This window comes from Lolium perenne, chromosome 1 (assembly GCF_019359855.2).
Source record: "Lolium perenne isolate Kyuss_39 chromosome 1, Kyuss_2.0, whole genome shotgun sequence".
Lineage (NCBI taxonomy): Eukaryota > Viridiplantae > Streptophyta > Magnoliopsida > Poales > Poaceae > Lolium > Lolium perenne.
In genome coordinates this window covers 232,869,580-232,941,668 of record NC_067244.2, presented here as the reverse complement: position 1 = coordinate 232,941,668, position 72,089 = coordinate 232,869,580, and the positions used below count along the sequence as shown (strand labels likewise).

At 42.2% G+C, this 72,089-nt stretch overlaps 3 protein-coding genes across 4 annotated transcripts; 2 read left to right on the top strand and 1 right to left on the bottom strand.

The window, feature by feature from the left end:
* The first annotated feature begins 36,106 nt into the window (after positions 1-36,106).
* LOC127326078 (WD repeat-containing protein 55) lies at positions 36,107-40,419 on the top strand. The gene is made up of 15 exons (XM_051352938.2): positions 36,107-36,295; positions 36,373-36,405; positions 36,916-36,980; positions 37,222-37,309; positions 37,396-37,468; positions 37,785-37,891; positions 38,208-38,250; positions 38,392-38,448; positions 38,541-38,617; positions 39,176-39,221; positions 39,301-39,347; positions 39,437-39,510; positions 39,587-39,642; positions 39,723-39,912; positions 40,005-40,419. Exons 1-15 carry the CDS (start codon positions 36,201-36,203, stop codon positions 40,076-40,078), a joined length of 1,125 nt encoding a protein of 374 aa, XP_051208898.1. The 5' UTR covers positions 36,107-36,200; the 3' UTR covers positions 40,079-40,419.
* A 2,015-nt stretch (positions 40,420-42,434) lies between these two features.
* LOC127326088 (serine/threonine protein kinase OSK1) lies at positions 42,435-46,818 on the top strand. Its single transcript, XM_051352946.2, has 11 exons — positions 42,435-42,560; positions 43,034-43,215; positions 43,921-44,105; positions 44,333-44,515; positions 44,640-44,771; positions 44,851-45,036; positions 45,251-45,340; positions 45,410-45,493; positions 45,599-45,727; positions 45,808-46,032; positions 46,355-46,818. Exons 2-11 carry the CDS (start codon positions 43,041-43,043, stop codon positions 46,466-46,468), a joined length of 1,503 nt encoding a protein of 500 aa, XP_051208906.1. The 5' UTR covers positions 42,435-42,560; positions 43,034-43,040; the 3' UTR covers positions 46,469-46,818.
* A 397-nt stretch (positions 46,819-47,215) lies between these two features.
* On the bottom strand, positions 47,216-49,559 carry LOC127326094 (heat stress transcription factor A-4d). Of its 2 annotated transcripts, none has more exons than XM_071824924.1 (3): positions 49,316-49,559; positions 48,811-49,227; positions 47,216-48,523 (listed from the first exon to the last, which is right to left on the bottom strand). In XM_071824924.1, exons 2-3 carry the CDS (start codon positions 49,027-49,029, stop codon positions 47,408-47,410), a joined length of 1,335 nt encoding a protein of 444 aa, XP_071681025.1. In that variant the 5' UTR covers positions 49,030-49,227; positions 49,316-49,559; the 3' UTR covers positions 47,216-47,407. The 2 variants fall into 2 exon arrangements, with proteins under 2 accessions (XP_071681025.1, XP_051208914.1); XM_051352954.2 differs by having other exon boundaries at positions 49,389-49,559.
* Between the last annotated feature and the right edge of the window lie 22,530 nt (positions 49,560-72,089).

Below are 72,089 nucleotides of genomic sequence, written 5' to 3'. Positions count from 1 at the left end.
AATTCCGAGAATATTTCCTTACTAGGATTTCTGAAACCAAAAACAGCAAAAAACAGCAACTGGCTCTTCGGTATCTCGTTAATAGGTTAGTGCCGGAAAATGCATAAATATGACATAAAGTATGCATAAAACATGTAGATATCATCAATAATGTGGCATGAAACATAAGAAATTATCGATACGTCGGAGACGTATCAGCATCCCCAAGCTTAGTTTCTGCTCGTCCCGAGCAGGTAAACGATAACAAAGATAATTTCTGGAGTGACATGCCATCATAACCTTGATCATACTATTGTAAGCATATGTAATGAATGCAGCGATCAAAACAATGGTAAATGATATGAGTAAACAAATGAATCATATAGCAAAGACTTTTCATGAATAGTTCTTTAAGACAAGCATCAATAAGTCTTGCATAAGAGTTAACTCATAAAGCAATAATTCAAAGTAAAAGTATTGAAGCAACATAAAGGAATATTAAGTTTCAGCGGTTGCTTTCAACTTGTAACATGTATATCTCATGGATAGTTGTCAATGCAAAGCAATATAATAAGTGCAATATGCAAGTATGTAGGAATCAATGCACAGTTCACACAAGTGTTTGCTTCTTGAGATGGAGAGAAATAGGTGAACTGACTCAACATAAAAGTAGAAGAAAGGCCCTTCGCAGAGGGAAGCATTGATTGCTATATTTGTGCTAGAGCTTTGGTTTTGAAAACAAGAAATTTTTTTGTCAACGGTAGTAATAAAGCATATGTGTTATGTAAATTATATCATACAAGTTGCAAGCCTCATGCATAGTATACTAATAGTGCCCGCACCTTGTCCTAATTAGCTCGGATTACCTGGATTATCATTGCAATGCATATGTGATGCGTGTGGTTGGCACGTCCGTTGGGAACCCCAAGAGGAAGGTGTGATGCGCACAGCGGCAAGTTTCCCTCAGTAAGAAACCAAGGTTTAATCGGACCAGTAGGAGTCAAGAAGCACGTTGAAGGTTGATGGCGGCGAGATGTAGTGCGGCGCAACACCAGTGATTCCGGCGCCAACGTGGAACCTGCAAAACACAACCAAAGTACTTTGCCCCAACGAAACAGTGAGGTTGTCAATCTCACCGGCTTGCTGTAACAAAGAGTTAACCGTATTGTGTGGAAGATGATTGTTTGCAGAAAACAGTAGAACAAGTATTGCAGTAGATTGTATTTCAGTAAAGAGAATTGGACCGGGGTCCACAGTTCACTAGAGGTGTCTCTCCCATAAGACGAACAGCATGTTGGGTGAACAAATTACAGTTGGGCAATTGACAAATAAAGAGAGCATGACCATGCACATACATATCATGATGAGTATAGTGAGATTTAATTGGGCATTACGACAAAGTACATAGACCGTCATCCAACTGCATCTATGCCTAAAAAGTCCACCTTCAGGTTATCATCCGAACCCCCTCCAGTATTAAGTTGCAAACAACAGACAATTGCATTAAGTATGGTGCGTAATGTAACTAGTGACTACATCCTTGAACATAGCACTAATGTTTTATCCCTAGTGGCAACAAGACAACACAACCTTAGAACTTTCATCATCGTCCCGGTGTCAATGCGAGGCATGAACCCACTATCGAGCATAAGTACTCCCTCTTGGAGTTAATAGCAAAAACTTGGCCGAGTATCTACTAGTAACGGAGAGCATGCAAGATCATAAACAACACATAGCATAACTTTGATAATCAACATAACAAGTATTCTCTATTCATCGGATCCCAACAAACGCAACATATAGAATTACGTATAGATGATCTTGATCATGTTAGGCCGCTCACAAGATCCGACAATGATAGCACAATGGGGAGAAGACAACCATCTAGCTACTGCTATGGACCCATAGTCCAGGGGTAGACTACTCACACATCACACCGGAGGCGACCATGGCGGCGTAGAGTCCTCCGGGAGATGATTCCCCTCTCCGGCAGGGTGCCGGAGGCGATCTCTCTGGATCCCCGAGATGGGATCGGCGTTGGCGGCGTCTCTGGAAGGTTTTCCGTATCGTGGCTCTCGGTGCGGGGGTTTCGTCACGGAGACTTTTATAGGCGGAAGGGCAGGTCAAGAGGCGGCACGGGGCCCCACACCACAGGCCGCGCGGCCAAGGGGGGGCCGCGCCGCCCTATGGTGTGGCCCCTCCGTGGCCCCTCTTCGTCTCTCCTTCGGACTTCGGAAGCTTCGTGAGAAAATAGGCCCCCGGGCTTTGATTTCGTCCAATTCCGAGAATATTTCCTTACTAGGATTTCTGAAACCAAAAACAAGCAGAAACAAAGAATCGGCACTTCGGCATCTTGTTAATAGGTTAGTTCCAGAAAATGCACGAATATGACATAAAGTGTGCATAAAACATGTAGATAACATCAATAATGTGGCATGGAACATAAGAAATTATCGATACGTCGGAGACGTATCAGCATCCCCAAGCTTAGTTCTGCTCGTCCCGAGCAGTAAAACGATAACACAGATAATTTCTGGAGTGACATGCCATCATAATCTTGATCATACTATTTGTAAAGCATATGTAGTGAATGCAGCGATCGAAACAATGTATATGACATGAGTAAACAAGTGAATCATATAGCAAAGACTTTTCATGAATAGCACTTCAAGACAAGCATCAATAAGTCTTGCATAAGAGTTAACTCATAAAGCAATAATTCAAAGTAAAGGCATTGAAGCAACACAAAAGAAGATTAAGTTTCAGCGGTTGCTTTCAACTTGTAACATGTATATCTCATGGATATTGTCAACATAGAGTAATATAATAGATGCAATAAGCAAGTATGTAGGAATCAATGCACAGTTCACACAAGTGTTTGCTTCTTGAGGTGGAGAGAGATAGGTGAACTGACTCAACATTGAAAGTAAAAGAATAGTCCTCCATAGAGGAAAAGCATCGATTGCTATATTTGTGCTAGAGCTTTGATTTTGAAAACATGAAACAATTTTATCAACGGTAGTAATAAAGCATATGCATCATGTAAATTATATCTTATAAGTTGCAAGCCTCATGCATAGTGTACTAATAGTGCCCGCACCTTGTCCTAATTAGCTTGGACTACCGGATCATCACAATGCATTGTTTTTACCAAGTGTCACAAAGGGGTACCTCTATGCCGCTTTGTACAAAGGTCTAAGGAGAAAGCTCGCATTGGATTTCTCGCTATTGATTATTCTTCAACTTAGACATCCATACCGGGACAACATAGACAACAGATAATGGACTCCTCTTTTATGCATAAGCATATACCAACAATTAATAATTTTCTCATTTGAGATTTGAGGATTGTTGTCCAAAACTGAAACTTCCACCATGGAGCATGACTTTAGTTAGCGGCCCAATGTTCTTCTCTAACATATGCATGCTTAACCATATGGTGGTAGATCTCTCTTACTTCAGACAAGACGGACATGCATAGCAACTCACATGAAATTCAACAATGAAAAGTTGATGGCGTCCCCAGTGAACATGGTTATCGCACAACAAGCAACTTAATAAGAGATAAAGTGCATAATTACATATTCAATACCACAATAGTTTTTAAGCTATTTGTCCCATGAGCTATATATTGCAAAGGTGAATGATGGAATTTTAAAGGTAGCACTCAAGCAATTTACTTTGGAATGGCGGAAAATACCATGTAGTAGGTAGGTATGGTGGACACAAATGGCATAGTGGTTGGCTCAAGTATTTTGGATGCATGAGAAGTATTCCCTCTCGATACAAGGTTTAGGCTAGCAAGGCTTATTTGAAACAAACACAAGGATGAACCGGTGCAGCAAAACTCACATAAAGGACATATTGAAAACATTATAAGACTCTACACCGTCTTCCTTGTTGTTCAAACTCAATACTAGAAATTATCTAGACCTTAGAGAAACCAAATATGCAAACCAAATTTTAGCATGCTCTATGTATTTCTTCATTAATGGGTGCAAAGCATATGATGCAAGAGCTTAAACATGAGCACAACAATTGCCAAGTATCACATTACCCAAGACATTTATAGCAATTACTACATGTATCATTTTCCAATTCCAACCATATAACAATTTAACGAAGGAGAAACTTCGCCATGAATACTATGAGTAGAAACCAAGGACATACTTGTCCATATGCTACAGCGGAGCGTGTCTCTCTCCCATAAAGTGAATGCTAGGATCCATTTTATTCAAACAAAACAAAAAACAAAAACAAACCGACGCTCCAAGAAAAAGCACATAAGATGTGATGGAATAAAAATATAGTTTCAGGGGAGGAACCTGATAATGTTGTCGATGAAGAAGGGGATGCCTTGGGCATCCCCAAGCTTAGACGCTTGAGTCTTCTTGATATATGCAGGGGTGAACCACCGGGTGCATCCTCAAGCTTAGAGCTTTCACTCTCCTTGATCATGTTGCATCATACTCCTCTCTTGATCCTTGAAAACTTCCTCCACACCAAACTCGAAACAACTCATTAGAGGGTTAGTGCACAATATAAATTGACATATTCAGAGGTGACACAATCATTCTTAACACTTCTGGACATTGCATAATGCTACTGGACATTAATGGATCAAAGAAATTCATCCAACATAGCGAAAGAGGCAATGCGAAATAAAAGGCAGAATCTGTCAAAACAGAACAGTTCGTATTGACGAATTTTAAAATGGCACCAGACTTGCTCAAATGAAAATGCTCAAATTGAATGAAAGTTGCGTACATATCTGAGGATCATGCACGTAAATTGGCTTAATTTTCTGAGCTACCTACAGGGAGGTGGACTCAGATTCGTGACAGCAAAGAAATCTGGAACTGTGCAGTAATCCAAATCTAGTACTTACTTTTCTATCAACGGCTTAACTTGGCACAACAAAACACAAAACTAAGATAAGGAGAGGTTGCTACAGTAGTAAACAACTTCCAAGACACAAAATAAAAACAAAGTACTGTAGGTAAAAACATGGGTTGTCTCCCATAAGCGCTTTTCTTTAACGCCTTTCAGCTAGGCGCAGAAAGTGTGTATCAAGTATTATCAAGAGACGAAGTGTCAACATCATAATTTGTTCTCATAATGGAATCAAAAGGTACCTTCATTCTCTTTCTAGGGAAGTGTTCCATACCTTTCTTGAGAGGAAATTGATATTTTATATTACCTTCCTTCATATCAATAACAGCACCAACAGTTCGAAGAAAAGGTCTTCCCAATATAATGGGACAAGATGCATTGCATTCAATATCCAAGACAACAAAATCAACGGGAACAAGGTTATTGTTAACGGTAATGCGAACATTATCAACTTTACCCAAAGGTTTCTTTGTAGAATGATCAGCAAGATTAACATCCAAATAACAATTTTTTAGCGGTGGCAAGTCAAGCATATTATAAATTTTCTTAGGCATAACAGAAATACTTGCACCAAGATCACATAAAGCATTACAATCAAAATCTTTAACCTTCATCTTAATGATGGGCTCCCAACCATCCTCTAGCTTTTTAGGAATAGAGGCTTCGCGCTCTAGTTTCTCTTCTCTAGCTTTTATAAGAGCATTTGTAATATGATGTGTAAAAGCCAAATTTATAGCACTAGCATTAGGACTTTTAGCAAGTTTTTGCAAGAACTTTATAACTTCAGAGATGTGGCAATCATCAAAATTCAAACCATTATAATCTAAAGCAATGGGATCATCATCCCCAATGTTGGAAAAAATTTCAGCAGCTTTATCAAAGGCAGTTTCAGCAGTTTTAGCAATTTAGCAGTGCTTTTTGCGCTTTGCATTAGAAGTGGAAACATTGCTAACACCAATTCTTTTATTAGTATGAGTAGGAGGTGCAGCAACATGTGTAGCATTAGCATTACTAGTGGTGGTAATAGTCCAAACTTTAGCTATATTCTTTTCTTTAGCTAGTTTTTCATTTTCTTCTCTATCCCACCTAGCACGCAGTTCAGCCATTAATCTTATATTCTCATTAATTCTAACTTGAATGGCATTTGCTGTAGTAGTAATTTTATTATGATGATTCTCATTAGGCAAAACTTTTGATTTCAAAAGATCAACATCAGCAGCAAGACTATCGACTTTAGAAGCAAGTATATCAATTTTCCCAAGCTTTTCTTCAACAGATTTGTTAAAAGCAGTTTGTGTACTAATAAATTCTTTAAGCATGGCTTCAAGTCCAGGGGGTGAACTCCTATTATTGTTGTAAGAATTCCCATAAGAATTACCATAGCCGTTGCCATTATTATAAGGATATGGTCTATAGTTGTTACTAGAATTGTTCCGGTAAGCGCTGTTGTTGAAATTATTATTTTTAATGAAGTTTACATCAACATGTTCTTCTTGTGCAACCAATGAAGCTAACGGAACATTATTAGGATCAATATTAGTCCTATCATTCACAAGCATAGACATAATAGCATCAATCTTATCACTCAAGGAAGAGGTTTCTTCGACAGAATTTACCTTCTTACCTTGTGGAGCTCTTTCCGTGTGCCATTCAGAGTAGTTGATCATCATATTATCAAGAAGCTTTGTTGCTTCACCAAGAGTGATGGACATAAAGGTACCTCCAGCAGCTGAATCCAATAAATTCCGCGAAGAAAAATTTAGTCCTGCATAGAAGGTTTGGATGATCATCCAAGTAGTCAGTCCATGGGTTGGGCAATTTTTAACCAAAGATTTCATTCTTTCCCAAGCTTGAGCAACATGTTCAGTATCTAATTGTTTAAAATTCATTATGCTACTCCTCAAAGATATAATTTTAGCAGGGGGATAATATCTACCAATAAAAGCATCCTTGCATTTAGTCCATGAATCAATACTATTCTTAGGCAGAGATAGCAACCAATCTTTAGCTCTTCCTCTTAATGAGAAAGGGAACAATTTTAGTTTAATAATATCACCATCTACATCTTTATATTTTTGCATTTCACATAATTCAACAAAATTATTAAGATGGGCAGCAGCATCATCAGAACTAACACCAGAAAATTGCTCTCGCATAACAAGATTCAGTAAAGCAGGTTTAATTTCAAAGAATTCTGCTGTAGTAGCAGGTGGAGCAATAGGTGTGCATAAGAAATCATTATTATTTGTGGTTGTGAAGTCACACAACTTAGTGTTTTCAGCGTTGGCCATTTTAGCAACAGTAAATAAAACAAACTAGATAAAGTAAATGCAAGTAAACTAATTTTTTTGTGTTTTAGATATAGCAAACAAGATAGCAAATAAAGTAAAACTAGCAACTAATTTTTTTGTATTTTGATTTAGTGCAGCAAACAAAGTAGTAAATAAAACTAAGCAAGACAAAAACAAAGTAAAGAGATTGAGAAGTGGAGACTCCCCTTGCAGCGTGTCTTGATCTCCCCGGCAACGGCGCCAGAAATTTGCTGTTGCCGTGGGAGTTGGCAATTTTCGTGGTGTAGCTTTTCTTCAGTTCCCCGGCAACGGCGCCAGAAATTTGCTTGATGCGTGTGGTTGGCACGTCCGTTGGGAACCCCAAGAGGAAGGTGTGATGCGCACAGCGGCAAGTTTCCCTCAGTAAGAAACCAAGGTTTAATTGGACCAGTAGGAGTCAAGAAGCACGTTGAAGGTTGATGGCGGCGAGATGTAGTGCGGCGCAACACCAGTGATTCCGGCGCCAACGTGGAACCTGCAAAACACAACCAAAGTACTTTGCCCCAACGAAACAGTGAGGTTGTCAATCTCACCGGCTTGCTGTAACAAAGAGTTAACCGTATTGTGTGGAAGATGATTGTTTGCAGAAAACAGTAGAACAAGTATTGCAGTAGATTGTATTTCAGTAAAGAGAATTGGACCGGGGTCCACAGTTCACTAGAGGTGTCTCTCCCATAAGACGAACAGCATGTTGGGTGAACAAATTACAGTTGGGCAATTGACAAATAAAGAGAGCATGACCATGCACATACATATCATGATGAGTATAGTGAGATTTAATTGGGCATTACGACAAAGTACATAGACCGTCATCCAACTGCATCTATGCCTAAAAAGTCCACCTTCAGGTTATCATCCGAACCCCCTCCAGTATTAAGTTGCAAACAACAGACAATTGCATTAAGTATGGTGCGTAATGTAACTAGTGACTACATCCTTGAACATAGCACTAATGTTTTATCCCTAGTGGAAACAGCACAACACAACCTTAGAACTTTCTGTCACTGTCCCAGGTGTCAATGCAGGCATGAACCCACTATCGAGCATAAGTACTCCCTCTTGGAGTTAATAGCAAAAACTTGGCCAGAGTATCTACTAGTAACGGAGAGCATGCAAGATCATAAACAACACATAGCATAACTTTGATAATCAACATAACAAGTATTCTCTATTCATCGGATCCCAACAAACGCAACATATAGAATTACAGATAGATGATCTTGATCATGTTAGGCAGCTCACAAGATCCGACAATGATAGCACAATGGGGAGAAGACAACCATCTAGCTACTGCTATGGACCCATAGTCCAGGGGTAGACTACTCACACATCACACCGGAGGCGACCATGGCGGCGTAGAGTCCTCCGGGAGATGATTCCCCTCTCCGGCAGGGTGCCGGAGGCGATCTCCTGGATCCCCCGAGATGGGATCGGCGTTGGCGGCGTCTCTGGAAGGTTTTCCGTATCGTGGCTCTCGGTACTGGGGGTTTCGTCACGGAGACTTTTTATAGGCGGAAGGGCAGGTCAAGAGGCGGCACGGGGGCCCCACACCACAGGGCCGCGCGGCCAAGGGGGGGGCCGCGCCGCCCTATGGTGTGGCCCCTCCGTGGCCCCTCTTCGTCTCTCCTTCGGACTTCTGGAAGCTTCGTGAGAAAATAGGCCCCTGGGCTTTGATTTCGTCCAATTCCGAGAATATTTCCTTACTAGGATTTCTGAAACCAAAAACAGCAGAAAACAGCAACGCGCACTTCGGCATCTTGTTAATAGGTTAGTTCCAGAAAATGCACGAATATGACATAAAGTGTGCATAAAACATGTAGATAACATCAATAATGTGGCATGGAACATAAGAAATTATCGATACGACGGAGACGTATCAATATGTTTTAACCAAGTGTCACAAAGGGGTACCTCTATGCCGCCTGTACAAAGGTCTAAGGAGAAAGCTCGCATTGGATTTCTCGCTATTGATTATTCTCAACTTAGACATCCATACCGGGACAACATAGACAATAGATAATGGACTCCTCTTTTATGCATAAGCATTCAACAATTATTAATTTTCTCATATGAGATTGAGGATATTTGTCCAAAACTGAAACTTCCACCATGGATCATGGCTTTAGTTAGCGGCCCAATGTTCTTCTCTAACATTATGCATGCTCTAACCATTCTAGCGGTAAATCTCCCTTACTTCAGACAAGACGGACATGCATAGCAACTCACATGATATTCAACAAAGAGTAGTTGATGGCGTCCCCAGGAACATGGTTATCGCACAACAAGCAACTTAATAAGAGATAAAGTGCATAAGTACATATTCAATACCACAATAGTTTTTAGGCTATTTGTCCCATGAGCTATATATTGCAAAGATAAAGAATGGAAATTTAAAGGTAGCACTCAAGCAATTTACTTTGGAATGGCGGAGAAATACCATGTAGTAGGTAGGTATGGTGGACACAAATGGCATAGTGGTTGGCTCAAGGATTTTGGATGCATGAGAAGTATTCCCTCTCGATACAAGGTTTAGGCTAGCAAGGTTATTTGAAACAAACACAAGGATGAACCGGTGCAGCAAAACTCACATAAAAGACATATTGTAAACATTATAAGACTCTACACCGTCTTCCTTGCTGTTCAAACTCAATACTAGAAATTATCTAGACCTTAGAGAGACCAATTATGCAAACCAAATTTTAGCAAGCTCTATGTATTTCTTCATTAATAGGTGCAAAGTATATGATGCAAGAGCTTAAACATGAGCACAACAATTGCCAAGTATCACATTATCCAAGACATTATAGCAATTACTACATGTAGCATTTCCCGATTCCAACCATATAACAATTTAACGAAGAAGAAACTTTCGCCATGAATATTATGAGTAAAGCCTAAGGACATATTTGTCCATATGCAACAGCGGAGCGTGTCTCTCTCCCACACAAAGAATGCTAGGATCCATTTTATTCAAACAAAACAAAAACAAAAACAAACCGACGCTCCAAGCAAAGTACATAAGATGTGATGGAATAAAAATATAGTTTCACTAGAGGAACCTGATAATGTTGTCGATGAAGAAGGGGATGCCTTGGGCATCCCCAAGCTTAGACGCTTGAGTCTTCTTGAAATATGCAGGGGTGAACCACCGGGGCATCCCCAAGCTTAGAGCTTTCACTCTCCTTGATCATATTGTATCATCTTCCTCTCTTGATCCATGAAAACTTCCTCCACACCAAACTCAAAACAACTCATTAGAGGGTTAGTGCACAATTAAAATTTACATGTTTAGAGGTGACATAATCATTCTTAACACTTCTGGACATTGCACAAAGCTACTGAAAGTTAATGGAATAGAAAAATCCATCAAGCATAGCAAAATAGGCAATGCGAAATAAAAGGCAGAATCTGTCAAAACAGAACAGTTCGTAAAGAAAAATTTCTAAGAGGCACCAGACTTGCTCAAATGAAAATGCTCAAATTGAATGAAAGTTGCGTACATATCTGAGGATCACTCACGTAAATAGGCATAATTTTCTGAGTTACCTACAGAGAATTAGACCCAGATTCGTGACAGCCAAGAAATCTGTTTCTGCTCAGTAATCCAAATCTAGTATGAACCTTACTATCAACGACTTTACTTGGCACAACAATGCACAAAACTAAGATAAGGAGAGGTTGCTACAGTAGTAACAACTTCCAAGACTCAAATATAAAATAAAGGTGCAGTAGTAAAAACATGGGTTGTCTCCCATAAGCGCTTTTCTTTAACGCCTTTCAGCTAGGCGCAGAAAGTGTGTATCAAGTATTATCAAGAGATGGTGCACCAACATCATAATTTTCACAATTTGTCCCATTGGGTATCTTAGATGCTCCCCTATCTATAGTGGTTTTAAGAGCTTTATCAATTTTAGGCCTATAATAGCTTTTTGGTTTAGGCCCCTTAGAGACATACATGAACTTTTGCTTCTTACCCACATAAGCTTTCTCTCTAAACTTTATAGATGAAAAGGTCGAACCCAATGTTCCCATAGCCTCTTCAAGTTCACTAACCCTTTGGGTTTGATTATCATGAATAGCACAAGATTCTAAGATGGCGATTCTCTCATTAATTCCACCTAGAGATTTATCAAGTTTATCAGTGCTATCAAGTAATGCTCCCAAAGTAGTATCAATACTTAGAAGGTTTTGCTCTATGGTTTCCAACTTTTTCATGACATCTTCAAGAGAGGTTTCAATTTTAACTTCATTAACAGGTGGTATTCCAAATAAACTCTCAATAATGCAACTAGCTTCTAAAGCAGGAGTACCTAGGAAGTTACCTCCCGCGAGACAATCAAGAACATACCTATTCCAGCTAGAGATACCAACATAAAAATTCCTGAGTAAGATAGCGGTGGAGTGTTTCTTAGTGCACCTATTATGGGCATCACTAATTCTATACCAAGCATCTTTTAAACATTCTCCCCCTTGTTGCTTAAACGAACGAACTTCAACTTCAGGATTACTCATTTTAGCGATAGTAAATAAAGCAAACTAGATAAAGTAAATGCAAGTAACTAATTTTTTTGTGTTTTTAATATGGAGTTTGCAAACAACACAGTAAATAAAGTAAAGCTAGCAACTAATTTTTTTTGTATTTTGATATAATGCAGCAAACAAAGTACTAAATAAAATAAAGCAAGACAAAAACAAAGTAAAGAGATTGGAATGTGGAGACTCCCCTTGCAGCGTGTCTTGATCTCCCCGGCAACGGCGCCGAGCTTGATTCTTTGGCGTGCAGTTGACGTGGGAGTTAGAAATATTTGTGGTGTAACTTTTCTTCAGATCCCCGGCAACGGCGCCAGAAAACAGTCTTGGTACGCGTACAGCACGCGACCGTTGGGAACCCCAAGAGGAAGGTGTGATGCATACAGCGGCAAGTTTTCCCTCAGTAAGAAACCAAGGTTTATCGAACCAGTAGGAGCCAAGAAGCACGTTGAAGGTTGATGGCGGCGAGATGTAGTGCGGCGCAACACCAGGGATTCCGGCGCCAACGTGGAACCTGCACAACACAACCAAAGTATTTTGCCCCAACGAAACAGTGAGGTTGTCAATCTCACCGGCTTGCTGTAACAAAGGATTAGATGTATAGTGTGGATGATGATTGTTTGCAGAAAACAGTAGAACAAGCATTGTAGTAGATTGTATTCGATGTTAAGAATGGACCGGGGTCCACAGTTCACTAGAGGTGTCTCTCCCATAAGATAAATAGCATGTTGGGTGAACAAATTACAGTTGGGCAATTGACAAATAGAGAGGGCATGACAATGCACATACATGATATGATGAGTATTGTGAGATTTAATTGGGCATTACGACAAAGTACATAGACCGCTATCCAGCATGCATCTATGCCTAAAAAGTCCACCTTCAGGTTATCATCCGAACCCCTTCCAGTATTAAGTTGAAAACAACAGACAATTGCATTAAGTATGGTGCGTAATGTAATCAATAACTACATCCTCGGACATAGCATCAATGTTTTATCCCTAGTGGCAACAGCACATCCACAACCTTAGAACTTTATGTCACTGTCCCAGATTTAATGGAGGTATGAACCCACTATCGAGCATAAATACTCCCTCTTGGAGTTACTAGCAAAAACTTGGACAGAGCCTCTACTAATAACGGAGAGCATGCAAGATCATAAACAACACATAGATAATAGATTGATAATCAACATAGCATAGTATTCTCTATCCATCGGATCCCAACAAACACAACATATAGCATTACAGATAGATGATCTTGATCATGTTAGGCAGCTCACAAGACCCGACAATGAAGCATAATTAGGAGAAGACGACCATCTAGCTACTGCTATGGACCCATAGTCCAGGGGTGAACTACTCACTCATCACTCCGGGAGATCATTCCCCTCTCCGGCAGGGTGCCGGAGGCGATCTCCTGAATCCCCCGAGATGGGATTGGCGGCGGCGGCGTCTCTGGAAGTTTTTCCGTATCGTGGCTCTCGGTACTGGGGGTTTCGCGACGAAGGCTTTAAGTAGGCGGAGGAGATAGGTCAGGGGGCGTCACGGGGGCCCCACACGCTAGGGCTGTGCGGGCCCCCCTGGGCCGCGCCGCCCTAGTGTGGCGGCGCCCTGTGGCCCCACTTCGTCTTCCCTTCGGTCTTCTGGAAGCTTCGTGTGAAAATAGGCCCCTGGGCGTTGATTTCGTCCAATTCCGAGAATATTTCCTTACTAGGATTTCTGAAACCAAAAACAGCAGAAAACAGCAACTGGCTCTTCGGCATCTCGTTAATAGGTTAGTGCCGAAAAATGCATAAATATGACATAAAGTATGCATAAAACATGTAGATATCATCAATAATGTGACATGGAACATAAGAAATTATCGATACATCGGAGACGTATCAGTAACCAGGGCCGGCCCTGACCCATTGCAGCCATGGGCGGCCGCCAAGGGCCCAGGCCTGGAGGGGGCCAAGATCAGGGCTTTTTCTTTGCTATAGGCTGAAAAAATCTAATACACATAACTATTATTGAATAGGCCCACCAAGGGAGTATCAGCCAGCAAGCATGCCGATCAAGGCCGATCGGTCCAACTCCTCGTGTATGTTGTACCTGTACGCTACGATTGATTAACTTTCCTGTAGTCTAGATGATCGATTTCTCGATGGTTCGTCTTTCTTCGACCCTTCCTTTGTCTCTGGCTCTCTGCGTGTTGCCGATCGCCTTGCCTGGCTGCCCTACATGCCTCCCTGTAGCCGTGCCGGAAGATCGCCTCGTCCAGTAGCCCGTCCTATAGTCTCTAGTAAGTTCTTGTTTAAATCTCTCAACTCTCATCTAACCGGGTTCGAATTAGATGTAAATTCATTCAAAATCATAGGTGTTACAATGCCAAAACAATTGTCCGGTGCTGTGAAAAATAAAAAAGAGAAAACTAGAGAAAGCTATCCAAATGTGTCAGTTGCATATTGCATCCTCTTGACGATTGTAGCCTCAGCTGAAAGTTTCTCTAAACTGAAGCTACTCAAAAATTGTTTGAGGTCAGCTATGTTACAAGACAGATTGAATGGCTTGGCTGCATGATGTATTGAGAAGGATATCTTGGAAAACATTGATCTTGAAATTATTGTGAATGATTTTGCATCAAGGAATGCGCGAGAAAGCTTTTTGGAAAAGCATTCAAGCATAATTGTCGAAGGACTCGTTGTAATTTGGTTTTTATTTGTGGTAATGAACTAGTAGGAAATACTTTCTAAATTTTGATACTATTTTATTATTATTTCTACTTTAATTTGCAGATAAAGTGAAAGTTTATATATCTAGTTATATGTATATATTGTCTTTAAGGGGCCCTTTTTTTGACTTCGCCCAAGGGCCCTAAAATACATTGGGCCGGGGCTGGATGTAACCCTAGATCTATTCTACTATTACATCAACTTTTTCTTACAATCAATATATTATTGGACTACCTTGTTTGTTTGACCAACTAACAAAACCATTAGCGCACCTCTTTCCCTCAAACCCTAAGTCCATATGCATGCACATTGCCAAGGTTAACCCTTGTCAACCACCACTCCCACTCTCTTCTTGTCCTCCACCATGATGACCCACAAGTATAGGGGGTGTATCGTAGTATTTTCAATAAGTAAAAGTGTCAAACCCAACGAGGAGCAGAAGGTGTTGACAAGCAGTTTCGATGTAGGAATCACTGTAAATGCTCACAGACAAGTATTCAGGGGGTTTTGATGTAGCAATTGAATAAAGTACGAGTAAGTAAAGTGCGAGAGTAACAATTGCAGCGAGTGGCCCAATCCTTTTTAGCACAAAGGACAAGCCGGTTTGTTTACTTATAATGACCAAACGTTCTTGAGGACACACGTGAATTTAGTCTAGTGCTTTCGCTTCATACAGCTGATTAATCTTCATTGTTTTGATAAGTGTTGTGTGGGTGAACCTATGCTAATGCACCGCCCTTCCTAGGACTAATACATACTTGTGATTATAACCCTTGCAAGCATCCGCAACTACAAGAAAGTAATTAAGATAAATCTAACCACAGCCTTAAACTCTGAGATCCTGCTATCCCTCCTGCATCGATATACCAACGGGGGTTTAGGTTTCTGTCACTCCAGCAACCCCGCAATTGGCAAACGAGTACAAGATGTATTCCCCTAGGCCCATAAAGGTGAAGTATCATGTAGTCGACGTTCACATGACACCACTAGAAGAATAACACCACAACTTAAATATCATAACATTGAATATTACTCAACCATAATTCACTACTAACATTTAGACTTCACCCATGTCCTCAAGAACTAAACGAACTACTCACGAGACATCATATGGAACATGATCAGAGGTGATATGATGATGAATAACAATCTGAATATAAACCTTGGTTCAATGGTTTCACTCAATAGCATCAATAACAAGTAGAAATCAATACCGGGAGAGTTTCCCCTATCAAACAATCAAGATCCAACCCAAATTGTTACAGCGGTGACGAGGTGCAGCGGTGGAGATGGCGGTGATGATGATGGAGATGATGGTGATGGTGATGGAGATGATGTCCAGCTCGATGTCGGTGACGATGGCGTCGATTTCCCCCTCCGGGAGGGAATTTCCCCGGCAAATTTCAGCCTGCCGGAGAGCTCTTTTCTCTCTGGTGTTTTCCGCCCCGCAGAGGCGGCTGTGACTCCTCGCGACTATCCTCTGGAGCTTAGGTTTTCGGGACGAATAAGTACGCAGAGGAGAGGAGGCCAGAGGGGGCTATGGGCCCCCTCCTCACAAGGCGGCGCGGCCAGGCCTTGGCCCGCGCCGGCCTATGAGGTGGGCCCATGGCGGCCCTCCTCGGCTCCTCCTTCTGGCTCCCTTCGTCTTCTGGAAAAATAGGATTTTTTATATAAATTCCGTCAATTGTTGATCTTCCAAAATATTGCATTCTGACGGCGCTTTTTCCAGCAGAATCCTGACTCCGGTGCGCGATCCTCCAATAATCATGAAACATGCAAAATAGATGAAATAACATAAGTATTACCTCTAAATATGAAATATATCAATGAATAACAGCAAATTATGATATAAAATAGTGATGCAAAATGGACGTATCAACTCCCCCCAAGCTTAGACTTCGCTTGTCCCCAAGCGAAACTGAACTCGGTAAACAGGACCACATGTTTATGGAGTGAAGAGTCGATAAATAAAATACGGACAAGAAGCATCATATTAATTCACACAAGACATTCTAGTGAACAACTTCCTCATATAATTCAACTTGAAACAAGTAGAAGGTAACCACAAATAAAGGTGCATAAGAAATCATAATTGGTGATGGCAAACTTCGTTCTTGGTCAGAGAACAATTAACTGGTTATACTTATCTATCGAGCAGCACTCTCATTTAAAGTTTATATGGCACAACTTGCATACTCAATCATAATAATCTCCTCATAATCATTGATAACTCTCAAAGCTATATTCATTCAGATAAAACTTGTACTAAACAAGGAAGAGTAAAAGGCATGATGAAGTAAATCACAATATAGATGGTTTGATCACAACAACTCAAATGCTTGCTTGAGATGGAGGGAAATAGGTTTACTGACTCAACATAAAGTAAAAGACAGGCCCTTCGCAGAGGGAAGCAGGGATTAAATCATGTGCTAGAGCTTTTTTAGTTTTGAAATAATAAAGAGAATAAAAGTAAAATTTTGAGAGGTGTTTGTTGTTGTCAACGACTGGTAGCGGGTACTCTAACCCCCTTGCTAGACAAATTCTCGAAGAGCGGCTCCCATAAAGTTTTATTTTTGGTTGGCACTCCTCCCAACCTTTGCTTTCACAAACCATGGCTAACCGAATCCTCGGGTGCCTGCCAACAATCTCATACCATGAAGGAGTGCCTTTTTATTTTAGTTTTATTTAGATGACACTCCTCCCCTCCTTTGCTTTCTCAAGCCATGGCTAACCGAATCTTCGGGTGCCTTCCAACAATCACATACCCTGGAGGAGTGTCTATTTGTAAAATTATGAAAATTAATTAATCGGGGCTGGGAACCCCATTGCCAGCTCTTTTTGCAAAATTATTGGATAAGCGGATGAAGCCACTAGTCCATTGGCGAAAGTTGCCCAACAAGATTGAAAGATAAAACACCACATACTTCCTCATGAGCTATAAAACATTGACACAAATAAGAGATAGTAAATTTTGAATTGTTTAAAGGTAGCACACGAAGTATTTACTTGGAATGGCAGGAAATACCATGTAGTAGGTAGTTATGGTGGACACAAATGGCATAGATTTGGGTTAAGGTTTGGATGCACGAGAAGCATTCCCTCTCGGTACAGGTTTTTGGCTAGCAAGGTTGATCAGCAAGCATAAGAGTTGAGGGAAACAAACAAATATACATGTGATAGAAACAATCATGCATCTTCCTTGTAAGCACAAACAATTTTAACTTCAGAATAATAAGCTTAAGAGCTAACAAGAAAGAAAGACAATGAAACAACATATCTACATGTATTTCTCTTTTCTACTTAAACCTCAAAGTGTTGTTGCTATTGACCAATGCTAAGTTTGCCAAAACCAAATAGATTTACTCAATGCTCCCAAAGTGATACCAATACTAATAACAAGATCAATCATATAATAGAGATTGCAAACTAAAATAAGATGTGCAATATGTAAATGATAAGACTTCTCATTAATATTCCATAACGATAACTCACACCAAGGGATACATAGACAACCAACTAAAGGAGAGATACTTCCACACTGCAACCCATCTTATATGATAACTTCCCTAATCATGATATGACACTACTTGATAGTAAAAAAAAAGTAAAAGATAGTGATGATGTGATACCGCGGCACTCCCCCAAGCTTGGAACAAACCAAGGGGATGCCAATACTGATACGTCTCCGACGTATCGATAATTTCTTATGTTTCATGCCACATTATTGATGATATCTACATGTTTTATGCATACTTTATGTCATATTTATGCATTTTCTGGAACTAACCTATTAACAAGATGCCGAAGAGCCATTTGCTGTTTTCTGCTGTTTTTGGTTTCATAAATCCTAGTAAGGAAATATTCTCGGAATTGGACGAAATCAACGCCCAGGGGCCTATTTTCACACGAAGCTTCCAGAAGACCGAAGAGTCAACGAAGTGGGGCCACGAGGTGGCCAGGAGGTAGGGCGGCGCGGCCCAAGCCCTGGCCGCGCCGGCCTGTCTCCTGGGCCCCTCGCGACGCCCCTTTCCCTGCCCTTCCGCCTACAAATAGCCTTTGTCGCGAAACCCCCAGTACCGAGAGCTACGATACGGAAAACCTTCCAGAGACGCCGCCGCCGCCAATCCCATCTCGGGGGGATTCAGGAGATCGCCTTCGGCACCCTGCCGGAGAGGGGATTCATCTCCCGGAGGACTCTACACCGCCATGGTCGCCTCCGGAGTGATGAGTGAGTAGTTCACCCCTGGACTATGGGTCCATAGCAGTAGCTAGATGGTTGTCTTCTCCTTATGTGCTTCATTGTCGGATCTTGTGAGCTGCCTAACATGATCAAGATCATCTATCTGTAATGCTATATGTTGTGTTTGTTGGGATTCGATGAATAGAGAATACTATGTTATGTTGATTATCAATTTATATCTATGTGTTGTTTATGATCTTGCATGCTCTCCGTTATTAGTAGAGGCTCTGGCCAAGTTTTTGCTAGTAACTCCAAGAGGGAGTATTTATGCTCGATAGTGGGTTCATGTCTCCGTGAATGCTGGGAGTGACAGAAACCTCTAAGGTTATGGATGTGTTGTTGCCACTAGGGATAAAACATTGATGCTATGTCCGAGGATGTAGTTATTGATTACATTACGCGCAATACTTAATGCAATTGTCTGTTGTTAGCAACTTAATACTGGAGGGGGTTCGGATGATAACCTGAAGGTGGACTTTTTAGGCATAGATGCATGCTGGATAGCGGTCTATGTACTTTGTCGTAATGCCCAATTAAATCTCACAATACTCATCATAATATGTATGTGCATGGTCATGCCCTCTTTACTTGTCAATTGCCCAACTGTAGTTTGTTCACCCAACATGCTATTTATCTTATGGGAGAGACACCACTAGTGAACTGTGGACCCCGGTCCATTCTTTTACATCGAATACAATCTACTACAATACTTGTTCTACTGTTCTCTGCAAACAATCATCATCCACACTATACATCTAATCCTTTGTTACAGCAAGCCGGTGAGATTGACAACCTCACTGTTTCGTTGGGGCAAAGTACTTGGTTTGTGTTGTGCAGGTTCCACGTTGGCGCCGGAATCCCTGGTGTTGCGCCGCACTACATCTCGCCGCCATCAACCTTCAACGTGCTTCTTGGCTCCTACTGGTTCGATAGACCTTGGTTTCATACTGAGGGAAAACTTGCCGCTGTACGCATCACACCTTCCTCTTGGGGTTCCCAACGGACGCATGCTGTACGCGTATCAAGCTTTTTTTCTGGCGCCGTTGCCGGGGAGATCAAGACACGCTGCAAGGGGAGTCTCCACATCCCAATCTCTTTACTTTGTTTTTGTCTTGCTTTACTTTATTTACTACTTTGTTTGTTGCACTAAATCAAAATACAAAAAAATTAGTTGCTAGTTTTACTTTATTTGCTATCTTGTTTGCTATATTAAAAACACAAAAAAATTAGTTACTTGCATTTATTTTATCTAGTTTGCTTTATTTACTGTTGCTAAATTGGATACTCCTGAAAATACTAAGTTGTGTGACTTCACAACCACAAATAATAATGATTTCTTATGCACACCTATTGCTCCACCTGCTACTACAGCAGAATTCTTTGAAATTAAACCTGCTTTACTAAATCTTGTTATGCGAGAGCAATTTTCTGGTGTTAGTTCTGATGATGCTGCTGCCCATCTCAATAATTTTGTTGAACTATGTGAAATGCAAAAGTATAAAGATGTAGATGGTGATATTATAAAATTAAAATTGTTCCCTTTCTCATTAAGAGGAAGAGCTAAAGATTGGTTGCTATCTCTGCCTAAGAATAGTATTGATTCATGGACTAAATGCAAGGATGCTTTTATTGGTAGATATTATCCCCCTGCTAAAATTATATCTTTGAGGAGTAGCATAATGAATTTTAAACAATTGGATAATGAGCATGTTGCACAAGCATGGGAAAGAATGAAATCTTTGGTTAAAAATTGCCCAACCCATGGACTGACTACTTGGATGATCATCCAAACCTTTTATGCAGGACTGAATTTTTCTTCACGGAACCTATTGGATTCAGCTGCTGGAGGTACCTTTATGTCCATCACTCTTGGTGAAGCAACAAAGCTTCTTGATAATATGATGATTAATTACTCTGAATGGCACACGGAAAGAGCTCCACAAGGTAAGAAGGTAAATTCTGTCGAAGAAACCTCCTCCTTGAGTGATAAGATTGATGCTATTATGTCTATGCTTGTGAATGATAGGACTAATGTTGATCCTAATAATGTTCCGTTAGATTCATTGGTTGCTCAAGAAGAACATGTTGATGTAAACTTCATTAAAAATAATAATTTCAACAACAATGCTTACCGGAACAATTCTAGTAACAACTATATGCCATATCCTTATAATAATGGCAACGGCTATGGTAGTTCTTATGGAAATTCTTACAACAATAATAGGAACACACCCCCTGGACTTGAAGCCATGCTTAAATAATTTATTAGTACACAAACTGCTTTTAACAAATCTGTTGAAGAAAAGCTTGGGAAAATTGATATACTTGTTTCTAAAGTCGATAGTCTTGCTGCTGATGTTGATCTTTTGAAATCGAAAGTTATGCCTCATGAAAATCATAATAATAAGATTTTTACTACAACAAATGCCATCCAAGTTAGAATTAATGAGAATATAAGATTGATGGCCGAATTGCGTGCTAGGTGGGAAAGAGAAGAAAATGAAAAAGAAGATAATATAGCTAAAGTTTGGACTATTACCACCACTAGTAATGTTAATGCTACACATGTTGCTGCACCTCCTACTATTAATAATAAAAGAATTGGTGTTAGCAATGTTTCCACTTCAAATGCAAAGCGCGAGAAACCGCTCGAAAGCTGCTAAAACTTTGAAACTGCACCGTGATAAAACTGCTGAAATTTTTTACAACATTGGGGATGATGATCCCATTGCTTTAGATTATAATGGTTTGAATTTTTATGATTGCCACATCTCTGAAGTTATAAAGTTCTTACAAAAACTTGCTAAGAGTCCTAATGCTAGTGCTATAAATTTGGCTTTCACGAAACATATTACAAATGCTCTCATAAAAGCTAGAGAAGAGAAATTAGAACGCGAAGCTTCTATTCCTAGGAAACTAGAGGATGGTTGGGAGCCCAACATTAAGATGAAGGTCAATGACTTTGATTGTAATGCTTTATGTGATCTTGGTGCAAGTATTTCCGTTATGCCTAAGAAAATCTATAATATGCTTGACTTTCCACCATTGAAAAATTGTTATTTGGATGTTAATCTTGCCGATCATTCTACAAAGAAACCTTTGGGGAAAGTTGATAATGTTCACATTACCGTTAACAATAACCTTGTCCCCGTTGATTTTGTTGTCTTGGATATTGAATGCAATGCATCTTGTCCCATTATATTGGGAAGACCTTTTCTTCGAACTGTTGGTGCTATCATTGATATGAAGGAAGGTAATATTAAATATCAATTTCCTCTCAAGAAAGGTATGGAACACTTCCCTAGAAAGAGAATGAAGTTACCTTTTGATTCTATTATTAGAACAAATTATGATGTTGATGTTTCATCTCTTGATAATACTTGATATACACTTTCTGCGCCTAGCTGAAAGGCGTTAAAGAAAAGCGCTTATGGGAGAGAACCCATGTTTTTACTACAGTACTTTGTTTTTATTTTGTGTCTTGGAAGTTGTTTACTACTGTAGCAACCTCTCCTTATCTTAGTTTTGTGTATTGTTGTGCCAAGTAAAGTCGTTGATAGTAAGGTTCATACTAGATTTGGATTACTACGCAGAAACAGATTTCTTTGCTGTCACGAATCTGGGCAAAATTCTCTGTAGGTAACTCAGAAAATTATGCCAATTTACGTGAGTGATCCTCAGATATGTACGCAACTTTCATTAAATTTGATCATTTTCATTTGAGCAAGTCTGGTTCCTCAATAAAATTCGTCATTACGAACTGTTCTGTTTTGACAGATTCTGCCTTTTATTTCGCATTGCCTGTTTTGATATGTTCGATGGATTTTTCGATTTCATTGACTTTCAGTAGCTTTGTGCAATGTCCAGAAGTGTTAAGAATGATTATGTCACCTCTGAACATGTATATTTTAATTGTGCACTAACCCTCTAATGAGTTGTTTTGAGTTTGGTGTGGAGGAAGTTTTCAAGGATCAAGAGAGGGAGATGATACAACATGATCAAGGAGAGTGAAAGCTCTAAGCTTGGGGATGCCCCGGTGGTTCACCCCTGCATATATCAAGAAGACTCAAGCGTCTAAGCTTGGGGATGCCCAAGGCATCCCCTTCTTCATCGACAACATTATCAGGTTCCTCCCCTGAAACTATATTTTTATTCCATCACATCTTATGTGCTTTGCTTGGAGCGTCGGTTTGTTTTTGTTTTTGTTTTATTTGAATAAAATGGATCCTAGCATTCTTTGTGTGGGAGAGAGACACGCTCCTCTGTTGCATATGGACAAGTATGTCCTTAGGCTTTACTCATAATATTCATGGCGAAGTTTCTTCTTCGTTAAATTGTTATATGGTTGGAATTGGAAAATGATACATGTAGTAATTGCTAAAATGTCTTGGATAATGCGATACTTGGCAATTGTGGTGCTCATGTTTAAGCTCTTGCATCATATACTTTGCAGCCATTAATGAAGAAATACATAGAGCATGCTAAAATTTGGTTTGCATATTTGGTCTCTCTAAAGTCTAGATAATTTCTAGTATTGAGTTTGAACAACAAGGAAGACGGTGTAGAGTCTTATAATGTTTACAATATGTCTTTTATGTGAGTTTTGCTGCACCGGTTCATCCTTGTGTTTGTTTCAAATAAACCTTGCTAGCCTAAGCCTTGTATCGAGAGGGAATACTTCTCATGCATCCAAAATACTTGAGCCAACCACTATGCCATTTGTGTCCACCATACCTACCTACTACATGGTATTTCTCCGCCATTCCAAAGTAAATTGCTTGAGTGCTACCTTTAAATTTCTAATCCTCTACCTTAGCAATATATAGCTCATGGGACAAATAGCCTAAAAACTATTATGGTATTGAATATGTACTTATGCAATTTATCTCTTATTAAGTTGCTTGTTGTGCGATAACCATGTTCCTGGGGACGCCATCAACTACTCTTTGTTGAATATCATGTGAGTTGCTATGCATGTTCGTCTTGTCTGAAGTAAGGGCGATTTACCACCTAATGGTTAGAGCATGCATATTGTTAGAGAAGAACATTGGGCCGCTAACTAAAGCCATGATCCATGGTGGAAGTTTCAGTTTTGGACAAATATCCTCAATCTCATTTGAGAAAATTAATTGTTGCTAATTGCTTATGCATTAAAGAGGAGTCCATTATCTGTTGTCTATGTTGTCCCGGTATGGATGTCTAAGTTGAGAATAATCAATAGCGAGAAATCCGATGCGAGCTTTCTCCTTAGACCTTTGTACAGGCGGCATAGAGGTACCCCTTTGTGACACTTGGTTAAAACATGTGCATTGCGATGATCCCGGTAATCCAAGCTAATTAGGACAAGGTGCGGGCACTATTAGTATACTATGCATGAGGCTTGCAACTTGTAAGATATAATTTACATAACACATATGCTTTATTTCTACCGTTGACAAAATTGTTTCTTGTTTTCAAAATCAAAGCTCTAGCACAAATATAGCAATCGATGCTTTCCTCTTTGAAGGACCTTTCTTTTACTTTTATGTTGAGTCAGTTCACCTATCTCTCTCCACCTCAAGAAGCAAACACTTGTGTGAACTGTGCATTAATTCCTACATACTTGCATATTGCACATGTTATATTACTCTATGTTGACAATTATCCATGAGATATACATGTTATAAGTTGAAAGCAACCGCTGAAACTTCATCTTCCTTTGTGTTGCTTCAATACCTTTACTTTGAATTATTGCTTTATGAGTTAACTCTTATGCAAGACTTATTGATGCTTGTCTTGAAGTACTATTCATGAAAAGTCTTTGCTATATGATTCATCTGTTTACTCATGTCATTTACATTGTTTTGATCGCTGCATTCATTACATATGCTTACAATAGTATGATCAAGGTTATGATGGCATGTCACTCCAGAAATTATCTTTTTTATCGTTTACCGCTCTGACGAGCAGAAACTAAGCTTGGGGATGCTGATACGTCTCCGACGTATCGATAATTTCTTATGTTCCATGCCACATTATTGATGATATCTACATGTTTTATGCATACTTTATGTCATATTTATGCATTTTCTGGAACTAACCTATTAACAAGATGCCGAAGAGCCGATTCTTTGTTTCTGCTGTTTTTGGTTTCGAAATCCTAGTAAGGAAATATTCTCGGAATTGGACGAAATCAACGCCCAGGGGCCTATTTTCACACGAAGCTTCCAGAAGACCGAAGAGTCAACGAAGTGGGGCCACGAGGTGGCCAGGAGGTAGGGCGGCGCGGCCCAAGCCCTGGCCGCGCCGGCCTGTCTCCTGGGCCCCTCGCGACGCCCCTTGACCTGCCCTTTCGCCTACAAATAGCCTTCGTCGCGAAACCCCCAGTACCGAGAGCCACGATACGGAAAACCTTCCAGAGACGCCGCCGCGTCCAATCCCATCTCGAGGGATTCAGGAGATCGCCTCCGGCACCCTGCCGGAGAGGGGATTCATCTCCCGGAGGACTCTACACCGCCATGGTCGCCTCCGGAGTGATGAGTGAGTAGTTCACCCCTGGACTATGAGTCCATAGCAGTAGCTAGATGGTTGTCTTCTCCTTATGTGCTTCATTGTCGGATCTTGTGAGCTGCCTAACATGATCAAGATCATCTATCTGTAATGCTATATGTTGTGTTTGTTGGGATCCGATGAATAGAGAATACTATGTTATGTTGATTATCAATTTATATCTATGTGTTGTTTATGATCTTGCATGCTCTCCGTTATTAGTAGAGGCTCTGGCCAATTTTTTGCTAGTAACTCCAAGAGGGAGTATTTATGCTCGATAGTGGGTTCATGTCTCCGTGAATCTGGGGGAGTGACAGAAACCTCTAAGGTTATGGATGTGCTGTTGCCACTAGGGATAAAACATTGATGCTATGTCCGAGGATGTAGTTATTGATTACATTACGCGCAATACTTAATGCAATTGTCTGTTGTTAGCAACTTAATACTGGAGGGGGTTCGGATGATAACCTGAAGGTAGACTTTTTAGGCATAGATGCATGCTGGATAGCGGTCTATGTACTTTGTCGTAATGCCCAATTAAATCTCACAATACTCATCATAATATGTATGTGCATGGTCATGCCCTCTTTATTTGTCAATTGCCCAACTGTAATTTGTTCACCCAACATGCTATTTATCTTATGGGAGAGACACCACTAGTGAACTGTGGACCCCGGTCCATTCTTTTACATCGAATACAATCTACTGCGATACTTGTTCTACTGTTCTCTGCAAACAATCATCATCCACACTATACATCTAATCCTTTGTTACAGCAAGCCGGTGAGATTGACAACCTCACTGTTTCGTTGGGGCAAAGTACTTGGTTTGTGTTGTGCAGGTTCCACGTTGGCGCCGGAATCCCTGGTGTTGCGCCGCACTACATCTCGCCGCCATCAACCTTCAACGTGCTTCTTGGCTCCTACTGGTTCGATAAACCTTGGTTTCATACTGAGGGAAAACTTGCCGTTGTACGCATCACACCTTCCTCTTGGGGTTCCCAACGGACGCGTGTTGTACGCGTATCAAATACCGATGATGAATTACTCCTTCGGCGGTGGTGATGATGAATTCTTCCCATCATCAGACTTCCAAGGAAGAGGCTCTCCATCAACAAACGACATCTTGGTCTCGGGAATCCTGAAACTAGCAGCATGGCTTATGTGTTTAAACCTGTTTTCATACTCACAGTTTTGATTCTGAACATCATAGAGTTGAGCTTGGAGTTTGTTGGTGGTGTCGTGAAGCGAGAGGATGTCGTCCCACAGCTTTGAAGTCTCCTTCTTGTGTCCATCAATAAGTTCAGACACAATCTTGTGGAAGATGTCCACCTCACGCTCAGCCATCTTCTTGTAGTTGAAGACCTCTTGCTCTAACTTCTCCATCCTGTCTTCCAAGCTTCCTTCTCCTTTAGGACCCTGAACATCTTTGATCTGCAACTCCATATCTACGAGCAGCAACTCCTTGGGGTGCATCTTCAGCTCGTTCATGTACGGGTTGACGACGTCCTCAAGGAAGCTATCCTTCGGAGTTCCCGACGAGGACATGATGGCTCTAGATCCAAAGCAGATCCTGGCAGAAAACAGCTCGAAACAAAACACGTCGAGAAAACGATATACGGACCTCCAGGGGTCCGGGGGATTATATAGCAGGAATTTTTACGACAAAAGGAAAGTACCAGGTCGAACCAGAGTCGGAGAGGGGCAACGAGGGAGCCACCTCATAGGGCGGCGCGGCCAGGCTGGGGCCCGCGCCGGCCTATGAGGGCACGCCCTCGTGCGTCTCCTCCACTCCGTTTCGATCTCGTAATTTTTCATATTTTCCAAAAACAGCAAAAACATTGTTCGGAAAGTAGAACGCGAACTTTTTATTACCAGTACTGTTACCTATTCAAAGTCGAATTCTCACGGATCACAATTTGACCTTTGATGAAAGCTTCCGGAGTTTCCACTCGAATAACATCAACATCTTCATTATAAGAATCACCTGAGATATAATGCTTGAGTCTTTGTCCATTCACCACTTGTGAGGCATCGCCTTGGAGAGAACTAATTTTAATCGCCCCTGAACGATATACCTCCTCAACGACATAGGGTCCTTCCCATTTTGAGAGTAATTTCCCTGCAAAGAATCTGAGACGAGACCGATACAATAGGACTTTATCCCCAATATTAAATTCTCTTTTGATAATCCTTCTATCATGCCATTTCCTAACTTTCTCTTTAAAGAGTTTAGCATTCTCATAAGCTTCACTTCTCCATTCGTCTAGAGAACTCAATTGTAGCAATCTTTTCTTACCGGCTAGTTTAGGATCTTTATTTAGTTCTCTTACAGCCCAGTAAGCTTTGTGCTCTAGTTCTAAAGGTAAATGACAAGCTTTTCCATAAACCATTTTATACGGTGACATACCCATGGGATTTTAATAAGCAGTTCTATAAGCCCATAGTGCTTCCTTCAATTTACTAGCCCAATTCTTTCTAGTTTTATTAACAGTCTTTTGCAAGATAGATTTAATCTCTCTATTTGATAGTTCTACTTGCCCACTAGTTTGAGGATGATAAGCAGAAGCAATTCTGTGGTTAATACCATATTTAGCAAGAGTTTTTCTAAAACCACCATGAATAAAATGAGAATCTCCATCAGTCATAATATATCTAGGAACTCCAAATCGAGGAAAAATAATATGTAAAAGCATTCTTAAAGAGGTCTCACCATCAGCACTTTTTGTGGGTATGGCTTCCACCCATTTAGTAACATAATCAACAGCGACAAGTATATGAGTGTTACCTTCTGAAGAGGGAAAAGGTCCCATGAAGTCAAATCCCCAACAATCGAATGGTTCAATAACAAGAGTATAATTCATAGGCATTTCATTGCGTCTGGAGATATTACCAACCCTTTGACATTCATCACAAGATAAAATAAACTTCCTTGCATCTTTGAAGAGGGTTGGCCAATAAAAACCTGATTGTAGAACCTTTTGCGCGGTTCTGTCTCCGGCGTGATGTCCTCCATAAGCACTACCATGACATTTACTCAATATCTCTTGTTGTTCATATTCGGGAACACATCTTCGCAGAATACCATCCACTCCTTCTTTATATAACGGTGGGTCATCCCCAAAATAATGCCTCAAGTCATAAAAGAATTTCCTCCTTTGTTGGGCTGAAAAGGTTGGAGGCAAGTACTTGGAAACAATAAAGTTAGCATAATCAGCATACCAAGGGCTATCTCGCGAGCTCATCTTTATTACAGCCAATTGTTCATTTGGAAAACTATCATTAACAGGAACAGGATCATAAGCAATATTTTCCAATCTAGACAAATTATCAGCAACATGATTATCAGCACCTTTCCTATCTATAATATGCAAATCAAATTCTTGCAACAGAAGCACCCATCTAATAAGCCTTGGCTTAGCATCTTTCTTTTGCATCAGGTATCTAATTGCAGCATGATCAGTATGAATTGTAACTTTTGAATCAACAATATAAGATCTAAACTTGTCACAAGCAAAGACTACAGCTAGCAGTTCCTTTTCAGTTGTAGCATAATTTCTTTGAGCAGCATCAAGAGTTTTACTAGCATAATAAATAACATTCAATTTTTTATCTACTCGCTGTCCAAGAACAGCGTCTACAACAAAATCACTAGCATCACACATAATTTCAAATGGTAAGTTCCAATCAGGAGGTTCAACTATAGGAGCAGTTGTTAAGGCTTTCTTTAGAGTTTCAAAAGCTTCCTTACAATCATCATCAAAAACAAAAGGTACATCTTTTTGAAGAAGATTAGTAAGAGGTTTTGATATCTTGGAGAAATCTTTAATGAATCTCCTATAAAACCCAGCATGACCAAGAACACTACGAATACCTTTAACATCCCTAGGATAGGGCATCTTCTCAATTGCTTCAACTTTAGCTCTATCAACTTCAATACCTCTCTCGGAAATTTTATGTCCCAATACAATTCCTTCATTAACCATAAAGTGGCATTTCTCCCAATTAAGAACAAGGTTAGTTTCTTCACACCTCTGCAAAACTTTATCAAGGTTCCGCAAGCAATTATCAAAAGAATTCCCATAGACAGAAAAATCATCCATGAATACCTCTACAATATTCTCGCAAAAGCCATGAAAAATAGCAGACATGCATCTTTGAAAAGTAGCAGGAGCATTACATAAACCAAAAGGCATGCGTCTATAAGCATAAGTTCCATAGGGACAAGTGAAAGTGGTTTTCTCTTGATCCTTAGTTTTAACAACAATTTGTGAAAACCAAGAATAACCATCAAGAAAGCAAAAATGAGTATTTTTAGATAACCTTTCTAACATTTGATCAATAAAAGGCAAAGGGTAATGATCTTTCTTAGTAACCTTATTAACTTTTCGATAATCAATGCACATTCTATACCCTACAACTACTCTTTGAGGTATGAGCTCATCATTATCATTAGGCACAACAGTCATTCCTCCTTTCTTAGGAACACAATGCACAGGACTAACCCATCTACTATCAACAATAGGATATATAATACCATCTTCAAGAAGTTTTAATACCTCATTTCTTACCACATCCTTCATCTTAGGAATTAGACGACGCTGATGTTCAACAACAGGCTTTGCATCATCTTCCATATTAATGGCATGTTGGCAAATAGAGGGAGAAATCCCCTTCAAGTCATCAAGAGTGTAGTCAATAGCTCCTCGGTGTTTCTTCAATATTTCCAATAACCTTTCTTCCTCAATCTCTGAAAGCTTAGAGCTAATAATAACATGATATATTTTCTTATCATCAATATGAGCATATTTAAGATTATCAGGCAATGGTTTTAAATCAAAAACAGGATCTTCCTTAGGTGGTAATGTCGTACCTAGATCTTCTACCGGTAAATCATGTTTAAGAATAGGTTGACGAAGGAAAATTTCATCAAGCTCATTTCTTTCTTCCCTAAAAACTTCACTCTCACTGTTCTCCAAATGTTGCTGCAAAGGATTATTAGGAGCAAGAGCAATAGATGCACACTGTTCAACTCTAAAATCATTATTAGGTGAAACAGCTTTATAAGGAGTTTTGGCAAATTTAGAGAAATTAAACTCATAAGATTCACCAGCAAATTTAGTCAAAATTTTCTCTTTCTTGCAATCTATAACAGCTCCACAAGTATTTAGAAAAGGTCTACCAAAAATGATAGGACAATACTTACTAGCAGCAGAACCAAGTACCAAAAAGTCAGCAGGATATTTAATCTTACCGCATAGAACTTCCACATCTCGAACAATACCAATTGGAGAAATAGTTTCTCTATTAGCCAGCCGAATAACCACATCAATATCTTCAAGTTCACAAGAACCAATTTCGTGCATAATCTCCGTGTAGAGCTCATAAGGAATAGCACTAATACTTGCACCAATATCACATAAACCATAATAACAATGATCACCAATTCTAACAGATAGCATAGGAACACTAGTCTTTCTAGACTTATTAGGATGTGAAACAATATTAGAAGCATCTTCACAGAAAATAAAATGACCATCCTCCACATTTTCAGTCACAAGATCTTTAACTATTGCAACAGCAGGTTCAACTTTTATTTGCTCTTCAGGTTCTATAGGTTTATTTTCACTTTTATTAACCGCACTATTTATAACAGAATACTCCTTCATTTTAGCAGGGAAAGGAGTTTTTTCAATATAAGCTTCAGGAATAACATGATCAGCAGTTTCAATTACAACACATTCATTTATAGATAAATCAATTTTATCTTTATACGGTTCATGATACTTATCAAAATTCTTCTTAGGCAATTCATAATGGGAGGCAAAAGCTTTATAAAGATTTTCAGCAACTTGAGAATCAAGACCATAAGTAGCACTCATATTACGAAATTTATCAGTATCCATAAAAGCTTCAATGCATTTATAATCATAGTTTATACCTGACTCTCTATCTTTGTCGTTCTCCCATCCTTCAGTATTCCCCTGGATCCGATTAAGAAGGTCCCTTTTAAACTCTTCTTTGTTGCGTGTAAATGATCCAGAACAAGAAGTATCCAGCAAGGTCTTGTCTTGAAAAGAAAGTCTTGCATAGAATTTATCAATGATAATATTACCAGGAAGCTCATGAATGGGGCATTTGAGCATTAAAGACTTCAATCTCCCCCACGATTGGGCAATACTCTCTCCATCATGAGGCCAGAAATTATATATGCGGTTCCGATCCTTGTGAATTTCACTTGGAGGATAGAACTTAGAATAAAATCGGGGCACAATATCATTCCATTCAAGAGAATCCCCATTATCCAGTAATTTATACCAATGCGCCGCTTTACCAGACAGCGATATAGAGAATAACTTCTTCCTCACTTCATCCATAGCAATACCTGCACACTTGAATAAACCGCATAATTCATGTAAGAACAGTAAATGATCTCCAGGATGGACAGTTCCATCCCCTGTATAACGGTTATCCACAACACGTTCAATAATTTTCATAGGTATTTTGTATGGAACTTCTTGCAAACATCCGCAACTATAAGAAAGTAATTAAGATAAATCTAACCACAGCCTTAAACTCTGAGATCCTGCTATCCCTCCTGCATCGATATACCAACGGGGGTTTAGATTTCTATCACTCCGGCAACCCCGCAATTGGCAAACGAGTACAAGATGTATTCCCCTGGGCCCATAAAGGTGAAGTATCATGTAGTCGACGTTCACATGACATCACTAGAAGAATAACACCACAACTTAAATATCATAACATTGAATATTACTCAACCATAATTCCCTACTAACATTTAGACTTCACCCATGTCCTCAAGAACTAAACGAACTACTCACGAGACATCATATGGAACATGATCAGAGGTGATATGATGATGAATAACAATCTGAATATAAACCTTGGTTCAATGGTTTCACTCAATAGCATCAATAATAGGTAGAAATCAACACCGGGAGAGTTTCCCCTATCAAACAATCAAGATCCAACCCAAATTGTTACAGCGGTGACGAGGTGCAGCGGTGGAGACGGCGGTGATGATGATGGAGATGATGGTGATGGTGATGGAGATGATGTCCAGCTCGATGTCGGTGACGATGGCGTCGATTTCCCCCTCCGGGAGGGAATTTCCCCGGCAGATTTCAGCCTGCCGGAGAGCTCTTTTCTCTCTGGTGTTTTCCGCCCCGCAGAGGCGGCTGTGACTCCTCGCGACTATCCTCTGGAGCTTAGGTTTTCGGAACGAAGAAGTACGCGGAGGAGAGGAGGCCAGAGGGGGCTGTGGGCCCCCTCCTCACAAGGCGGCGTGGCCAGACCTTGGCCCGCGCCGGCCTATGAGGTGGGCCCATGGCGGCCCTCCTCGGCTCCTCCTTCTGGCTCCCTTCGTCTTCTGGAAAAATAGGATTTTTCATATAAATTCCGTCAATTGTTGATCTTCCGAAATATTGCATTCTGACGACGCTTTTTCCAGCAGAATCCTGACTCCGGTGCGCGATCCTCCAATAATCATGAAACATGCAAAATAGATGAAATAACATAAGTATTACCTCTAAATATGAAATATATCAATGAATAACAGCAAATTATGATATAAAATAGTGATGCAAAATGGACGTATCACACCATGATGTGCATCACCTCTCAACCAGTCAACCAACACCCCTAATAATGGATGTGCCTCAGTTATGGATGGTAGCAGCATACGAGGAATTTTCCAAATAGGCAAATTCGATTGCACGTGGACCCTCCCCATCTCTTTTCTTGGCTACTAATTCGTCTTCCTCTAGATATGGAAGTGATGGTAGAGGGTTATGTTATTAGCTGGAAAATAAATTTGGGACGGCCTTCATAGGAACGTGATGTGTTTTTGTTTGGTTTGTTTAAGGTAACGATGCTTAGAATATAAACAAAAAAAATCAGCACTACAGATATAAAGAACCGCAATGCACAACATTATAGTGCGAACATGCAGCCGTGTCAACTTGTGATTGTTTTATTTCGCCCGAGTCGATGAATAACCTAATTAACACGATGGAATCATTATGATTTAGTTCAGAAGAAATTCACTACTAGGCAAGTTGTAATTTGCTCTCTTATCAAGTATGAAAATTTGCTCTCTTATCTCCGGATGAGGACTTAGTGTGGGCCGTTTTTATATTTCATAAAAAAATATTAAACAATATGTTAACTAGGCGATCATCTTGGATCTAAGACCGAATAAAAAAGAACAAGGATAGTCATAAATTTCTTACTCACAGGACCTAGCTGAGGACAAGCAAGCTCGGAAGGTTCTCATAGCCTTTGACTTACTTGAGGAGAAAATAAGATCAACAAATTTATCGTATGTTTAAAAGTGATTGTTCACGTCCTACGTAAGAAGGCAACTTATAGCCAATAAATTCTTAGCTTACTACCTAACAAAGGACCAATGATTTCATGTCACTATCTACCACCCATGTATCTTATGAGTAAGAGCCTACCCTCCGCCAAATATGAATATTTTGTTACTCCTCTTATATCTTGGTTGGAATTATCCAACGATGGTTTGTGCATTATTATTTTGACTCTACAAAGAAGGGATTTAAATTCGATAGGTGTAGGCATAGGAAGCATCAAGAATTATTGGGGGATAGTAAAAATTAAAATACCTACGTTATAGCTCGCACTGCTATGGTACTTGCCGCCCCTCAAGGGAGATGCATTATTACTTCCAACATGTTCAAAAAACTTATGTATTATGATTTTCTAAATAGTAACATGGTGTCTTCATTACCTTTCCTGGTGGGATGTTTAGGCTTGCATCCTTATAGGCATGTTTCCATGCTCATTGACCTGTTTTTTTCCTGCATACTAAAACGGTGCATTTTGTGACAAGTTTGATGCTTGTAGACATGCTTCTGCAAAAATTTCTATGTTCTTCAAGAACCTCTCTATATTTTGTTTATCTTGGGATTTATATGTACTCTTTCATGTGAACTCACATAATGAAAACTTCACGGGATATTGTGTTGAACTCTTTGTTATCACTATACCACAACACTACATCCCCAACAGACAAATTGGCTGGGAAAGGGTTTTCTCGACAGACTTATTTTTACTGACCGATCATGTCTATCACAGTAAGTCCGGTTGGCAAAGAGTTTTCCTAACAGACTTATTTTTACCTACCAATAGTCTATGAACAGTGCAAAAGCTTTCCCGACCAACATATTATTCCTGACCGACATGTTTTGCCGACCCACAATCTAACGCTACAAGTATTGCTCACCAACTTTCTGCCATGTTAGCTGAGCCATGCATTCCCGACCAACAAACCGGTAAGTACTAAATGACGACCAGCATATCCTCGTTTCAGACTTAGAAATTTCATATATTAAACCGTGGCCATTATTGGCCAAACATCCATCAAATTGACATATTTCGATAATTGAACTTATCAACATGCACATGATACAAAATATCAAAAGATATTAAACCTCAACCCAATAGTAATGATAGACACTACTCATGCATAATTTTAATTTGTTCTGAATATGATTCCTAGATACAAGAGGGTTACAAAATGTAGCTAAAATGTGCATGCCTAACGAGATAGTTTACTCTATTACATTGAATATTTGAGCACATGCTTCAACAAAAACTCCACATGATAATTCTTTCTCCAAACATGACACTTGCAAACACATAACGTACACGCATGAGATTGATTAGTTTCACACGCAACGGTATTGCGTAGCTGCACTAAAGCATATGCATTGATTAGTTTCACACAACAATCAGCTTTGTAATGGTCAAGCTGTCACACAACACAACATATATAAGAAGACGCTCATGTGAGAGAACATATTGGAGGCATTGCTGCTTTCCATAGAAATAGCAATTTAACAAACTAAAAGGAGCATTAGCCGTCCTGACATGATCAAACCTGAAAATTCGCTGGTGTAAATTTGCAGGAAGGCTAGAAATAGAAAAACATAACTGATCGTCCAGAAGAACATATATCATTATATAACATGGCACTCGCATTGGCAATATAAAAGGGCAAATAGTTTAAACCAAACGAAGACTTTCATTTGATCAGTAGTTTCTGAAGCACATATACAATCTACAAGCATTAAGGAAATGACAGATCTGTGAGTTGTGAGTTTCAGTAAGGGATGACTCATGCACATTAAATGTAAACAGGAATTACATGCACATGCAGATATATCCTCTCTTTGGAAAGATTTTTGACAATTTACCTTGAAAAAAGATTTGAACCTAAGATGATATGCAAAGTTAGGATTATAATTCAGATATGACATTAAAGAAGAAGAAAAATTAAGAGTATCTACATATAGAGTGCAAAATCAACATATAAAAGATAATAACTGAACTTATTACAGATCTGACATAGGGTTTAGGAGAGTGCTATCAGGTAATAAATGGGATAGATGGGTGCATCTGGTGGCAAGGCTTATTAGGGTCCAGCTAACCAACAAGAGGATGTTTTCTAGTGGTCTTTCACTACTTTGGATTCTTTCTCCATTAGGTCATTGTATCTTGATTTGTTGAATTTTACCTTCAAAAATAAGTTTGGAGGATCAAAGTTTCACTTAAAATCAGAATTTTTCTGTGGTTTCTTCATACAGAAGTGATTTTAACTAAAGATAATCTTATCAAACGATCTTGGCATGGCTGCTTTAAGTGATGTTTTGTGATCAATATAACATCTTTATTTTCATGATCTTTTGCAAAAATCCTTTGGAGGATCGGTTTTATGACTTTTAGGCCATCGTTTTATCCGGGATCACTCGGCCCGCGAAGGCTGCCGCCCGCCGTCCCAAGTTCGCAGCCCGTTTACGTTCGATCCAGGCGACACCACGCGATATCACGCGACGCCGCGAGTCGCGACGGCCCTAAACTCCAAAAGACGAAAACCTCCTCTGCCCTTCTCCCCCAGCCGCGTCGCCGCCCCGCCGCCCTCTCGCACTGCCGCCGCGATGGAGGCCCTTCACGACGAGACGCCCTTCGACCTCGACTTCCACCCCTCCGCCCCCCTCGTCGTCACCTCCCTCATCAACGGCGAGCTCCACCTGTAAGCACCGCCGAATCGACCCTCCCCCTCCCCCTCCCGACGAACTATCCGGTTCTAATTTTCGCTGCCTCTTGCAGTTTCCGCTACGCCGACGGGTTGCAGCCCGAGAGGTACTCGCGATAACCCCTGCTCCCTTCCTAATGCTTTGTTAACTTTGTATCATGTTGCTAATTGCTCTGGCTTCATGCTTTCACTGCTTAGTGTGCCAGTTTTCATAGAGTTTACATCTTGAGCTGCCAAACAGTTTTAGCGTAGGCTCTTGCTTCCTTGACGTTTGTAACTGTTAGAGTTTTCGTTTGTTGTATCCTAAATTCCTAATTGCACGAGGTGTAGGTTTTAACTCTATTCTAATTTTTTTCGTATAATCAATTTTAGCTAGCTCGCTTTTGCAGTGCATGATAGCAAGTTTATAAAGCTGTTTACGTGTGAGACAGTGTTGGTATTTGGGTTGGATGGGTGCATGTGAGATCAAATATTAAGTGTCTCACTGATTCTGTAACTAATAACGTATACACTTCTATTGGGAATCCTTTCTGTCTTCTTATGTTAAAATACAATTCTTAAATAGTTTTCAGATATTAGAGATTGCTGATAAATGTTATTTCGCTGTAATTTTTAAGGTTGTTTGCGGTAAAAGCTCACAAGGAGTCGTGTAGAGCTGTTCGTTTTGTGGACTCAGGAACTGGTAATGAGCCCCTTTTAATCCCAGCACCCCCAGCATTGCAAACCAATTGCCGTGCATTTAATGTGTGATTCTGATCTTCTGGCAGCTTTATTTAAATTTTCTTATTCACCATACCGCTACAAAATTAGTTGCTCTACATTGTCATTTGCAATCAATACCCATCCGAGGTGAAGGCACCTCCGATTGTTATGCATGCTCTAACCAGGTCCGTTGGCTGTCTTGATTTTGTGGCTTGTTTCAGTGATTCTGACGGGATCTGCTGATAGCTCCATTCTTGCTTCTGATGTAGAAACAGGCAAAGCTATTGCCCGTCTGGAGGATGCACATGAGTATGCTTTTTTTTTCCTCCTGTTGATTTTTGCCAAATTTAATACTTTATGATTTCTTAGTGTCTTTATTTTCTTGATGTTTTCAGTAATGCAATAAACCGCGTTGTCTGTCTTACTGAAACTACAGTTGCTTCAGGCGATGATGAGGGTTGCATTAAGGTATTAAATGGTGTACCAATTATTAAATCCTATAGCCTTTGAATGTTGGCCTGTTTCTCACCATTTGTTCCAAGTGTATAATAAAATTATACCCAAGCTTATTTATACCCAGGCACCTGTTCTAAGTATATAATCATCTATGCTAGGTTGATAATATTTGTAATAGCTGCAATTATGTAACGAGTACCTACGTATGTTTTGGACTGACACAGATGCATTTGCTAGTGTTTTCGTTGTTTGTTCTTCTTATCATTTTTCGATATTAATAGCAATAATAATAAAAAAATCAGTTTACAGTAATCACTTGCAATTTTAGGTGTGGGATACTAGGCAACGATCTTGCTGCAATACTTTTCATCGCCATGAAGATTACATATCAGATATGATCTATGTAGCTGGCTCAAATCAAATATTGGCAACAAGGTACTTAATTTACATTCCTGCAATCTTGATTGCTGCATTAGTTTCATATGCCTTAATTTAATAGGAGCGTATCCTATTGTATGCATGCACAAACTTAGTGTTACATGGCAACAAGGTCTTGCTCTTTGCTCATGGACCATTCAATACCATGACATCGAGTGCTTGGAACCATTTCACTTAGTTCACTTCTCTACGGTGCTGAAATAACACTGTTATTTTGCACATGATTTTATATTTATGTCGCCAATGTTTTATGATTCCTTGAAGTTTTGAGCAGATTTTTTTGCCAATCTGACATTGTTCTTGTTATTTGCAGTGGTGACGGGACTTTATCTGTCAACAATCTTCGTGGTGGCAGGGTGAGTTGCCTTTCCATACATCAAATCTCATCCCTCTGTATTAAATAAATCCTTATTCGAAGTTTTGGGTTTAAGAGCTACTATATTTATAGTTTTACCTTCAACCTTGCATAATCCTAGTCATGCCTAATCTGCTAATAGGTAAAGGCACAATCTGAATTTTCTGAAGATGAATTGTTATCCTTGGTGATAATGAAGGTAATTACTTTCGCTGAACAACTTTTGCTGATCAACACCCTTCATCTGTAACTTAAAAGTCACTGACATAGCTTATCCTTTGTGATTCTCAGAATGGTCAAAAAGTTGTTTGTGGAACTCCGAGTGGAGCTATATTGTTGTATTCGTGGGGACATTTTAAGGACTGCAGGTAAATATGGTTTCATCATTGCACTGGCAGAAGAAATAAAATCGTACCCTTTGATTTACATCATCGCTGCACTGGCAGGAATATTATTCTTTGTAAAATGTATAGCAATGCATAATATACCTCTTCTGAAAGGCAAACCATGAAAGCATACATTATATTCTCTAGTTCTCTGTTTGTTTATCAAATTAGCCATACAATGTAATGATATTACACTTATTATCTTGATGCTTCTATGGCCCTTGACTATGCCTGCTATGGCCCTTGACTAATATTTACATCTGTAGGCGTTATGTTTGTGCATGTGAGGCTCTTATTTTCTCACGGTTAGAGAATAAGGCTCTTTTTTAATGTGGAACTCCAAGAATGTTATTAGTTATAAAGGCTCATCTCACTTTATCCTTACCGACAAAGCCTGAGAATAACCTTGACATGTAATATTCAGACTATTGTGAAAATGTGGCAGCTTACAACTAGTTTGGCTCTTAATTTCTTTGATAGTAGACCAAGTCTGTAACTGATTTTGTCTAGTTGTGTACTAACATACATTTTTGTGGCTAGTGACCGCTTTCTGGGGCACTCACATTCTGTCGATACACTGCTAAAGGTTAGACTGACTATACTTTTCATTGCTGCCTTCCTTTTCTCAATGTAATCATCATTAAGATAGTGTATTTTTGTTTTAGCTGGATGAAGAAACTCTGATATCTGGTGCAGCAGATGGTGTGATCAGGTTTGAAATATACCATTTGCCTTCCATGCCTTCTGGTTCCTGCATAGTAGCTTCATCTTATCGTGTCTCTAAAATTTCCTTGTACGCAGATTAGTGAGTATCTTACCTAATCAGATAAAACAGCCACTAGCTGAGCATTCAGAATATCCAATTGAGGCGATCGGTATGTTCAGTCCATTTCTTGGTATATAAGTAACTCCAAGAAATGCCATGTTTTCAGTATCATCTCTGCTCTGCAGGTTTCTCACATGACAGGAAGTATCTAGGCAGTGTTTCACATGACAAGATACTAAAGGTGACCTCCCTTCTAGTCTGTTCTTTATTGTGTATCCGCTGGTGATCTAACTGGGGTGACCTGTGATTTATTTTATGCAGCTCTGGGACATGGAAGAACTGTTGGCAGGTCCGCAATTAGATAATCACAATGAATTGCCTGAAGCTGCAGCTGCCGCCGAGCACGATGAATTACCCGAAGCCAACGTTGCCGTGGATCACAACGAAGTGGCTGTAGCTGATAGCGACGACGATGGGATGGATGTAGACATGGAGCCAAGCTCTTCAACCGGTAACACCCCTTCTGCCCTGTATTAAAGTGTGCAGCGTCCATTGCGGCCGCAGCTATCCTTTCTCATTCTTACTCGTCTTTTTGGGTTTCAGCGTCAAAGAGCAAGAAGAAAGGCAAGGGCAAGCGTCTGAATGGATTCCAACCAGACTTCTTTGCAGATTTGTAGCTCACGCTAGCTTAGACTCGATCGAAAGCTCCATGCTTCCTTTGGCGACGTGATTACTACTTGCGCAGTTTTGACCGCAGACCAATACTGAAGTTCTGATCTCCTGCACGGAAGTGCGAGGTTGATGTTGTATCTGAGTATATTATGGTCGTAGTAGATTGATTAGTTAGAGGACTCGTGTGTGAACGTTTCGTGGTTGAACTGGTAATCAGTAGTTACATGTTTTTCCGGATGCAAATGACTCGTGACCGTCTGATGTCGCCAGTCTTTGAAGCATATGTGTACCTGTCTTGAGTTGTGACTGTTTATGCTGTGTGTAATGCTTATTTGGTTTTGTGTTCGATCGCATGTCTTTCTAGTTTGTTTCACTCACTGTATCTGTAAAAAAATGAGCCACTTATTTGGGACATAGGGACCGTCTCCCTAATTAATGACTCAGATTTCTCTCGCTACAAATGTATTTACACATTAAAACGTGTCTAGATACATTTGTATGCAAACAAAGTGAGTTAGATACATTTGTATCCAAACAAAGTGAGTTAATTAATTAAAATGTAGGGAGTAAGGGCGTCTCTAGCCGACCCACCCATTTTGGGCATCAAATTTGTCTGTTTAACTCGGCGTAGGCGATGATGTTGCGGTGGAGTTGTGGCGCAGAAGGAGGGGTGTGACGGTGGTGTTGTGGTGCATAGGGAGGAGCATGATTTGGGTGTCCAATGGCTTGTGCCGCTCATGGGCGGGTGTGGGGAGAGTGGAGGACACACGGAGGACGCTGTTCCTGGAGACCCATTTTAGCATAAATTTGGGCCTGGAATGGACCGGTCTGCGTGCCTTGGTTTGTTTGCGTTGGATCGATTGGTCAGGTGGTTTGTGTCCTCTATGCACGTGAACCAAAATGTACAGAACATAGATTGATCTGTTTGCATCGGACCACTAAATTAGGTATTTTGTATTCTTCCATGCACGTGGACCAAGACAAACAGACTAACCGTTTTTGCCATGCCACTGAAAATGCCCTAAGAACGAATAAATAATTTCACACGTCGTGCTAACCAATCACCCTCTACAATTCATGAACCACCCGTCACCCATCACAAATTAGGAACTAGATTCTCTACCACAGAGAAGCAAAGTTGGATAAGCATATCAAATATTTAAATTAATTTGCATAATGCAAATTTATGGTGTGTATTTAGAGTAACTACATAATAAAATTTAGAATATTTTTAATATCTATAGAAATTACCTAAATTAATTATATATGGTACATAACAGGGTATTTAAGTTGCATTACCTTTTTCCTGAATTTGTTTCTCAACGTTAGAGGTTCCGGTTCCCACGGATCACAAATGTGTGTGAGACAAGCATAGGGGATAGGTCAACCCATGCTTGTCACTCTTCCACAGCTTTATTTTACCTTTTATTATGTCCAGTTCAGCTATTATACGAGCTCACGCCACAAAGTGCTCCCCTAGTAGAGATGATCGTTTTGCTGTCGATCGGAGTACCAGATGACAATGTCCTTCTTCTGCAATGTTGGCTAGCTCAAACTCCAAACCGTGGAAGAAGTTATGGGCTAACAAAGCACCGGGGAGGATAACCACAACAATGTGGATGGACATGATTGTCTCCGTGCGGTCACCAACTTTAGAAACGTAATATCCCAACGTCGACAACTTGTATTTTGTATTCTCTGCAACCATCATGAAACTCCTAAACACGCTTTGTAAGTCTGCCAGTTTGCTAGGGAAGTGAGGCAAGATATTAAGTATGAGCACGGGGATCATCTAGAGAGATTCCATTCGATGAGAACCTAGGTCATAGATCTCCTGAGTCGTGGCTTCGAAGTTCAGATCACTACTGCCATTGTCACATTTGGGATGCTCGCAACAAAGGTCAAGAGGAAGGGATCTTGCTGCACCCTTGGTCAGTTGCTACAAAAGGTGAATGCGTATATTGATATGTTGTTCACATGTACAAACCAAAAGCCACCCATAGCCGTGAATCCTCTTCTTTTGCCAAATGGATTACACCGCCGGAGGGCGAGGTTTCGGTGAACGTGGATGCTGCTATCTTCACCTCGACTAAGCAAATGGGCGATGGTGCTGTCGATCGTGATCACAATTGTGTTTGTCTTGCTGCTTGCGGCGAGCCCTGGGACAGCGTGCGAATGCGAGCTCCACCCGATCGAATCATTGCCGCACCGCCCTCTGCTAAACGGCGGCACGCACGAGCACGAGCCAGCTCCGCCACGTCGTCGTCATCCGTCGCGCACGAATCTCCGCGCGCCACGAGCGGCCCCACCCCTGCTGACCCCCCACAGCTTTCCAATTTCCATTCCTTCCTCCCGTGACAGCCGCATCTGCCATCCTCTCCCCTTCCCCCGCCGCATCGCCGCCACCGCCTCCCGTCGCCGCGCCGCCGTGCCTTTGGGCGAGAGCTTCCCGCCGCCGTCTCCCGCTCAGGCCCCTCCTGTGGTCAGGTTAGCCCCCCACCCCCGCCCCTGGCGCTCCAAGTTCCTCTCGTCTTCCTTCCTTCTCCCGCCGTCCTTACCGCCGAATTGGCCTGCGCGTTTGGGACTGGCGACGCGAGGCGAAGCCCTGCCGCCTCGCTTCCGCAGTCCCCCCCCGCCTCCCCAGATCCGGGAGCCCACGCCGTCCCTGGCCTGGCGTATGCCCGCGGCGCAATTCGTCCGGGCGACGATCCGGTTTCGTTCGCTCTGCGTAGGCCAATCGTGCCGGGCGCTTTGCGGGGCAGAATTACCTTACCACTAGGGATCGCCCAGCGTGTTTCTTCTTCTCAATTTCGCGCAACAGATTGTGCCTAGGTCGCGCCTCTTCGTGCCATGTGTAGCTATATCATCGTCTAGATCCAACCGCAATTTTAATACCCGAGTTACCAGGTAATAGGATTCAACCTCTCCCTTTAACCCTGGACAATTTGGTTCTCTATCAGGGCCAGGATGGACGCAGGAGGCAGAGACGCGAACCCGCTGGCCGGGTACCGCATCGGCAAAACCCTCGGGATCGGCTCCTTCGGCAAGGTCAAGATCGCCGAGCACATCATCACGGGACACAAGGTGGCTATCAAGATCCTCAACCGCCGCAAGATCAAGAGCATGGAGATGGAAGAGAAAGGTTGGTGCTGATTAATCTCAACTTTGTTCAACAAGTTTGTTTCTCGTTGTGAAGTTTGTAGTGTACATGTAGCAGACTTGCTCCTTGCTCTGCTCGCAAAGAAAAATGCGTGGGGATGGGAAATATCGGGGGGTCATTTGCATGTTCCTAGTGTTAGGTAGAGGAAACTAAATGTATGGATCAAACTGCTCTTTTTTTTTGTTCGGTGCTATATAATCCCTTTAGTAATCAGCACATACATTTTTTTTCGACATTTGTGCCTAGTGTTGGTATTAAATCAAACACCCAGTGTAATCAGCACAGACTATTTCTGTTTGTGACTGCTGATCATTTGCATGCTCCCAGTGTTAGGTAGAGGAAACTAAATCTATCGATCAAACTGCTCATTTTTTGTTCGGTGCTATATAATCCTTTAGTAATCTGCACAGACATTCCTTGACATATGTGCCTAGTGTTAGTATTAAATCAAACACCCAGTGTAATCAGCACAGACTATTTCTGTCTGTGACTGCTGATCAACATATTACCCTTATTCTTGCAACCTTTGTACCTGCTCAGCTATAATTTTTTGTGTTAATTTACCGTGAGAAGAAAAATCGAGAAATGGCCATTCATACTTTTTAAATTTTGTTTTGTTAATAGTTGCTGTTCTTGTCTGGTACTTGGCTCAAGTGCTCAACTATGATTTCTCGTGTTAATTTGCAGTGAAAAGAGAGATCAAGATACTAAGATTATTTATGCATCCTCACATCATACGGCTTTATGAGGTGATAGATACGCCAGCTGATATTTATGTGGTTATGGAGTACGTTAAATCTGGAGAGTTGTTCGATTACATTGTTGAGAAGGGGAGGTTGCAAGAGGAAGAAGCTCGTCGCTTTTTCCAGCAAGTAAGTTTTCTTCCACTTTTCTGATGAGTTCATAATGAAGATTCAGCTAAGCTATTTATTTCGTAATTTTGAATACGGTATGGTTATCATAAGCTAGTATAAATATGTTGCATATGTGTTCATCGTGTATTTCGTTGAGACACTTCAATTTTGTCTGCTTCTACCATTGTGCATAAATAAGATTCTTGTTCATGATTAGACTAATTTTTATTTGACCTTTTATACAGATTATATCTGGTGTGGAATATTGCCATAGAAACATGGTGGTTCATCGTGATTTGAAGCCAGAGAACCTTCTGTTGGATTCAAAATGTAATGTTAAGATTGCAGATTTTGGCTTAAGTAATGTTATGCGTGATGGCCATTTTCTCAAGACTAGTTGTGGTAGCCCAAATTATGCAGCACCCGAGGTACATATGTAGAATCATTTGATTTTTGCACTTTCACATGCCTTTTTCTTTGTTGATAAATGTGGATGTTTTGCGAAAGTGTTCACAATTCTCACACCAGACATTGTTTTCTTCATTTGTTTAGGTGATATCTGGTAAACTGTACGCTGGTCCTGAAGTTGATGTTTGGAGCTGTGGTGTTATTCTCTATGCACTTCTTTGCGGCACTCTTCCATTTGATGATGAGAATATACCAAACCTTTTTAAGAAAATAAAGGTTGGCAACTATCTGCTTTGATTAACTGAAAAATGCTTCTTGGATATCCAGTGACTTAGTTACCTTTCTGTTATTGTAGGGTGGGATATATACCCTTCCTAGTCACTTGTCTCCTTTAGCAAGAGATTTGATCCCCAGGATGCTGGTAGTTGATCCTATGAAGAGAATCACCATACGTGAAATCCGTGAACACTCATGGTTCAAAGCTAGACTTCCGCGCTATTTGGCTGTGCCTCCCCCAGACACTGCACAACAAGTTAAAAAGGTTTGGTGATGCTTCTGTGTATCAACATTAACATCACTATTTCGATAGTTGTCTTAAGGCCTTTTGCTTTGTCCTTACTAGTCTGTTCATCTTTACATTTATCCATTTGTTTTTGTCATATTTGTGTATGTAACAAAAATGGGAGCCCTTTCTACATTATTACATTTTCTCTATGCATGTTCAGTGATATTTTACTTCGCTGTGAACTTTGTAGCTGGACGATGAAACTCTGAATGATGTTATCAAAATGGGATTTGATAAGAATCAGCTAACTGAATCTCTTCAAAAGAGATTGCAAAATGAGGTATTTGCATTATTCTGTTGCTCGTTTTGGTTGTTGTCGATAGAATTATGACTAAATCTGCTTGTACAGGCGACCGTTGCATATTATTTACTCTTGGACAATAAGCTTCGTACAACCAGCGGCTACCTTGGTGCTGAGTATCAAGAATCAATGGTGTGTTGGAATCTCCCTCTCCTTTGTATTGCTTGCATATTTTAAATTGCAAATATTCTGGTACTTGTATTGCTGCTGATTTGGTATTCTTTCTGTGATCTACAGGACTCATCTTTCTCTCAAGTTTCACCTGAAACACCAAGTTCTGCATCTGAAGCTCGGCAGTTTGGCTCTCCAGCTTTTGGCTTGAGGCAACATTTTGCAGCTGAGAGGAAATGGGCCCTTGGTCTTCAGGTAATTTTCACTTGAAAGTTCATCTTCCTATAATTGAATCTGAAATACTTAAATTCTCCTAATTCACGTATGTTTGACAGTCTCGAGCACATCCGCGAGAAATTATAACTGAAGTGCTCAAAGCTCTGCAAGAGCTAAATGTTTGCTGGAAGAAGATTGGGCACTATAACATGAAGTGTAGGTGGAATCCTGGCTTTGTTGAGAGTATGATGCATAATAACCATGGCTTTGGGTCGGAGTCTGCTATAATTGAAACTGATGACCTCAGTGAAAGATCAGCCCACATCGTGAAGTTTGAAATTCAGGTACCCTCCTGAATCAAAACCATCATATGCAAGCAGGTCTTTCTGCAAATTCGCAGTGTAGTTCTGTGATGACTAAGCTTCATTTTAGTGCATTTGCATATAGGAGTACTTTGAACTGTTATCATTTTGTTTACGACTGGGCATGTTCATAATTGGAATGCTATTTTCCTGCATACAAGTATACAACATTTTCCTTTTTTGTTTGCATAAAGTTAGTTCTGATACACTTCCGCTCTTTGCAGTTTTACAATGTCCTTTTTTCCTTGCATAAAGTTAATTCTTGGGGGCTGTGCTTGGTTCTGATACACTCTGCTCTTTGCAGCTATACAAAACAAGGGATGAGAAGTATCTTCTGGACTTGCAAAGGGTCAGTGGGCCACAGCTTCTCTTTCTGGACTTGTGTTCTGCCTTTTTAACTCAGCTGAGAGTCCTTTGAATTCTGAAGATGGTGACTTCCCAACTGCAATCCCTGCAGCATCTTGTCAAGTGCGAAGTTACAGTCAAGATGTACATAATGATCATAATCCTCCAGTAGATTCTACTCCTGGGGTATTTAGACGCTAGAGGACCACGTGATTTCATTTTGATGGTTACGCCTTATTTACTGAGCTAGAGGTGGTGGGCGAGAGGCATTCTTGCTCTGCTCGCCACTACTGGTGCTTTATGACTTATGTAGCCCTATATTTAGTCCTGGAACATCTTTGTTTGGTAACGAACTTCACTAGCATAATGCCAGCCTGAGAATAACCTCTATTGCTATAATGAAAGTTGAGCTGTTGACATGCACTGTTTACCCTGACCTACACTTCACCATTGCTGATCTTAGTAATGTACTCTAAGATGAGCTTGTTTTCACTGGCTGTGTCATATTTAGTTTGGATATAGCCTTCCCTTCTAGATACTAGTTTCATCACTGTCTGCAGTTCTAGTTTCTAAGCCTACAAACTCTTAGGACTTTTAGCCAGCCAATTTGTAGCTCTGAATGGTATACTGAGTACTCAGGTTAGACATCAGAATAGGAGTATGCATTCGAGAATCTGTAGAGTCGTGCACTTCAGAAAAGTCAAATTGTGTTTCTAGGAAATAAAAAATCTAAGTGTATTATTTGTCACGTGTAATCTGAGTTGATTAACTAGATTAGTAGCCAGATTGTCAGATAGTCACAAATAGTCAAGGGGAAGGATTTACCAGAAAGGACTAGACACATGATTTTAGCAGAAACGAGTATCATACACACAACAAAACAGTGCAACTGACTACAGAAGTGTATCTTCTTCTACTTTAGCTGTACAGAGTGACAAAACAAGACAGGCTAAACTATAATGTACATCACTGTTTACATATGCACAATGAATCATTGGGAATGGTAATTCTATCAGGTTTTCTCTTCTGAGGCAAGGTGCTCCATCTGCTCGGTGATCTGTTCAACATGTACCCGGCGATTAAACCAGTTGCAGTTGATGCCTATTGTTTCATCATCCTTGGGTTCAGCTGTCTCTGTTTTGCAATCAGCATCATAGCTTTCAAAGCGGGTACGATAAAATTCCGGAGTTTCTGTGAGGAACCTCCCCCAGAATAGATCGTTTACCACAGCTGGTTCTTGGGAAACTCCTGTTTCGGCGGTCATGATCTCATCTTGTGAAGTGTCAGTGGTGCTTACCTCTGAGTTGGTATCAACCTCAGTCATCGTCTTGCTGGTATCTTGGTGAATATCTGCTAACTGTAGCATTGGGCTCTGGACATAACCTGGTGATTCTAGCAACCCTGGAGGTGAAGAGGGGTCCAGAGTGGCTGGTGGCTGAAGATCTACGCTGGTCGCCATTGATGCTGTCTGCAAATCTCCAACAGCTAGAGCAGGGCTGGCAACACTGCCGTACATGTCTTGCGAAGATGCATAGTCGCCTGCCCTCTGGATGAGGCTCTCCAGGGAAGCCAAGGCCAGCTCCATCTTCTCAAACGGCTCGGCATTTACGGGCCGCACGGCGAACATGCTTGGTGTTTCATCAACGGTTGTCTGAAGATACGGCACCTGCTGTTCCTCCACCATGGGTTCCTTGGCGAAAAAATCGATCTTGGGAACCCTCCTCTTCTTGCAATTGCTGAAATGGTCTGTTTCCAGCAGAGCAGACCCTGAAACATCGCCCCGTTGCCGCTGCAGGATGTCGCGAACGGAAGCTACGATGTTGAGCTGACGTTGCTCCATCGCCGCCAGCCTCTCCTCCAGCGACTGCATCACCCAGGTGATCTCACACTGCTGCTGAGCCTGCCTCTGCAGGTCTGCCAGAAGCACGCCCTTCTCCTGCTTGAGCCTGGTGATCTCGTCCTCGAACTCGCGCCTCTCTGCATCTGCCAGTTGCCCGTTCACTTGGTTCTGCGGCGAGTGGCTGTGCACGGGCTTGCGCCGATGGATGTTCTTGAGGAGGTGCATGTGCCCCCTTATGAACTCCTCGTTGGCGAACTCCCACCGCTCCGGGTCGACTTTTCTAAAACCCTGATGCATGATTGCAAGTGAAGTCAGTCGTGAGTACAACAAGAGAGATGGCAAGTTAATTCAGCACTAAGTACAAGAAGAGACGTTGTTAGCGCTCAGAAGAAGATCATGTGAAAAAGCAATGATGAACACAAGAAGTAACAAAGGATAGAATCACTTGTACGTTTGGAAACGAAGCAGAGGATCAGAGATGAGCACTGAGTACTACTCACGACAGATAGAAAATGTCTGTAACATTTGGAAACGAAGCAGGGAGGGATCAGAGACGAGCACAAAGTAGTACTCACATAGGTGTTGAGCTGCCTGATGAAGCTGGAGAAGTTGTTGTGCTTGAAGTACTTTGGCAGCAGGTCCCGCGAGAAGTCGGGCGGGTTCCAGACGACGAAGCTGGCGCCGCCGGCGCCCCAGGAGACGACGCGGTTGGTCGAGCGGTCCTCCACCATCTCGTAGGTCTTGATGAGGAACGGCGGCGGCGCACCGCCGCCCTGCGACTGGGAGCCATCCATGCCCCGAAGCCGGATCCTTAGCCAATTGCAGCAATCACTTTGCCTCGACGCGGCTTGGAAGAAAGTCTGAAGCCTTGACAACCCGATTCGACCCAGATCCTCTTATTTCCACACCGGTAAACTTCGCGCGCGCGGTGGAAAATTCTCGGCAATGGCCGGTGACGGCGACCTGTGGTGAATCGAATCGACCGACTTGCTCTGCAAGAACGGAGAGGGAAGGAACAGTCAGTTAAGCAACCAGCCGCCGCCGCCGTGCAAGTAAAGGATGCGATTGACAGTAACTAACCAGCGACTGGATTGGCTGAATGGAGAAACCCAGCCGGACCGACCAGCTGATGGATGGAGGAGAGAGGCCTCACCTCTCGCCGGCGAGAGCACGGCAGCTTCCGGCCGTGATGTCTCAGCTAGCTAGCTAGCTCCGAGATGGTGGAAGCTGGCAAGTGGCGTGGCGCACGGGAGGGCGGGAGACCTGAGGGCTGGGTGGGAGTAACTAAAGGCGGGCTGCGCCACCGGTTTCGCCGCGGGCGGTCGGCCTTTATAGGGCGGCCGTCGCCGCGACATGGACGTGGTGGCGCGCGCATCTTTTTCTTTAGCTCGGGTCGTTGCATGTGACGGGTTGACTGACCAACGCATGTCATTTGCACCGTTGCGTGGCGTGGCTTGCTTCTAGATAACGGAATGGTCGCCGCCCGCCGGACGTGCATCCGGCCGTCGGACTAGGACACTCCGGTCAGCGGACCAGCACGCTGCCATCGGTCGATTCCAATTGGGTCGAACCCTTGCTTCGTTGGGTGGTCGTGGTTCGTTTGGGTGGTCTTTTTTTTTGAACTTGCTCGTTTGGGTGGTCTAACCGCATAATTTTTTACTCCATCTGATAGATATATATCTATTTTTAAGCAATTATTTTGAACCGAAGATAGTAATTGTATTTCGTACTCACTCCGTTCGTAAAAGGGTGTCTTCGATTTGTCCAAATTTAGATTCAGTATCTACATACATCTAAATTTAGACAAATTTAGGACACCATTTTATAGACAGAGGTAAACACATTGTAAAGAAGAAGAAAAACATAAATAAAAAATAAACTAAACCCTAGCCAAGGTTTGTGTCATCGCCATCGTCATCTAGTTGGATGTAGACCGGCAGCGACCACGACCATGGCAATTTGAATTGTGTCCGCAACCTAATACAAACGAACTAAAATGAACATATTTAATTGTGTAAAATAGACTGGTAGCTAGATATGCTCTTAGATTGCACTCCCTTCGTCTCATGAAACTTGTGTGAGGTTTGCTAAAATTTGTATATGTTCATATGATATTTAGTGTTTGGGAACATCCGAACTTTCGCGTGGAAGGGAGGGAGAGTAGATGGCATCACGGCTGCCGGCTTCGTGTCGTTTCCTCGGATGCTGTGGCTACGGTCGTAGTTGCACAGGAGGTCTCGGGGTCTGCATCTCGCCCTTATGATGCTCTTCTTGCACAACAAGAAGAAGGAAGCTTCAACCAAGTCAATCAGTCGCCGGCCGTTCCAAGCAAGAATTGTCACCGGCGCCTGGGCCCGTGCACGGAGAAATCACCGCACCAGGCGGTCACACCAACAGCGACGCTTGTCGGAACCTTCCACGCCGATTGCCTCAGGTACTCGATCTGTCCCCAGGAACAAGATCCTGCCTGCGCGTCATCTGCACCGTCAGAGAAATGGATGTGGAAGAGGTGACCTTACGTCCTTACGTACGCATGCGCGCGCCTTCTAGAGAGCATGGACTTGGGTTCAGTTATCCTGCCGATTTCACCACGTATAGTATATCTGAAGGGGGGACTCCTGTTTCCGGATCATCGTGCTCTCACCCCCGATCACCTATGACATACTACCTCCGATTCAAGGAATAAGGCGCTCTCGTTTTACGTGTTTTTTGTTTGACCAAGAATTACTTCAAGTATATAAAGATTGTTTGTATGAAATTAGCATCATTAGAAAGTGCTTTTCAATACGAATCGAATGATACTAATTACATATAATATAATCAAGATTGTGTTGCTCAATTTTTATGGTCAAAGTTCGTCTTGGAATACGCGTACGCCTTATTTCTTGAGACGGAGGTAGTACAATAAAGTATGTATCTACGCGTAGCTAGGGTTGGGAATCTAGAAGCTGTGGAATTTGACAGTGGACTTCAATGAACCGGGGCGCACGTGATATGACTCTCTTGTTAGTTGAGTGTACTATATGTTAATTAATTCCAAAAATAGTGTTGTTGATGTGGCACTTCTAGGATTCCGGCAAAAGAATGTGATGCCAACATTCTTTTTTGTGTGTCTTCATTGCCGTGCCCATTCATCTGTAGATGTGTTGGAGAAACAGAAACATATAGATATTTGGGATTTTATATATCAATTAGAGTATACTAAAAAACAATATATATAGATATTTAATAGAGCCGTCACGAGATGAGCCACATCATCTAAATTATGTTGATAGTTAGTATAAAATTTGCCACTAGGATGTTAAACCACAACAGGTAGATTTATGTACTAACACACATGTGTTCCAGTTAATTAATACTCATAGTGAGAGTAACATAGGTAGTTACATCACATACTTCAAGAAGTTTTGGTGACATGACATATCAATAAATGAAAAAAAAAGTGAGGTGGTAAGTAGTAGCTATGTTACCATGACATCACACATTTCAAGATAAGATGAGTCTACAACCTAATAAATATGATTTTACATGACACCACATATATGTTACTACCCACTATAAGACTGCTCATAGTGTGAGTAACATAACTAGTAACATTACACATCTCAAGGCATTTTGGTGATATGGTATGCCAATAAATGAAGAAAGAGAGTGAGGTGGTAACTAGCTATGTTACCATAACATCACACACTCCAAGGCAAAATGAGTCTACAACATAATAAATGACATAATGCATGACACCAAATATAAGTTACTACCCACTATGAAGGTAGTAACCTAGACTAGTAACATGGCATATGTTACTAGTCTAAGTTACTCCCCACTATGACCAGCCTAAAGCTAGTAACATAGAGTAGTAACATGTGCATGTTACCACTCTATGTTACTCCCCACTAGTTCAACAAGTAAAAAGTACTATATTCGTTCCAATGAATAAAGCCTGTATTATTTTTGAGAAGTTAAATCATGTAAAGTTTGACCAAGTTTTTGTACTAAAAATTATTAGCATGCAAAATATAATATCAATATAGTTAGATACAATTTCTTTACTATATTATATATATATATATTATATTAAATTGAAATAGGTGAATGCCTGATGTCACATATGGTCTAAACCAGTCCTTTGATAGTCTATTCTAGGCCGTCCCACTACTGTCTCATAGTGGGAGTAACCTAGACTAGTAACATGGCATATCTAACATGTACTTCTACTTACCAAACGCAAAGATAGATAGGTGCACAAAACTCCAATTACAAGACTGATACCGTGGCTGCAGTATTCCAATTACAAATCTTGTCAAGTTAGCATGACAAATAATTACAAATCTTGTCGAGTTAGCATGACAAATAATTCACGAAGCATCTCCCAAATATCCTGCCGATTCTGCCGATCGTGCGCTAAATTTTCTTAACGATACACGTCTTTTACTCCGATGTTGTTACTCATTTTCTTGACGATTAGATTATATTAGGGAGGAGAGCGCGTGAGCCGCCACAGAATCAGAGGAAAAAACAACACAATATACACGCATGTGGCTAGCTTTTCCCGTTCGCGAGCTCACCTCTGGTAGCCAAATCACACGCTAAAGAATTGAGGGAAAAAAACAACAGCCTACGCACGCGCATGTACATAGCTAACACAAATAAATCAAAGAAGCCTGCTCTTTCGGCTCATATGTGGTGTCGGAGATATATACCATTATAAAAACAACTGTTCTAACTTAAATCATTCTCAAATCAGATCAAACAATCACCGAAGCTAAGCCCACTTTCAATGGGGCGACGCATTTCGAGCGTCTAAAATATCCGCACGTCCGTTTACGTCGGTCGAAATGATCGAAATCGATCGCGCGTCCGTTTGCGTCAGGATGCCTCAGCGGCATAACGCATTTTTTTAAGGTTTTGTATTTTTTCAACATAAAAATATAATTTCCATAGTGAAGAAAGAAAAGTAAAAAAAATATAAAAACTAACGCATGCACCTACTCCTCGTCGTCGTCGAGCACGACCAAATCCGGTACCGGCCATGGCCAGTTGGCAACCAGCGGAACATACGCCGGTGCCGCCGGCGGTGGAGGTGGAGGTGGAGTAGCACACGCTGGTGGCCTGGTGGTGGTGGTGGTGGAGCCGCCCACGGATTGTACGCCGGTGGTGGAGGTGGAGTCGGAGTCGACGGTTGCGGGGCTGAGTTTTGGAACGCCCGTTGTAGGGCCTCTTCCTCCGTGAGATCCGACGGCATGATGCCGGTGGCGTACCGGGACAACGGCGACTGCACCCGTCGGTCCACCTCTGAGACCAGGACGCCGAGCCTCTCGATCTCGTCATCGGTCATCATCGGCGGGAAGTCAAACTTCCGGCCCTCCACTATGGCCGCCTGCCATTCGTGGAAAATACAGGCGACGAAGTCATCGCTGTTGTCCTTGGCCTCCTCGTTGTGGTAGGCCAGCGCGTCGCAGTCCTCGTCGTCGTCGTCGTCCTGTGGAGGCATCGGCGGATGCCGTGTTCGACGACGAGGTGGCGGTGAACACTCAAATGGGAAGTCCCGATCGCCGGGGTAGCCCGCCTGCCTCCTCGGATCATCCTCGGTCTCGCGCCAGCTGTGCCAGCTGTAGGAGTCGACGGTGAAGGCATGATCATCGCGGAGGTTCGGCGGTGGGTACCGCCGCCTGCACCGGATCTCAACGCTCTACTTTGGCTCGCGCAGAGGCGCGGGCGGGACAGGCACCCGGAGGTGGCTGAGCCGCAAGCCGTCGCCAGGAAGGCGAATGCCCCCCCCCCCCCAGCGGTGGCACAACTTCCAGCTCTGGTGCATGAGCCGCGCCACGTCGATGAGCAGCGGCACCCTGTTCGTCCGCTCCGTCTTTCTTGGTGCCGCTTCCGGATGCCTCGGAGTCGTGCTTCTTCTTTCTCATGGTTATGCGGTGGTGCGTGGCGGTGAGGGTGGGAGTGGAGGTGTCGGTGGTGTGGGCAATGAGTTTTAATGGCCTGGCGCGCGGGACATGATGCCATTGATAGCAGCGCAGAAGGCCAGCCGCCGCACGCCAGTCCTGCTGCCAAAGAGGAAGCAAAGCCATTGATGGTGAAGGCTGCGGCGTAGACGCGGAAGCGAAGACTGCCGAAGCGACATCTGCGGAAGCGATGCGATCGATACGGCTCGCTGCCAGGCGGGCCCGTTGGAAAAGCAAGCTGTCACTTGCGCGTCTGCGTAGCGTCCGCCGCGAGGCATCCGAGACGCAAATATGTGCCGCGTTTGCGTCTTCACGGACGGCCCAGTCACTATGCATCGGGCCGCTGGACCTGGTTCCTAACGCATTTAAGGCCCGCACGAACGCAAACGATCGATGAACGTTCCTTTACGTCGCCCCGTTGGAGATGCCCTAAGAGAGCGGCGGCATGTACCAATATACCATGGAGGGAGGAAGAAGATGATTAATTACCTTTTTCGGAAACGCGCCGGAATAGACGGCCTCACACCACGTTGTCATCTTGCTTGCACGCCGCCGTCACCCAGCCAACACAGACATACGAGGCCTTAGAGCAACTCTAACAGAGCCCCTATTTATCGGAACTGAAAAAAGCGAGTTCAGTCTTCCGAAAAACAATTTGGTTGCGGATTTAGCGATGGCGCGGAACAGAAACCGAAAAGGTGAACCGAACTCGATGAAATCAAACGTCGCGGGAAACCAAAATTTGCGATCGCACTCGATTTCATCGAATGAAGCTAAATTCGTTCATAATTTGTACAATACTAGGCAAAATACATGCATATTGCACGTACATTACGATCTAGGCACCTAAATTCAACTAGAATTAGTCCCCGGAGTGACTATACTGTCACCGGGGAGCTCAACGAAGCCGGCGGAGGGTTTTTGCTCGCCGGTCTTCCTAGGCGAGGACGACTGCCGCCACTTCGACGACCGCCGCCTCGGAGGTGCTCCCGCACGCTTGAGGCGTCCCGGCGGCGGCGTCGTCGTCGTCGCCGTGCGGGGGCAGCGCCGGCAGAGGAGGGCTGCACGCCGCGGCAGCGGGGGGCGCCTCGGCTTTTCCTTCCGCCGCCTCCTCCGCTCGCGCAGCGAGGTACGCCATTGATACGTCTCAAACGTATCTATAATTTCTTATGTTCCATGCTACTTTTATGATGATACTCACATGTTTTATACACACTTTATGTTATTTATATGCATTTTCCGGCACTAACCTATTGACGAGATGCCGAAGAGCCAGTTGCTGTTTTCTGCTGTTTTTGGTTTCAGAAATCCTACAAAGGAAATATTCTCGGAATTGGACGAAATCAACGTCCAGGTGTAGGATAACGTTGCATAGAAAACAAAAAAAATTTCCTACCGCGAACACGCAATCCAAGCCAAGATGCAATCTAGAAGACGGTAGCAACGAGGGGGTATCGAGTCTCACCCTTGAAGAGATTCCAAAGCCTACAAGAGGAGGCTCTTGTTGCTGCGGTAGACGATCACTTGCCGCTTGCAAAAGCGCGTAGAAGATCTTGATCACGATCGGTTCCGGCGCTACGAACGGGCAGCACCTCCGTACTCGGTCACACGTTCGGTTGTTGATGAAGACGACGTCCACCTCCCGTTCCAGCGGGCAGCGGAAGTAGTAGCTCCTCTTGAATCCGACAGCACGACGGCGTGGTGTCGGTGGCGGTGAAGAAGTCTGGCGGAGCTTCGCTAAGCTACGCGGGAGATATGGAGGAGAGGGGGCGGCTAGGGTTTGGGAGGGGGTGGCCGGCCACTTCAAGGGGGGCGGCCAGCTTGTCGTCTTGGGGTGGCCAGCCCCCTCCCTTGGCCCCTCATTATATAGGTGGATCCCCAAGTGTTGGTGTCCAAGTCTTCGAATAAGACCCGAACCAAAAACCTTCCATAAGAGGGGGAAACCTAGCCCAACTAGGACTCCCACCAAAGGTGGGGTTTCCACCTCCCATATGGGGGGGTGGCCGGCCCCCTAAGGGAGAGTCCACTTGGGACTCCTCCCCCACTAGGGTTGGCCGGCCATGGAGGTGGAGTCCCATGTGGACTCCACCTTCCTTGGTGGTTTCTTCCGGACTTTTCTAGAACCTTCTAGAACCTTCCATAGAACCTTCCGCGACATTTTAATTCACATAAAATGACATCCTATATATGAATCTTATTCTCCGGACCATTCCAGAACTCCTCGTGATGTCCGGGATCTCATCCGGGACTCCGAACAAATATTCGAACTCCATTCCATATTCAAGTACTACCATTTCAACATCCAACTTTAAGTGTGTCACCCTACGGTTCGTGAACTATGCGGACATGGTTGAGTACTCACTCCGACCAATAACCAATAGCGGGATCTGGAGATCCATAATGGCTCCCACATATTCAACGATGACTTTAGTGATCGAATGAACCATTCACATATATTACCAATTCCCTTTGTCTCGCGATATTTTACTTGTCCGAGGTTTGATCTTCGGTATCACTCTATACCTTGTTCAACCTCGTCTCCTGACAAGTACTCTTTACTCGTACCGTGGTATATGGTCTCTTATGAACTCATTCATATGCTTGCAAGACATTAGACGACATTCCACCGAGAGGGCCCAGAGTATATCTATCCGTCATTGGGATGGACAAATCCCACTGTTGATCCATATGCCTCAACTCATACTTTCCGGATACTTAATCCCACCTTTATAGCCACCCATTTACGCAGTGGTGTTTGGTGTAATCAAAGTACCTTTCCGGTATAAGTGATTTACATGATCTCATGGTCATAAGGACTAGGTAACTATGTATCGAAAGCTTATAGCAAATAACTTAATGACGAGATTTTATGCTACGCTTAATTGGGTGTGTCCATTACATCATTCATACAATGACATAACCTTGTTATTAATAACATCCAATGTTCATGATTATGAAACTAATCATCCATTAATCAACAAGCTAGTTTAAGAGGCATACTAGGGACTTCTTGTTTGTCTACATATCACACATGTACCAATGTTTCGGTTAATACAATTCTAGCATGATATATAAACATTTATCATAAACATAAAGATATAAATAATAACCACTTTATTATTGCCTCTAGGGCATATCTCCTTCAGTCTCCCACTTGCACTAGAGTCAATAATCTAGTTTACATTTGTAAAGATATAACACCTTGGTCTTCTGGTGCTTTATCATGTATTGCTCACAGGAGAGGTTTTAGTCAACGGATCTGACATGCTCAGAAACGTATGTATTTTGTAATTCATTTGCGTCTCAACGCATCACTCATTTCCAAATGAGTTGGCATTAAATATGTTTGGTCTTCTGGTGGAACCTTAATTCCGCGGTCTGAAATATGTTACTAATATTGTCACACACAATATAGCTTCAAAGTTCTAACTCTGTCGGAACTACACCAAGTTCTCAAAGAACCTCTTGACTTAACATCCTTTGTTATTGTCAAAACAATGACATACTCTGCCTTCTTTTGTAGAATCCGTCACAATATTTAGAACTCTTCTAAATCTAGCATAGACAACTTCTAGCTCATTGTGCTACCTTTTAAACAACACTTAGTCTAATTTGAGATTGAAATTATATTTTATATGTGACAAAACCAATATCGGTGTAACATCTTACAGTGATTTGTTTGTCATTTCTTCATACAAAAATATATATATATATCCTTAGTTCTTCTAAAGTACTCAAGGATATTCTTACTGTCGTCCAATGATCATCATATGAATCATTTTGGTATATGCTCATAACACTTTATAGCACATGATATCTGATTGTGTACATATTATTCGTGATCTATAATCACTCATGTGTTTTTACTCATTGAGTGTCAGATACACTCAAGTCTTGTTTAAACCTTCACATGACAAGAATATTTTCTTAATATTTCTATATTGAACTACTTCAATATCTATCATATGTACTTTGACTTAAACTTATTTATGTGTTTCAATCTATAGATCTTGACACTAAATTTGTTTCAGTCCATATCCTTTCATTGAAGTTAATTTCTCAATGAATCCTTTTTAATCAGGTATATAATTACATCATTTATAACCAACTATATGTCATCTACATAAAGTATTATAAATATGTCTCAGCGCTCCCACTTAATTTCTTGCAAATGCAAGCCTCTTCATCGTCTCTGATGAAATCAAAAACTCATTGACTATTTCATCTGGTGAAGATTCCAACTCCGTGATACTTACTTCATCCAATTGAAGTTCGTATACCTATCTAGTATTCCACGGACCAGCAAAACTCTTGGTTGTATCTTGTATACACCTTTAATACACACTTCTGATAAGTAATGTATTTTGCCATCCTACTAACATATCTCATAAAGGAAATATGTAGTGATTACTAGAATAATCCATATAGACTTTAAGCATTGCTACGGAAGATCTAATCTTGTCGTAGTCAACTCTTTGAACTTTGTCGTAAACAACTTTTTGACAAGTCAAGCTTCTTCAAGGATATTTCATCCAAGTCCATCAATTTTATAGATCCATTTACTTTCAAAAAGTATTCATCTATCTTGGATTTCATGGCGTATAGCCATTTTAACGGAGTCAGGGCCCATCATAACTTCTTTGTTTGTAGTTGGTTTATCATTGTTCAAAATCAATCCTTTGTCCACAAATCATTTATTTGATCACAAAGTAAACCATACCTACAAGGTTCAATATGTACTTCGATCTCCATGGCTAAAACACTTTGTAGTCATGGGAGCCATGATCGTCGTGGCCGCTTCCGAAACCAATTCCGATGCTGCGCTACTCTGATCATTATGCTCAGGTTCATAAACCTTATCAAATTATATTGTCCTCCCACTCAAATACTTCACTAGAAACAATTTCTCGGAAATAAGAAACATTGACAAACACTTTTGTCTTTGTCTCGTGGGAAGAATTCCCAATCAAATCTCTGGGCTAACCAACAAAGACATTCATCCGATTTTGGTTGTAAACTTATTTACTTATGCTATGCATACCAAAATTTAAGAAAAGACTATCAAGGTTCATACCCATGCCATAACTCGTATGGTGTCATTTCAACGGATTATGATGATGCTCTATTTAGTGTAAAAGCGGTAGTCACTAAAGCATAATCCACAAAAATATAATGGCGTCAATATCTTATCTCATCATTGACCCAACAAGGTTTGGATACATCTCTTGGATACTTCATCATCACTATGATACTCCAAGAAACGTGAGTTGTAGAACAATTTCATAACTCTCTTAGATGTTCGCTAAAACTCGTAATTCAAATATTTCCACCATGATCCAATCATAGATATTTGACTTTTCTATTACGATGATTTCCACTTCATGCTAAAATTTATTTGAATCCATTCAAAAATTTCAAACTTCTTCCTTATCGAATATATCCACATATATATACTCAAATCATTGTTGGAAGTTTTCATGAAGTAGAAGAATCTCCCGCACACAACTATGCCTAGTGAACCACATACATCATCATGTATTTTTCACTAAGTTTGTTGCCCGTTCAACTCTTGGCCTATGAACGGTATTTTAATCATTCTCTTTAGAAAAGATTTGCAAGCGTCAAATGATTCAAAAAATCAAATGACTCCAGAAATCCATTTGCATGGAGTTCCTTCATGCGTTCCTTTCCAACATGACCTAAATGGCGGTTCCACAAATAAGTGGAATTCAAATCATTTGCCTTATGGCATTTTTAGCGTCAGTGTTATGTATGTGTGTTTCACCATTAAGATTTATAATAACTTATCCATTGTACATGGAGTAATGTCATAATTTAAACAACTCATTGTTTTCATTTGACCAGAGCAAAATAACAATTATTAAGTTCTTTATTATAAATTCTAAGGGCTAGATAGAATGCTAACGACGAACATAATAACACTTTATTTTGTTCCAGGCGTGCATTCTTATCATATTCCTTGTCAGTCACTTAGGCCATTGTATTCTTGTATTGCGTTGTTTTTGTATGACACTTCATACCAACCAATATAGTACTAATACCCAAGAATTTCATTGTGTGACTTAACTAGGAATACAACCATAACATGTATATCATTTATATACACCTGAGCTAGACTTTCTAGTCTTTTCTTATCTTTTTGCCAAAATATCTTTTGCAGTTTCTCTTTTAGCTTTCCTCATTATTCAGAAAAACACTTCAACATCATTAACTTCTAGGTTTGTTGGTCAAATACCAATAACCTTGAGGTTCTTACTTTGAAGTTGATCATCATATGATAAGTGTTCCAGATTTCACTATTAGTAACTTTGTAATATGATGAACAATTTCACTCATAATTTTATCCATCATATCATGACGACTTTCCGAGACCATGTATGTACATGCTAGGCTCGTAAAGTTTTAACCTTGGTATTTGCATGTGCAAATCTAGCTTGCACCCGTTGTATGCACACGTAGAATCTATCACACCCGATCATCATGTGATGCTTCGAAACGATGAGTCTTAGCAACGGTGCATATTAAGGATGGTCACTTCATGGATATGCGAATATCGTTAGTGCCCCAATAGTTGGAGGATTGTGACGCCTTGCGTCTTCAACCTTCGTACATTCCCATAAAACTTATGAGTTTATGTAGTCCCACCAAATTATATTCTATCATCTTGCAATAAGGTCTTAGATATCACTTATATCTCATACCTTGATTATTTCTGAAAACTAAATTTTCAGCTCCTTACTTTTCAAACAAATTTGAACTTCAAGTTTCACGGAGACAAGATAACTTTAGGTACTAATTGAAACCATAGCTCTTTGAATCAACAATGTGAGGTTTACTAAAAATTTGCAATAGGACTTAATCAATTCTTGATTCTTTAACAATACGGTACCAATCCGTAAAGTTTCTTGTCAGATTTTAACAGTATTTCTATCTCAATAACAAGACTAGCGCATGGTAGAAAACGGATGCCAATACTACAAAATTAATTCAAAATACTACTCAGACTAAGTTTATGATAATTAGTTCATGTTTTAATCTAATTACTAATGAACTCCCACTTAATACAACATCCCTCATAGTTGTTAAGTGATACATGATCCACATCCACTACACCAAAACCGATCATCACGTGAGATGATGTAGCTTCAATGGTGAACATCAACATGTTGATCATATCATCCATATGACTCGTGTTCAACCTTTCGGTTTCCGTTGTCCCGAGGCCATGTCTCAGACATGCTAGGCTCGTCAAGCAAACCCAAGTATTCCGCGTGTGCAACATGGCTTACACCCGTTGTATGTGAACGTTGAGTCTATCACATCCGATCATCACGAGATGCTTCGAAACGACGAACTGTATAACGGTGCATACGAGGGGAGAACACTTTATTATCTTGATATTAATGTGAGGGATCATCTTATAATGCTACCGTCGCGATCTAAGCAAAATAAGATGCATAAAAGGATTAACATCACATGCAATTCATATGTGATATGATATGGCCCTTTTGTCTTTGCGCCTTTGATCTTCATCTCCAAAGCACGGACATGATCTCCATCATCTTCGGGCATGATCTCCATCATCGTCGGCGTAGCGTCAAGGTCCATGGTGCCGTCTTCATGGTTGTTCACCTCATGTAGCAACTATTACAACTACTTTGAAATACTACTCAACATGAAAATTAAAGACAACCATAAGGCTCCTGCCGGTTGCCACAATACAATAATGATCATCTCATACATATTCATCATCACATTATGGCCATATCACATCACCAAACCCTGCAAAAACAAGTTAGACGTCTCTAATTTGGTTTGCATATTTTACGTGGTTTAGGGTTTTCGAGAGAGATCTAATCTACCTACGAACATGAACCACAACGTTGATACTAATGTTTTCAATAGAAGAGTAAATTGAATCTTCACAATAGTAGGAGAGACAGACACCCGCAAAGCCTCTTATGCAATACAAGTTGCATGTCGAACGAGGAACAAGTCTCATGAACGCGGTCATGTAAAGTTAGTCCGAGCCGCTTCATCCCACTATGCCACAAAGATGCAAAGTACTCAAACTAAAGATAACAAGAGCATCAACGCCCACAAAACCATTGTGTTCTACTCGTGCAACCATCTATGCATAGACACGGCTCTGATACCACTGTAGGATAACGTTGCATAGAAAACAAAAAAAAATTCCTACCGCGAACACGCAATCCAAGCCAAGATGCAATCTAGAAGACGGTAGCAACGAGGGGGTATCGAGTCTCACCCTTGAAGAGATTCCAAAGCCTACAAGAGGAGGCTCTTGTTGCTGTGGTAGACAATCACTTGCCGCTTGCAAAAGCGCGTAGAAGATCTTGATCACGATCGGTTCCGGCGCTACGAACGGGCAGCACCTCCGTACTCGGTCACACGTTCGGTTGTTGATGAAGACGACGTCCACCTCCCGTTCCAGCGGGCAGCGGAAGTAGTAGCTCCTCTTGAATCCGACAGCACGACGGCGTGGTGTCGGTGGCGGTGAAGAAGTCCGGCGGAGCTTCGCTAAGCTACGCGGGAGATATGGAGGAGAGGGGGTGGCTAGGGTTTGGGAGGGGGTGGCCGGCCACTTCAAGGGGGGCGGCCAGCTTGTCGTCTTGGGGTGGCCGGCCCCCTCCCTTGGCCCCTCATTATATAGGTGGATCCCCAAGTGTTGGTGTCCAAGTCTTCGAATAAGACCCGAACCAAAAACCTTCCATAAGAGGGGGAAACCTAGCCCAACTAGGACTCCCACCAAAGGTGGGGTTTCCACCTCCCATATGGGGGGGGTGGCCGGCCCCCTAAGGGAGAGTCCACTTGGGACTCCTCCCCCACTAGGGTTGGCCGGCCATGGAGGTGGAGTCCCATGTGGACTCCACCTTCCTTGGTGGTTTCTTCCGGACTTTTCTAGAACCTTCTAGAACCTTCCATAGAACCTTCCGCGACATTTTAATTCACATAAAATGACATCCTATATATGAATCTTATTTTCCGGACCATTCCGGAACTCCTCGTGATGTCCGGGATCTCATCCGGGACTCTGAACAAATATTCGAACTCCATTCCATATTCAAGTACTACCATTTCAACATCCAACTTTAAGTGTGTCACCCTACGGTTCGTGAACTATGCGGACATGGTTGAGTACTCACTCCGACCAATAACCAATAGCGGGATCTGGAGATCCATAATGGCTCCCACATATTCAACGATGACTTTAGTGATCGAATGAACCATTCACATATATTACCAATTCCCTTTGTCTCGCGATATTTTACTTGTCCGAGGTTTGATCTTCGGTATCACTCTATACCTTGTTCAACCTCGTCTCCTGACAAGTACTCTTTACTCGTACCGTGGTATATGGTCTCTTATGAACTCATTCATATGCTTGCAAGACATTAGACGACATTCCACCGAGAGGGCCCAGAGTATATCTATCCGTCATCGGGATGGACAAATCCCACTGTTGATCCATATGCCTCAACTCATACTTTCCGGATACTTAATCCCACCTTTATAGCCACCCATTTACGCAGTGGTGTTTGGTGTAATCAAAGTACCTTTCCGGTATAAGTGATTTACATGATCTCATGGTCATAAGGACTAGGTAACTATGTATCGAAAGCTTATAGCAAATAACTTAATGACGAGATCTTATGCTACGCTTAATTGGGTGTGTCCATTACATCATTCATACAATGACATAACCTTGTTATTAATAACATCCAATGTTCATGATTATGAAACTAATCATCCATTAATCAACAAGCTAGTTTAAGAGGCATACTAGGGACTTCTTGTTTGTCTACATATCACACATGTACCAATGTTTCGGTTAATACAATTCTAGCATGATATATAAACATTTATCATAAACATAAAGATATAAATAATAACCACTTTATTATTGCCTCTAGGGCATATCTCCTTCACCAGGGTCTTATTTTCCACGGAGTTTCCAGAAGACCGAAGGAGATACGAAGTGGGGCCACGAGGTGGCGACACACCAAGGCGGCGCGGCCAAGGAGGGGCCCGCGCCGCCCTAGTGTGTGGGCCCCTCGTGACGCTTCCAACCCTACCCTTCCGCCTACTTAAAGTCTCCGTCGCGAAAACCCCTGTACCGAGAGCCACGATACGGAAAACCTTCCAGAGACGCCGCCACCGCCAATCCCATCTCGGGGGATTCAGGAGATCGCCTCCGGCACCCTGCCGAAGAGGGGAATCATCTCCCGGAGGACTCTTCACCGCCATGATCGCCTCCGGAGTGATGTGTGAGTAGTCTACCCCTGGACTATGGGTTCATAGCAGTAGCTAGATGGTCGTCTTCTCCTAATTGTGCTATCATTGTTGGATCTTGTGAGCTGCCTAACATGATCAAGATCATCTATCTGTAATACTATATGTTGCGTTTGTTGGGATCCGATGAATAGTGAATGCTATGTTATGTTGATTATCAATCTATCATCTATGTGTTGTTTATGATCTTGCATGCTCTCCGTTGCTAGTAGAGGCTCTGGCCAAGTTTTTGCTTGTAACTCCAAGAGGGAGTATTTATGCTCGATAGTGGGTTCATGCCTCCATTGAATCTGGGATAGTGACAGAAAGTTCTAAGGTTGTGGATGTGCTGTTGCCACTAGGGATAAAACATCAATGCTATGTCTAAGGATATATTTGTTGATTACATTACGCACCATACTTAATGCAATTGTCTGTTGTTTGCAACTTAATACTGGAGGGGGTTCGGATGATAACCTGAAGGTGGACTTTTTAGGCATAGATGCATGCTGGATAGCGGTCTATGTACTTTGTCGTAATGCCCAATTAAATCTTACACTACTTATCATAACATGTATGTGCATGGTCATGCCCTCTCTATTTGTCGATTGCCCAACTGTAATTTGTTCACCCAACATGCTATTTATCTTATGGGAGAGACACCTCTAGTGAACTGTGGACCCCGGTCCATTCTTAACATCGAATACAATCTACTGCAATACTCGTTCTACTGTTCTCTACAAACAATCATCATCCACACTATACATCTAATCCTTTGTTACAGCAAGCCGGTGAGATTGACAACCTCACTGTTACGTTGGGACAAAGTACTTTGGTTGTGTTGTGCAGGTTCCACGTTGGCGCCGGAATCCCTGGTGTTGCGCCGCACTACACTCCACCGCCATCAATCTTCAACGTGCTTCTTGGCTCCTACTGGTTCGATAAACCTTGGTTTCTTACTGAGGGAAAACTTGCCGCTGTACGCATCACACCTTCCTCTTGGGGTTCCCAACGGTTGCGTGCTGTACGCGTATCACTTACTGAGGGAAAACTTGCTGATGTACGCATCACACCTTCCTCTTGGGGTTCCCAACGGACGTGTGCTTCACGCGTATCAGCCATCATCTCCGGCCACTTCCGGCCGGCCCTCCTCCATGTGCCGATGGAGCGCCTACGCCTGCCGAGCTCCGGCAACGCCCGTGCACCCGGCGGACGCCGAGTGCACCTTCCGGCTCCGGATCGGCCACCTCCCCTACCCACGCGTCATTCCGGACGGAGGGGAGCTGGCCGAAGCAGCGGCGCGGCCTTGGAGCGGCCGGAATCGCTCGTCTGAGCGGGGACCTGGCGGCGGTGGCGGGAGACGAGCGGCGGAGGGGAGTAGGGTTTGCGAACCGAACTCCCCTCCGCGAACCCTTTTAATAGGGGCCGTCCGGGGAGTTATTCGGCCCCCCCGAACTTCCAATTCGGGCCAGCCCACTTTTTCGAGCGCTGATCTGCGCCAGTTTCGGCCCGAACCCGTAAATCCGCCGGAAAAGTTCGGTTCCGGCGGGATTTACGGGAACTGTTAGAGTTGCTCTTATTGAGGCTCGTACTGTCCTCCACTACATCATAGTGCCTCTTGACCGGCAAGCACCTCCCCCATTGGCCATGACCGTCCGGCAATGAGCCAACAACAACGTCCAAACATACCGGTCTATCTGTATGCTATATATTTATACAAATAATTTGGGTTATACGGGTTTTATAGGGGCTACGTACGTATACCCTTTTGGTTTTTTTAGACCATCATACCCTTACTTATGAAGGGGTGTCAAATGATCTTAGCCATCTTTATGTTTAAATTTATTTGAGTTTGGAGGAAAAGAGTTGTACTGGACAAAACACCATTTTATAAATATACTTGACATAGTAGCCACAAAGATAGTGACTAAGAACAAGAGTAATACCAGTGAACGAGAGATTGAAAAACACAGTTGTATTTAATGCCTTTGTATAGGGTTCGTTGCATTGTACATAATGGCATAACATAATATAGGGAAGGCGTATTTAAAAAGAATTTGAGAGCAAAAAGTTCGCAGCAAAGTGCGGGCATTTAGCTAGTGTTTTCATATGATATCCATCGAATATCATAGTTGCTGATGTTTTTTTTTTGACAATTAATACCACATATATTTATAGTAACAAATAGTACATTGTAGAGATACACGAGCTGACTCCAACGATAACAAAATAAAGTCTAAAAAATACTAACAATTCTTCGAGGTCTTCAAAATTTTCCTTCTTTCAGAACATAATCTTCTACTTTTATGAAGGCAGCCAAAGATAGATAACAAACCATAGACCTATAAATGCCGACAAAGGTTCTCTCATAATTTTAATTTGAGCCGCAATGTCAAGGCTGTGTGCACGCGCAACCATTAAAGCAGTCATTCAACATCGCCAAGAGTACCAACACCACTATGTCAGGGAATAACAACCGACTAGTCTTATCGATGTCGATGTAGAGCCAAAAATACTAATCAGAGTTGCTGATGTTTTTTTAAATGCTTATCAAATTTTACTTAGGTTGATATTTACTCTTGCCCCTCTCGCCCCCGCGTGGCGACGTGGGGAACCCTAGAAATCCCCCGTCGCGAGTCCCCCACCCCTGCTTCCTCCTCCCGCCGTTGCCAGAGGGCGCGGCTGGGCTCACCTTGGTCGTTGCCGGTGGCGAGGCCTGCTCGTCCCCTTGCATGGAGGGTCAGCGAGGGAAAGATCCTCCACAATTTGTGGTGCGCTCGCCGGACACCACGGCGTGGTGGCTTGTCGACGTGCGGCGGCGTGAACATCAGCACACCTCTACGGCGAAGTTAGCAGCGGCGCGCCTGGGGCAGTGGCGGCGCGGCGGATGACGACCTGGGCGGCATCCTGGTGATGGTGGTGGTGGCCTCCGGCGGCAAACCATGTTGGTGGTGGAGGTGCGGGGTGGGATGGGCCAGATGGATGTAAGCCCTAGGTCAGTCTTCTCCTTACCCTCTCCGTGATCTGGGTTGTCACCGGTGGAGGGTCGATCGGCTACAAGGCGTTTTGCCGCGTTGCCTCGGCTGGCCTGGGATGGTCAGTGGCGTTGGGCCCGACTTGAATAATGGTGGCGGTTCTAGGGTTTCTCTTGTGCGAAGATGAAGACCTGCCCGAGGCCGATTCGTCTTGATCTGGTCGGAGTGATGAGTTTCGGAAAGCTCCACCGCCGAATGTAATAGTGCAACTCATACCTGGAGTTTGCTAGATCGGGTGGTATTCGGTCGTGCACACCCATGCTTTTATTCTGACCGTTTGGTTCTGGAGAGAGCGGCGTGAAGCTCTGTTCTGTATTGCCATCAGTTGACATTCTAGTCTATTGTGAAATCAGAGACAGGGGTTATCATGAAGGACGGATTGGACAACTAGCAATAGAGGTTCGAGTCTCTCTATTCTTAAGGGACCTGCTTGGTGTTCTGGGTTTTGCAGTAGCAATATGTAAGTGGGGGCGGTAGCACAGATGAAGTTTAGAAGTCTTACCTTTTAGGGTGAAAAATCCAAGGTCTGGCCTTAACTGGTTGTGCCTGGCAATAGCTTTGTTGGAGGCATTGTTTTGAGAGCAGGAAATATCTTTAGGCTGAAAACCTAAGATCTTTGGATCGGGCAATGACAACGGTTGTGCACTGTTCCCTTCTTGGAGGCATCGCTTTTTAGAGAGCCTGAAGTTCAAATGTTATCCTGGTGGTGGATGTATTATTTCTGCTAGGGCTGGCATATCGGAGCGGGACTTTTGTTTCTTAGTTTTATTTTTATTTTTTCGCTGTATGCATCCGTACTACTATTCTCGGTTCATATAAAGATGGTATTTGTTCATACCGGATCATATGATGTAGGTCCCTCTGAAAGAATATGAACCGCATGTGTAACCGAAAATTCAATGTTTTATGATAAGAAATGTGATAATATACATTTTCCAAATTAGACTTTGTGTCAAAAAATCTGTAATCTTTAAAATAAAAAATTATAATGTTGTTGCCTGCACTTACGTTCCAATATCCATAAATCTTAAATTGCATACTCTGGATCAAGAATTTTCAAATATCTGGATCTAGCTAGGAACATACAATGGTCCAGATGCAAGTTATGGTTGGCAATTTGGCACGGAGGAATCAAAGTACTACCTCCGCCCCAGTTTATAGGGCTTGCACATATTTTTAGGTCATAAATTTTATCGGCATAATACAAAATATATATTATAAAATATATATCATTAGAAAGCTTAGATATTGTACTTTCTAATGACATAATTTTTGTACTATACAATTGATATTATGTTGGTTAAATAGGTAACCCTAGGGATACACGTAAGCCCTGTGAACTGGGACGGAGGGAGTAGAAAATAAATGGAAGGTGTCGTTGATGGCAAGAAAGCATACTAATAACAATGTGAATACAAGAAAGCATACTAATAACAAACAAATCTCGGAATGATTGGTTGATGAGATAGGGGATGAGATGCACCCGAGTGCAAGCATACATTTTCCATATAATTGGCGATTATACTTGTATCACATATAATGTTCGTATCGCCGAGTGTATGCATGTATGTTTTATGATAACTTGTCATGTGTTCAGACTATAGAGAAAGATATGATAGGGAAGAGAGAGAGAGTCGACTAGACGACAATATAGTTGCAACATAGTGAACTTTAGGGCTCCATTGATTCAATAAGAAAAACAACTATAAGTAAATGCGAAGAAGAGAGAGTTGAGTGTACTATGTTAAAGTGGACTTTAGGGCTCCATGAGGAGTAGGTGTTAAAGTGGCTCAGAACTCATTTGCGGATTTTGGTTCAACCGGTGCAACAACCTACTCCTCGTCCTTTGCTAGATTGCATTAACTTCTTCTATGTAGGTGGATACATATAGAGCTCCTAGCAAGTGCTAGATCCACATGCCAAGAAAACAAGATAGGGTTACACATCAACAATAGGAGCTGAGCCGCCAAGGGAAAGAGTAGTGAAAAGTATAATCATGGGAATGGGAGGTGTCGGTAAAAAGTTGTCCACGTGCCCCACCTCTACTTCTTGAGACTCCCAAGGTTTTAGTTTAAATGTAGGTTCTCAGATAATGAAGTGGATCCCTGGCGTGCACAATGCATGTTAGGCGAGTCGTATCACTTGCCTTATGTCTTCTTCTCTATCCAGTTCATCCCACACTGCTGTTGGGCCTGTCTCAATAGGTCAGCCAGAAGCACGATCTTCTCTCCTTTGAGGTAGTGTCGAATCTGCTCGTGGCCCGTTCACCCGGTTCTGTAGCTGGCTGATTTTTCGAAAACTCTGAGACATGGCAAACGAAATCAGTGATATGTATATAATGCGAGGGAAGTTCTTAGTATCGAGGGGAAGGTTATGTGAACAAGATTATGAATGGTCACACAAAGCAACAACAGATAGAAAATATACTCCTGAATCCTGATGAAGCACTCACATACATAGGTGTTGAGCTGCCCGATGAAGGTTTCAGGAGTTGTTTTACTTGAAGTAGTTGCACAACACGTCCCGCAAGAAGTCCAGCGTGTTTCACACGACGAAGCTGGCGCCGCCGATTGGTTGCCGGGTCCTCCACCATCTCGTAAGTCTTGATGAGAAACGGAGGCGTGACACCCTGCAAATTGGAGCTCTCCATGCCTCGAACGTGGATCCTTTTACGAAGTGCGCCAAACTATTGGTATAAAAATTTACTCTGTCTTGACGCCGTTTGGGAAGAAAGTCGGACACTCCAGTCAGCGGACCAGCACGCAACGCATAGGATCGATCCATTCCACTCATCCTGCCGTATCACCGTTACTCGCTTCATGTCATTTCTTCGAATGTTGTCGCTACGGTCGTCCTTGCACAGGAGGTCCGGGAGTGCGCAACTCGCTTGCACAGCAAGAAGGAAAAATCATTCACTGTTTCAAACCTGAATTTTCACCAGCGTCTGGGCCCGTGCTCGAAAAAATCACCTCAGAACCACCCATATCAACAACGACGCTTGCTGCAGATGGGCGCATGTGTCATCAGTCGCTGCAATTTTTTAATCAGTGTGCGTCATCTGCAGCGTCAGAGTCAGAGAGATCAACCCAGTACACACACGGACTACACGCGGTAAGACCCAAGAATCACACGTTTTGGAATTCATACAATTTGGGCATCCGGACGGAGATTAACGAGTATATAACTTCCTAGCACAATATTCCTCCATAACAACATGTTCAATCACTTACAAATTTTGTCATCCCACCAAAAGTAAAGTGGAAAAATAAGTAATTGAATGACTAGTAAAGATAAGAGCAATACCTTCCTAGCATACATCCGCTTATGTATGCTACCTGGAAGGGGACCAGCTAGCTAGCACAACTAGTTATCACTACGATGAAAACCGCACAACAAGTATCATAAATCGCAATATTTCTTCTAGGATTTTCATATCTCTTATCGTCATAAAGGGGAGCTTCAGAACTTGATTGTGGCCTGATTTATTTATGAATTTTTGTTATTTGTTCAGCTAGAGAGTTGAAAGAGATCACAACACAGTTGCACTATAATGGACTTGAGTAGTTGAGTGAATGTGTTTTTTTTTTTTTTTTTTTTTTTAAAACGGAGGCAAAAGCTTTGCATCATTCATTCATTAAGAAGAAGGTGCCCGATTTTTAGGAGAAAATCGGGCCAAAATCAACAACAACAGTGCAAAGCACACCCAAGACCACACACCCCGCCACAAGGACACACCCAGCCATCCTGGCTACCCACAAAAGCTAAGAAGCTCAAGCCGGCCTATGCCAAACAGATGACTCCTCGAAGAGAGACACGCAGCTTCGCTTCTAGCAATGAGCCTCGGAGAGGAGATGCGCAGGACAAGCGTCGAATAGGACCTTCACCGGACCGCCCATCGAAGGTCATCGTACACCGCCCGAGGGTAGCTTCGACTTCACATCAAGAAGAGACCACCGTGAAGACATTCGAACACGCCGGAACGGAGCCGACTAACGTGACCTTGCCGCAACCAGATCTTGGTCACCACCATCGTCGTTGCCTCTCAAGTCTCCACCCGAAAGACCCGCATCACCGGTTGACCTCCTGCCAACCCAGATGCCCAGTGTGTCGAGGCGCAGGAGGGCGCGAAGGAAATCATCAACTTCAAGACGACGCCCTCAAGAGGGGGCACGACGAAGGATCGACGCCGTCGTCCGATCCCGCGGGATCTAGGCTTTCGCCCGAAGATGTGAACCCGAGGCAGCGAAGGTCGTAGAGCTCCACGACCACCCTCCAAGAAGGACGGCGACATCCGCAGACGCCGCGCGGTCAGGCTTTCGCCCGGAGCAAACGAGCCACCACGGCCTCACGCGGCCGGACAGCGAGACGAAGACCGAAACCGCTGCCAGCCCGCACTCCGCAGACACACCTCATGCGCAGAAGCGGCGCCACCGCCACACACAAGCCACCACCGCCACCACAACCAGACCAAGGAGCCCGCAAGCTCCGCTGCCACCACCCGCGCCACGCGGAGCTGAAGAGCCGAGCCGCACCATCGCTGCCTACCAAGCTCGC

Excerpts from the sequence above, each read along its gene's own strand:
- LOC127326088 (XM_051352946.2), top strand. The coding sequence starts at position 43,041 with ATGGACGCAGGAGGCAGAGACGCGAACCCGCTGGCCGGGTACCGCATC. Across the intron at positions 44,772-44,850 it reads ACCTTTTTAAGAAAATAAAG|GGTGGGATATATACCCTTCC; the intron begins GTTGGCAACTAT and ends CTGTTATTGTAG. Across the intron at positions 45,341-45,409 it reads AAAAGAGATTGCAAAATGAG|GCGACCGTTGCATATTATTT; the intron begins GTATTTGCATTA and ends CTGCTTGTACAG.
- LOC127326078 (XM_051352938.2), top strand. The coding sequence starts at position 36,201 with ATGGAGGCCCTTCACGACGAGACGCCCTTCGACCTCGACTTCCACCCC. Across the intron at positions 39,511-39,586 it reads ATATCCAATTGAGGCGATCG|GTTTCTCACATGACAGGAAG; the intron begins GTATGTTCAGTC and ends TCTGCTCTGCAG. Across the intron at positions 39,913-40,004 it reads GGAGCCAAGCTCTTCAACCG|CGTCAAAGAGCAAGAAGAAA; the intron begins GTAACACCCCTT and ends TTTGGGTTTCAG.
- LOC127326094 (XM_071824924.1), bottom strand. The coding sequence starts at position 49,029 with ATGGATGGCTCCCAGTCGCAGGGCGGCGGTGCGCCGCCGCCGTTCCTC. Across the intron at positions 48,524-48,810 it reads TCAGGCAGCTCAACACCTAT|GGTTTTAGAAAAGTCGACCC; the intron begins GTGAGTACTACT and ends ATCATGCATCAG.